Source organism: Oncorhynchus mykiss, chromosome 2 (genome assembly GCF_057628025.1).
Source record: "Oncorhynchus mykiss isolate SJ-2025 chromosome 2, ASM5762802v1, whole genome shotgun sequence".
Taxonomy (NCBI): Eukaryota; Metazoa; Chordata; class Actinopteri; order Salmoniformes; family Salmonidae; genus Oncorhynchus; species Oncorhynchus mykiss.
In genome coordinates, this window is record NC_143023.1 from 28,290,081 (window position 1) to 28,362,169 (window position 72,089).

At 42.7% G+C, this 72,089-nt stretch overlaps 2 protein-coding genes across 10 annotated transcripts in view; both read left to right on the forward strand.

Moving 5' to 3' along the window:
* The window catches only part of LOC110486049 (metalloreductase STEAP4), a 14,825-nt gene extending 1,901 nt beyond the window's left edge, over positions 1 to 12,924 (forward strand). For 3 of the 4 annotated variants that reach the window (XM_021557368.3, XM_090195577.1, XM_090195570.1), the window contains 6 exons: positions 6,233 to 6,511; positions 6,602 to 6,696; positions 6,801 to 6,911; positions 6,999 to 7,041; positions 7,974 to 8,138; positions 11,529 to 12,924. In XM_021557368.3, coding sequence (XP_021413043.3) covers positions 6,233 to 6,511; positions 6,602 to 6,696; positions 6,801 to 6,911; positions 6,999 to 7,041; positions 7,974 to 8,138; positions 11,529 to 11,792 — 957 coding nt within the window. In that variant the 3' untranslated portion in view covers positions 11,793 to 12,924. Of the gene's footprint in view, positions 1 to 6,232; positions 6,512 to 6,601; positions 6,697 to 6,777; positions 6,912 to 6,998; positions 7,042 to 7,973; positions 8,139 to 11,528 lie in introns of all 4 variants that reach the window. The other variant, XR_016485729.1, reaches the window with a different exon arrangement.
* A 2,663-nt stretch (positions 12,925 to 15,587) lies between these two features.
* Positions 15,588 to 42,709, forward strand: LOC100136336 (metalloreductase STEAP4). Of its 6 annotated transcripts, none has more exons than XM_021557405.3 (13): positions 15,588 to 15,748; positions 15,982 to 16,039; positions 16,315 to 18,095; positions 18,179 to 18,402; positions 18,574 to 18,681; positions 19,002 to 19,072; positions 19,215 to 19,302; positions 31,601 to 31,879; positions 31,964 to 32,058; positions 37,738 to 37,848; positions 38,014 to 38,056; positions 38,933 to 39,097; positions 42,047 to 42,709. In XM_021557405.3, the coding sequence occupies exons 4-13, from the start codon at positions 18,181 to 18,183 to the stop codon at positions 42,308 to 42,310; spliced, it is 1,446 nt and encodes a 481-aa protein (XP_021413080.1). In that variant the 5' UTR covers positions 15,588 to 15,748; positions 15,982 to 16,039; positions 16,315 to 18,095; positions 18,179 to 18,180; the 3' UTR covers positions 42,311 to 42,709. The 6 variants fall into 6 exon arrangements, with proteins under 6 accessions (XP_021413080.1, XP_090051685.1, XP_021413091.1 ...); XM_090195559.1 differs by having other exon boundaries at positions 16,315 to 18,058; positions 31,569 to 31,879; XM_021557416.3 differs by having other exon boundaries at positions 16,315 to 18,058.
* Positions 42,710 to 72,089: the final 29,380 nt, after the last annotated feature.

Sequence of the window (72,089 nt, forward strand, 5' to 3'; positions counted from 1 at the left end):
AGTTGGTCTATCCTTTGCTGCTATAACAGCCTCCACTCTTCTGGGAAGGCTTTCCACTAGATGCTGGAACATTGCTACTGGGACTTACTTTCACTCAGCCACAATAGCATTAGTGAGGTTGAGCACTGATGTTGGACGTTTAGGCCTGGCTTGCAGTTGGCATTCCAAATTATCCCAAAGGTGTTCCATGGGGTTGAGGTCAGGGCTCTGTGCAGGCCAGTCAAGTTCTTCCACACAGATCTTCGACAAACCATTTCTTTATGGACCTCGCTTTGTGCACAGGGGCATTGTCAAACAGCAAAGGGCCTTCCCCAAACTTTTGCCATAATGTTGGAAGCACAGAATCATCTAGAATGTCATTGTATGCTGAAAGCATTAGCCCGAACTATGAAAACATCTGCAGACCATTATTCCCCCTCTACCGAACTTGACTGAGGGACCTTACAGATAATTGTATGTGTGTGTTACAGAGATGAGGTAGTCATTCAAAAAACATGTTAAACATTATTATTGCACAGAGTGAGTTCATGCAACTTATTATGTGACTTGTTAAGCACATATTTACTCCTAAACTTGTTAAGGCTTGCCATAATTTATTGACTCAACACAATTTAGGTTTTCATTTTGTATACATTTTTTTAAATTTCTAAAAACATAATTCCACTTTGACAGTATGGGGTATTGTGTGTAGGCCAGTGACACATCATCTCAATGTAATCCATAACAAATGCAGGTTGTAACATAACAAAATGGGGAGAAAGTCAAGGGGTGGAGTACTTTTTGAAGGCACTGTACATTTTGACTCCTCTGTGCTAAATAAGAACATCTTCATTCTGGAGCTAGAAACCGGTATTGTGTATCCTCTGTAAAGAGAAGCTTGCACACACACACACACACACACACACCAGACCTGGGAATATTATTTTGTATTTTATTTGAAAATACCAGCTTTTCAAATTCTTTGGGTAGTTGAATATAGTTTTCAAAGGCAATACTTTTCTTTGATATTCAAATGCAGCTCTCAGAAAACCAAATAATATTTGAGTTATTTGAAAATAAAAAATATTTATTTGTTTTGCCGCCGAATATAAACCACAACAGTTAGTTGAATTGGTACAAATACCAACAGGTCAATATTTATTGGGACCCTTGAGCAAAAAAAATTGCAATAAAGACTGTTGAAAATAAATAATTCTGTCACACCCTGGTCAAAGTATTTTGTGTTTATCTTTATTTATTTGGTCAGGCCAGGGTGTGGCATGGGTTTTTGTATGTGGTGTGTATGTGTGGGGATTGTAGCTAGTGGGGTGTTCTAGCTAAGTCTATGGCTGTCTGAAGTGGTTCTCAATCAGAGGCAGGTGTTTATCGTTGTCTCTGATTGGGAACCATATTTAGGCAGCCATATTCTTTGAGTTTGTCGTGGGTGATTGTCCTTAGTGTCCTGATGTCATTGTTCTGTGTTAGGATACACAAGTATAGGCTGTTTCGGGTTTTGTTAAGTTTATTGTTTTGGTAGTGTTTGTGTTTAGTGTGTTAATTCATTAAACATGGATTGCAATAGACACGCCGCATTTTGGTCCGACTCTCCTTCTCATAAAGAAAACCGTTACAGAATCACCCAACACAAAGGGACCAAGCAGCGTGTCAACAGGCAAGAACAGCCCAAAGTGGAGTACAGTATGGACTATACTTCTTGGGAGGAGATAGACAGGTGGGCGGTCGACCCAGGGAGAGTGCCGGAGCCCGCCTGGGATTCGATGGAGCAGTGCGCGGAAGGATATAGGAGAATGGAGTTTGCGAAGCAAGCAAGGCGGCGCGGACGGAGGCCCCATAGTCAGCCCCAAAAATTTCTTGGGGGGGGGCTCAGGGAGAGTGTGGCAGAGTCAGGAGCCAGACCTGAGCCAACTCTCCCTGTTTATCGTGAGGAGCCAAGGAGGAGACCAGAGCCGGTGTTGGAGGTGAGCGAAACAGAGACTGTGAAGGAGTTAATGGGGAAATTGGAGGAGAGAGAAATGAGGGAGTTGCTGTGTTGGTGTTTTAAACATGGAATTCGCCCGACGGAGCGTGTCGGGGATTTGATGGCACCTGGGTCAGCGCTCCATACTCGTCCTGAGGTGCGTGTTAGTCGGCTGGTTAAGATGGTGCCAGTCTCACGTACCAGGCCTCCTGTGCACCTCCCTAGCCTTGCACGTCCTGTGCCAGCACCGCTCTCAAGATCTCCAGTACGCCTTCACGGTCTAACCCATCCTGTGCCACCTCCACACCCCAGCCCTCCGGTAGCAGCTCCCCGCACCAGGCTTCCTGTGCGTGTCCTCGGCCCAGTACCACCAGTGCCAGCACCACGCATCAGGCCTATAGTGCGCCTCGCCTGTCCAGCGCTGTCGGAGCCCTCCTCCTCTCCAGCGCTGTCGGAGTCTCCCGCCTGTTTAGCGCTGTTAGAGCCTTCCTTCTCTACAGCGCTGCCGGAGTCTCCCGCCTGTTCAGAGCTGCCAGTTAGCATAGAGCTGCCAGTTAGCATAGAGCTGCCAGTTAGCATAGAGCTGCCAGTTAGCATAGAGCTGCCAGTTAGCATAGAGCTGCCAGTTAGCATAGAGCTGCCAGTCTGCAAGGAGCTGCCAGTCTGCAAGGAGCTGCCAGTCTGCATAGAGCTGCCAGTCTGTAAGGAGCTGCCAGTCTGCAAGGAGCCGCCAGAGCTGCCTGTCTGCAGGATGCCGCCAAAGCTGCCTGTCTGCAGGATGCCGCCAAAGCTGCCAGTCTGCAAGGAGCCGCCAGAGCTGCCAGTCTGCAAGGAGCCGCCAGAGCTGCCAGTTAGCATGGAGCAGCCAGGGCCGCCAGTCAGCATGGAGCAGCCAGGGCCGCCAGTCAGCATGGAGCAGCCAGGGCCGCCAGTCAGCATGGAGCAGCCAGGGCCGCCAGTCAGCATGGAGCAGCCAGTCAGCATGGAGCAGCCAGTCAGCATGGAGCAGCCAGAGCTGCCAGTCAGCATGGAGCAGCCAGTCAGCATGGAGCAGCCAGAGCTGCCAGTCAGCATGGAGCAGCCAGTCAGCATGGAACAGCCAGAGCTGCCAGTCAGCATGGAGCAGCCAGTCAGCATGGAGCAGCCAGAGCTGCCAGTCATCATGGAGCAGCCAGTCAGCATGGAGCAGCCAGATCTGCCAGTCGACCAGACTCTTCCAGATCTGCCAGTCGACCAGACTCTTCCAGATCTGCCAGTCGACCAGACTCTTCCAGATCTGCCAGTCGACCAGACTCTTCCAGATCTGCCAGTCGACCAGACTCTTCCAGATCTGCCAGTCGACCAGACTCTTCCAGATCTGCCAGTCGACCAGACTCTTCCAGATCTGCCAGTCGACCAGACTCTTCCAGATCCGCCAGTCGACCAGACTCTTCCAGATCCGCCAGTCGACCAGACTCTTCCAGATCTGCCAGTCGACCAGACTCTTCCAGATCTGCCAGTCGACCAGACTCTTCCAGATCTGCCAGTCGACCAGACTCTTCCAGATCTGCCAGTCGACCAGACTCTTCCAGATCTGCCAGTCGACCAGACTCTTCCAGATCTGCCAGTCGACCAGACTCTTCCAGATCTGCCAGTCGACCAGACTCTTCCAGATCTGCCAGTCGACCAGACTCTTCAAGATCTGCCAGTCGGCCAGACTCTTCCAGATCTGCCAGTCAGCCAGGATCTGCCAGTCAGCCAGGATCTGCCGAAACCACCAGCCAGCCAGGTAGATTCATCAACCTGCCTGAGCTTCCTCTCACTCCTGAGCTTCCTCTCACTCCTGAGCTTCCCCTCAGTCCCGAGCTGCCTCAGTCCCGAGCTGCCCCTCAGTCCCGATCTGCTCCTCAGTCCAGTGGGGTTCTGGGTGAGGACTACTAGGCCATGGTCGGCGGCGAGGGTGGACTATCCAGGGACGCGAGGAGAAGGGACTAAGACATTGATTGAGTGGGGTCCACGTCCCGCACCGGAGCCGCCACCATGGACAGACGCCCACCCGGACCCTCCCTATTGTTTTGAGGTGCGTTCGGGAGTCCGCACCTTAGGGGGGGGGTTCTGTCACACCCTGGTCAAAGTATTTTGTGTTTATCTTTATTTATTTGGTCAGGCCAGGGTGTGGCATGGGTTTTTGTATGTGGTGTGTATGTGTGGGGATTGTAGCTAGTGGGGTGTTCTAGCTAAGTCTATGGCTGTCTGAAGTGGTTCTCAATCAGAGGCAGGTGTTTATCGTTGTCTCTGATTGGGAACCATATTTAGGCAGCCATATTCTTTGAGTTTGTCGTGGGTGATTGTCCTTAGTGTCCTGATGTCATTGTTCTGTGTTAGGATACACAAGTATAGGCTGTTTCGGGTTTTGTTAAGTTTATTGTTTTGGTAGTGTTTGTGTTTAGTGTGTTAATTCATTAAACATGGATTGCAATAGACACGCCGCATTTTGGTCCGACTCTCCTTCTCATAAAGAAAACCGTTACAAATTCAATTACTGAGCTATAGTCAATGCAAATTTCCTTGGGAAATTATATTATTTTATACTAATACAATTGCTCAGAGAAAGTAATAATAAAACAATTGTATTGGCACCGCTGTTTTTAATACTCTAGCACATTCCCCTTGTGAGGATAAAGACACTGAGCCTTTTTCTAATATGTTTAATGAGTTGGAGAACACATTCAGAGCAATTATTTTGGGCCAATTAACAATTTCTTTGTGGATTTTTATTAGTGTTTGGGGTCATTGTCTCGTTGGAAGATCCACTTGATGACATCCTGGCAGAGGCAACCAGGTATTTCACTAATGTAAGGGTTTTCGTCCTCCTTCTGACGAAGAGGAGTAGTATGAAGGATCGGAGGACCAATGCGCAGCGTGGAAAGTGTTCATAGTTTTTTAATGAATAACGAACACTGAACAAAACAATAAACGTGAAGTAATCAAAACCGAAACAGTCCCGTGTGGCACAAACACTAACACGGAAAAATAAACACCCACGAAACACAGATGGAAAAAGGCTACCTAAGTGTGATTCTCAATCAGAGACAACTAACGACACCTGCCTCTGATTGAGAACCATACTAGGCCGAACACAGAAACCAACATACAAAAACAAACAGACTGCCCACCCCAACTCACGCCCCCCCCCCCCCCCCCCAAAAGGTGCGGACTCAGGCCGCAAAACCTGAACCTATAGGGGAGGGTCTGGGTGGGCGTATGTCCGTGGTGGCGGCTCTGGCGCGGGACGTGGACCCCACTTCACCATAGTTTTTCTCTGCGTCTTTATCCGCCTCCGTGGCCTCTTAAAAACGGCGACCCTCGCCGCCGACCTCGGACTGGGGACCCAAGCCACGGGTCCCGAAGGGACGGGAGAATCTGGCAGCGCCGGACAGGCGGGAGAATCCGGCAGCGCCGGGCAGGCGGGAGAATTCCGGCAGCGCCGGGCAGGCGGGAGAATCCCGGCAGCGCCGGGCAGGCGGGAGAATCCCGGCAGCGCCGGGCAGGCGGGAGAATCCCGGCAGCGCCGGGCAGGCGGGAGAATCCCGGCAGCGCCGGCCAGGCGGGAGAATCCCGGCCAGGCGGGAGAATCCCGGCAGCGCCGGCCAGGCGGGAGAATCCCGGCAGCGCCGGCCAGGCGGGAGAATCCCGGCAGCGCCGGCCAGGCGGGAGCACCTGCAGGGAGGAGACAGAGACAGCCTGTTGCGTGGGGCTGCCACGGGGCCCACCAGGCTGGGGAGACCTACAGGAGGCTTGGTGCATGGAGGAGGCACCGGATGGACCGGGCTGGGGGGGAGCACTCCTCCAGGCTGGATGCCCCTTCTGTTTTTCAACACCAAATCCACAACTGTCATGCTCGGTCAAGGAGCTCTGTCATGTCATCTGACAAAAGCACCTGTCCCAATCCAAGTACCAATGCCGTTAAGCAAACTCCAGTCATTTGCATTTTTATATCATTTTAGAAAAAGACTCAGTGTTGTTATCCTCGCAAAGTGAGCTATTGAAAAGTATTGATAACAGGGGTGTCAATAATTTTGACCCATACATTTTTGAGATTTTTTTTATTACTTGTTAAACAAAATACATTTCTCTCAGGAATTGTATTAGTACAACATTTTATAATTTCCCCTTTTTTTTGGAGCATACAAAAGCTCAGTGTTTGAATGATTTATTTTGTACAGGCATTTTTGTTCATCTTTATCAAGGGTCAATGATTTCGGACCCCACTGTATGTGCATAAATATATGTCAGGTGTATATCTGCGGGGAAAGTGTGGAGGCCAAGCAGGCAGTGATAGCGGTAGCCACCAAGCTGGGTTTCAGTGCCCTGGACCAGGGATTTCTCTCAGTGGCCCGGGAGCTGGAGGACTTCCCCCTACAGCTGTTCCCCCAGTGGAGGCTCCCCCTGCGCATCTCCATTGGCCTCAGTGCTGCCTTCTTCTTCTACCTACTGATCAGATACGTCATCTATGCATACGTCACCCAGGGCGAAGACATCTCCTTCAGAATCATGGTCTCACTGGCCAACCAGGTACTGGCCCACAGGCCCTCTGAGTGTTTGTGTTCTGTTTGTTTCTATGTGTGTTACCAGCTGTTCAAGATGTGTGTGTGTTCTCTCCAGGTGTGTCCCATCGTGTCTCTGATCATGCTGTCTCTCTGTTACCTGCCTGGTGTCCTGGCTTCCTTCCTGCAGCTCTACAGAGGCACCAAGTACAGGTCAGACCTCTGTGTGTATGTGTGTGTTTGCATGCATGTATGTTCACACGAGGTTGCATATATATTTATGTTGATTATAAGTGTTTATGTATGTTTAACATCAGGCGCTTCCCTAATTGGCTGGATCGCTGGATGCTGTGCAGGAAACAACTGGGTCTACTGTCGTTGGGGTTCGCCTTTCTGCACGTGCTCTATACACTGATCATACCCATACGGTCAGTGGAGCAAACACTCTAATACACACACAGTGGCATGTATTGTCCTTTAGTTTTTAGTAAAGAAAGTATTGATTTTGTTCTCAGGTACTCTGTGATGTTCTGGGTCACTGAACACACTGTCTCTGTGGTAAGAACACCTACCTAGCTGTAACGCCTAATTAAACACTTTCAAAACAGTGAACATTGAATAGACAAAATGTACAGATGTAGGATCTTAATTTGACCACTCTGTTGTCGCTGAGAATTTTCATGCACCGCAGGATTTACATAAATAAATTCACACTAATACATGGTTACATTAAAGAGATTCTCCTGAACCTTTGTATACTTTTTAGCTAGTAGTCCTGAAAGTAGCACTCACGAGCCAAAAGTGGTCCCCAAAAACGTGTCACATTTGTGTAGATATGTGCACCACGTCATTGGTTTCTCTCTCTCTCTACTGTGGGCACTGAGCCGTTGGGCCCACCCTGCAACCTAGCTGTCACTCAAATGTGAGGGGCTGAAGCTCTTTGGCTAAAACTTGAATTGCTAAGGGACTGGCCCATATGGGGGAAATGTAGGGAAAATGGCGTTGTACAGCTTCAAGAAAACAGTCGCTTTCAAACTAAGTATTTTGTGGCTAATTGTGGTAAGAAAGTAACTTTGCTCATTGATTATGAATGTATGAACTACACATTGAGACATCCAGCCCAAAGCAGGAGGTTTCAAAAACACCTAAGTTCCAGAGCATGTCTTAACAGTGTTGCACTTTTCAGGTAGCCTAATTTTGGCCAGCTAATAGCCTAGCCGCCAATCAAGTAACATTACATTGGCGGAAAAGTGTAAATGGACAAAACATTAAAATCCTGTATAGCTGCAGGATTATTTTGCTGTGACACAATACTGGTCATATTAAGATCATACATCTGTACATTGAACACACACCTACAGTATATAGCAGGATTCAGGCACTGGTTTTGATTATACTGGATTTACGCCTCTCCCTTGCTCTCATGCTTCCTCTTTCTCACATTCTTTCTCTTCTCTCTCTTGCTCTCTCTCTCGGTCTCTCTCCCCCAGATCAGAGAGAACAGGACCACAATGTTTGATACTACAACAGCTTGGCATGACGACTCTTACTTGTCCCTGGGAATTCTGGGATTTGGCCTGTACGTCCTATTGGGAATCACATCTCTTCCCTCCGTCATTAACGCTCTCAGCTGGAGGGAGTTCAGCTTCGTACAGGTGAGATCACCAGGACCGGTCACACTGAATGTTTAGGCCAGACACACTTGCGAGGCACTCATTTTCTGCCCATTTTTACTAGCGGTGGAGTTATCGATACAGTTAAATATCGCAATATTATTTTGGACTATAGTATATTGATACTTTGACTCCAAGTATTGATTTGTAACCACCCCCTCCCCTTTTCTTGTTGCTAGGTAGCGTTAGCTAGCGCTAGTCGGCTGTACCGCTAGTATTTGTAATCCTATAGATTGTTCTCATCTTCTTTTGAAATAGTGAGACAATGTTTTCAGCCCTTTTATTTCCATGACTGCTAAAAAAACGTTATTTCATGATCCCTCTTGTCTCTCTGCAGCAGACATATAGTGAACAATATGACAACATCAAATCGCAATAAAATCGATGTATCGAATCATAATATACATAGAATCGTGAGAATGGCAATACCTATTGTATCGCACCTAAGTATCGTGATAATATCGTATCGTGAGGTCCCTGGCAATTTAATTAGTAATTAGTACACTAATCTCCTTCGGTGTTTCCCCTATTGACGTATTCATGCGGGGTGCAGAGCCAACATCCAGGTCAGAATGCAATAGAACTCCAGGAAAGTAATCTGATTTTCAGCAGACAAGCCAGAGGTTATGTGCTGGGGATAATAAGGAGAAACTCCGGATCATTCTCTAATTCATTAATTCCCCTCAAATTGGTGCAGGGATTTAAATGTTAAGTTATGCATCAGATATAATTTCGGAGGAATATATTAGAACAGGCCAGGAGAACTCACCTAGAGATGTATGTGCAGGGGCATCATCTGCCCCCAAAATTTGAGGGGGCACAAATTACAGTGTCTGAGGATGGCTTGGTGATGGTCCGGACTGGGGGTCTGAAGTTGGAGAATTTTTCAAACATCTGAAACAGATGTTTCCTGTAATCTGGAACCATAAACATTATACTTAATTATATGTAAAACATATCTGAGCATACCTCTTGAGCTGTCTGACTGGTGAGTCTTTTTGTTAAGAAACAAAATGTTTCTCTGCATCTCTGCTCAAATCCGGGTGAAACCTTGCCAGCAGGTGTGCCACCTAAGATAGTTACACAAGCTAGCTACACTAACTTGATTGATAGCCTGATAACTGATAACCAATAACTTATTGGTGGCTATAAATGAGGTTGTGAGATTGGGAACCTAAAATTGCTAGGAGGCTAGTAGTATTACAGAGAACCTATATTATAAAAAATGTTTAAACCGGACAAATCTGTGGTGCGCATATTGGCCCGACGCCTCTGTCTGTGTGTATGTGTGTGTCTGTTAAGGTAGGCCAGAGGTCTGCAGAGGTGTGGACTCGAGTCACATGACTTGGACTCGAGTCAGACTCGAGTCACAAATATGATGACCTGCAACTCGACTTTGACTTTAACACCAATGACTCGTCACTTAACTTGGACGAGCCTTTTGACTCGCCCTGACTTGATACCCTCCCCAAGCCCAAATATTAAAAATGATGCTATTAAAAAAAAGTGTGCAGTGCATCAACTCTTCACTTAACAGATTAAAGTTTGTATCGGACAGCAGCCAATCAAATTGTGCCAGTTGATAAAAAGTTGCGCGTGGCAGTGCAGAGGAATGTTGGCGGGTGAATTCAGATGGAGCCCTTGGAAAGATGATACCCCAAATTATTATTTTTTGGATATAAAGACTTCGCTGTATCAACAAAAAACAGATTGCAACTTGCAAAACATGCGGAGGCGCAACAACTTTGTTCAACATTTGAAGTTGCACAAAGAACAGTAAGTCGTGGCTAATATATCCGACAGCTATATAATTTATATTTATTTATATTATATATAAAACCATTGACATACGTTAGCCTACTGTAACCACACACAGAGAGGGTGTGTGTGTGTGTGTGTATGTTGTGTGTTGTGTGTGGTAAGGTTGGGCCCCATAGTGATCCTCGATAGTCAATCGCAATGTGGGGGGGGACTTTCTAATGGCAACCCATGTATTTCCATGGAAAGTAATAAATATATATATTTTTAAAAGCATTCATGATTTGCGTAATGTAATATACTAACTATTACTCTTGTTAAAAATATGAAATGGTATTACATTTGGTGAAGAGCACATTATGACTTGTTTAGGACTCGAAACTCAAAGTTTAGGACTTGAGCCTTGTCGGTCTTGACTTGGGACTTGACTTGGGACTTGAGTGCTAAGACTTGAGACTTACTTGTGACTTGTTAAACAATGACTTGGTCCCACCTCTGGAGGTCGGTCTCTGTGAAGGTCAGTTCCATATTTGATCATAGTTAAATTATACAACGATTGCCCCTTCGCTAAGCCACGTCCCCTTCATTACTTAGCAAACTTGGGCAGCAATCTTCCAGGAAGTCCAACTCCCTGTTCATACCACCATTGGAGAAAACCACTTAGGATGATCTTAAATTGTGTTTTAAAGTAACTGTCCAGTGAAAATCTCACTTTTAAAAGTTTATGTTCTGTTAACTCTTAACTAGATAAGGTTGTTGACTCATCCTATACCAGTATTTGTGGCCAAAGCATAAATTGGAGAAAAAACACTATCCAACGGAGCACTGCGATTGGTTGCCTAATATTCTGGGGTGAAGCTTAGCTAAGGGTCAATTAAGGGAGATTTATCTGGCCAGCCTGTTTCCGAGGTTTCTCCAGGCTTCTCCTTGCACAGCTCCAATACCCAGAGTGTTATTAGCCCTATCTGGGATAAACGTGTGCATGTCCAATAGGCTATGCTAAAGCTAAACTATATATTTAAGATAATTGTCAAAAGTGTGTGAGTTTGGGTGTGCTTGTGCGTGTGTCAGGGCCATGCACAGACCTTTGGATGGGACGTGCTCAATGTGAAAAAAGCCCCCCATAGAAAAGCATGGAGTAGACCTTTTATTTTATGCAAATCCCACTAACGCCACTGTAAGCAAGCTTATAGCCTACTGCTTAGAGAGAGGGCAATGAGGGGTGGGCTATCAGCTGATCATAGTGAATGTAGAAGGAGCTAGTTAGCTAGCTAGTTAGATTGTTTCAACAGAATAACTAGCTAACTAGACTTTACCTGTGATTGGAGTATGTTCTGCTGCTAACATCAGCCTCAGGCCTACTGGGGGCAGAATGGTAGGGAGGGGACATTTTCCAAAATAAAAAAAGCAGAAATTAGCTAGTTTGATGGGCAATTAATTTAAATAGCAACAGAGAAAATATACATATGCTTTCCTAAATAGACATTTGCTTTCCTATTTTCTCATAGGAAAGCAAAAAGGCAGGTGCTCAAACTTCCTTAGACCTCTATCTGTGCACGTATCTGGCGCGTGTGTGTGGTTCATGTGTTTATGTGTTCTTTTCTCCCCCACCAGTCCAAGCTGGGTCACCTGACTCTGCTGTTGTGTACGGCGCACACCTACCTGTACGGCTGGAACAGATTCCTGAGTTCCTCCACCTACAAGTGGTACACCCCACCGGGCTACATGCTGTGTCTGGTGCTTCCCTCTGTGGTGCTGCTACTCAAGCTGCTGCTCATAACCCCCTGTGTGGACCGAACCATCACCCGCATACGACAGGGCTGGGAGAGGGGGGCAGATCAGAGGAACCCTAAAGACAGCCAACCACTGATACCTTAGAGGACACACACACACAAAATAACACCCTCAGTGTGATGACAGCTTTGTCTTTGAGGCATGAACTCTTGTTTCTTTGCTATTGTACCCTCAGAGGTTGGCTACCATTCAATCATCGTTTGCCATGTTTCTGGGATCAAAAACCAACAATAACATTTAATTGATATGCAGTCATATTTCTTTTTGTATGACACTGTAAACATTGTTGCATTTAATGCATATATTTTCAACCGTATGTTAACCAGACATGAGTTTTCTCTCTTAAGTAAAGAGAATGGTGAAAGCTCTTTCTCTCTTATATCCTCTCTCTTACTGTACATCCTCTCTCTTCTTTGACTGACTGTACAGTTATCCCCGGATGAAACACAGGTTTCAGAGACATATAAATGTTTTTAAATGTATATTTTGTGTCTGTCTCATACATCTCCAGGGGCAGGTCAGACACATAAAAACACATCTATCAGTGTGATCCTCTCTGGGGCAGAGTGTTATTATTTCCTCCAGAAAACAGACTCTCTGAAACCCAGCAACAGGCTTCCCTTTCATCACTAGATAGACAGAGTGGCCCACAGTGTCTTCTGTTATGGGGAGCACTTCCATTTGTTCTGGATATAGCTGGTTGTTTGTGTAGATGCCAAATACCTAAATACATAGATTAACTTTTAGGTGCACGCAGAAAGACATATTCCCAGAAACAGCTTGTACCAACATTAAAAATACAGGAACAATGTGGAAACAATGTTGATTCAACCAGTGTCTGACAAGTGGGATCTTTTGTAATAATTATTTTTATTTCATCAATAAAATAAATGGGTATATATTTTCCTTCACTCACTTACTTCATAAAATACTACACAAACAAAACATTGTATGAAATTCCATTAGCCTGTGTGCCTTCCTGGAAGAACAGTTTGAGGCAAAAGTGACACCATGACTGGTGACTGTCTTCTTTCCTGTAGTTTTTGCCAGTGTAATTTCACCAAATCAACATTGGATCATTCAGAGATCCTCACTGAACTTCTGGAGAGAGTTTGCAGCACTGAAAGTAAAGGGGTTGAATAATTTTGCACGCCCAATTTCAGTTTTTGATTTGTTAAAAAAGTTTGAAATATCCAATAAATGTCGTTCCACTTCATGATTGTGTCCCACTTGTTGTTGATTCTTCACAAAAAAATACAGTTTTATATCTTTATGTTTGAAGCCTGAAATGTGGCAAAAGGTCGCAAAGTTCAAGGGGGCCGAATACTTTCGCAAGGCACTGCATATTCAAGTTCTAGTTGTTTATTATGCTGATGTTTCCTCTTGTGTGACTGAGTCAATATTTCTATGAGTAAGGAAACTGGTGAATAATAATACCTGTTTAGGTCAATAATGCCTGTCGTGTTTGCATAATAAACCTGTTTCCTTTTTGTGTCATACAGTGGCTTGCGAAAGTATTCACCCCCTAGTTTTCCTATTTTGTTGCCTCACAACCTGAAAATAAAATATTTTTTTGGGGGGTGTAACATTTTATTTACACAACATGCCTACCACTTTGAAGATGCAAAATATGTTTTATTGTGAAACAAACAAGAAATAAGACAAACTGAAAACTTGAGTGTGCATAACTATTCACCCCCCCAATGTCAATACTTTGTAGCCACCTTTTGCAGCAATTACAGCTGCAAGTCTCTTGGGGTATGTCTCCGTAAGCTTGACACATCTAGCCACTGGGATTGTGTCCCATTCTTCAAGACAAAACTGCTCCAGCTCCTTCAAGTTGGATGGATTCCGCTGGTGTACCGCAATCTTTAAGTCATACCACAGATTCTCAATTGGATTGAGGTCTGGGTGTTGGCCTTTCCAAGACATTTAAATGTTTCCCATTAAACCACTCAAGTGTTGCTTTAGCAGTATGCTTAGGGTCATTGGAAGGTGAACCTCCGTTCCAGTCTCAAATCTCTGGAAGACTGAAACAGGTTTCCCTCAAGAATTTCCCTGTATTTAGCGCCATCCATCATTCCTTCAATTCTGACCAGTTTCCCAGTCCCTGCCGATGGAAAAACATCCCTACAGCATGATGCTGCCACCACCATGCTTCACTGTGGGGTGATGTGGTGTTCTCGGGGTGATGTGAGATGTTGGGTTTGTGCCAGACATAGTATTTTCCTTGATGGCCAAAAAGCTACATTTTAGTCTCATCTGACCAGAGTACCTTCTTCCAATTGTTTGGGGAGTCTCCCACATGCCTTTTGGTGAACACCAAACCTGTTTGCTTATTTATTTTTTTTCTTCTACGACTAGGGGGCGATATTTACATTTTTGGATGAAAAACGTTCCCGTTTTAAACAAGATATTTTGTCATGAAAAGATGCTCGACTATGCATATAATTGACAGCTTTGGATAGAAAACACTCTGACGTTTCCAAAACTGCAAAGCTATTGTCTGTGAGTGCATCAGAACTGATGTTACAGGCGAAACCCAGATAAAAATCCAATCAGGAAGTGCCACATTTTTTTAAACCGCCTCATGCCAATGACTCCTTATATGGCTGTGAATGAGCTACGAACGAGCTTACGTTTTCTATGTATTCCCCAAGGTGTCTACAGCATTGTGACGTCTTTTTACGCATTTCTGTTGAAGAATAGCCGTAAGGGACCACATTTAGCAAGTGGTCACCTGATGTCTCCCGTTCGGCGTTGTAGTGATAGCATTTCCGGTCGATTTCTCAGCCAAGCATGATGAACAAACGGGAGCTATTTCGCCTACAAAAATAATATTTTTGGAAAAAAGGAACATTTGCTATCTAACTGGGAGTCTCCTGAGTGAAAACATCCGAAGTTCTTCAAAGGTAAATTATTTACTTTGATTGCTTTTCTTATTTTCGTGAAAATGTTGCCTGCTGCCAGCAGAGCCTAGCATAGCATTATGCCATGATAAACTTACACAAATGCTTGTCTAGCGTTGGCTGTAACGCATATTTTGAAAATCTGAGATGACAGTGTGATTAACAAAAGGCTAAGCTGTGTCTCAATATATTTCATTTGTGATTTTCATGAATAGGAACATTTTCTAGGGGTATTTATGTCCGCTGCGTTATGCTAATTCGTTTGAGGCTATGATTACGCTCCCGGATCCGGGATTGCTAGTCACAAGAAACAATGACTTTTTTCCTGGCCACTCTTCCATAAAGCCCAGCTCTGTGGAGTGTACGGCTTAAAGTGGTCTCATGGACAGATAGTCCAATCTCCACTGTGGAGCTTTGCAGCTCCTTTAGGGTTATCTTTGGTCTCTTTGTTGCCTCTCTGATTAATGCCCTCCTTGCCTGGTCTGTGAGTTTTGGTGGACGGCCCTCTCTTGGCAGGTTTGCTCTGTGGGATGTTCAAAGTTTCGGATATTTTTTTTAATAACCCAACCCTGATCTGTACTTCTCCACAACTTTGTCCCTGGCCTGTTTGGAGAGCTCATTGGTCTTCATGGTGCTGCTTGCTTGGTGGTGCCCCTTGCTTAGTGATGTTGCAGACTCTGGGGCTTTTCAGAACAGGTGTATATATACTCAGATCATGTGACACTTAGATTGCACACAGGTGGACTTTATTTAACTAATTATGTGACTTCTGAAGGTAATTGGTTGCACCAGATCTTATTTAGGTGCTTCATAGCAAAGGGGATGAATACATATGCACAAACCACTTTTCTGTTTTTTATTTTTTTATAATTTATTGAAACAAGTTATTTTTTTAATTTCACTTCACCAATTTGGACTATTTTGTGTATGTCTATTACATGAAATCCAAATTAAAATCCATTTAAATTACAGGTTGTAATGCAACAAAATAGGAAAAACATCAAGGGGGATGAATACTTTTGCAAGGCGCTGTAACCGCTGATGATATAAATGAATGAGGAAACTAGTAGAAGATACGTATTCAGCTCTCTCCCTCACACACACCAACAAGGCACTCTGACAACCCACGAGGTAAGATCATGTGTTTTCACAAATTTATTTGAAACCTGTTGCAATGCTAATAACAGCACCTTGAATCTAACTAAAATGGTCTGCTTTTTAGCATACACGGCAAACGTTTTTCATCACAGCTATGATAAATTGTATACTACCGTTCTGCTCAGTAGCATAAAGGGCAGATGTTTTTCATATGCATTAAAAAAGTTCATTAATTAAGACAAAATACGTTTTTTAATTCTTTCCAGATGGAGAAATTCCTACTAGTACTTGAAGTGATTACAACATGCTGTGCTGTAACTCAAAGTAAGATAGTCACTGTGATAACTGCAATGAAATATGACAGTAAATAGTAGAGAGTAAAACTTATTCTGTTTTGACATGTTTAGCGGCTTTGGTTTTGCTCACTACTATTTAAACTTTTGCTACAGTGCACAATTAGCACCTGTTTATTTTCCGAATGAAATGTAAGCTGAAAAATGCACATAGTCTTTTCTGCTTGTATATAAAGCGTCCAACATTGAAAAGAACAAGAAAGCATTCCATTACAGAACACAACATGTTGTTGTTTCCTGTTTCAGGATCAGGATTCGTTCAGCGGGCGTTCCAACCAGCATTAGTCATGTGTTGGTCTGCTGACAAATGTCCACATTTGGGACTACGTGTTGTCTCCCTGTGAGATCCAGAGGTGCATCAACCAGATGAACTTGACCACCGGCGACATGCTCAACTGGAAGGCCTTGGACAACCATTATCACTCAAACAAATAATAATCAAGTGTCTATTATGCTATCTGGTAACTTTCCATAATTGTGTAAATTGAAAAGGCCATATCACGATAGTATACCATAAGAAACTGACAATGTAACTAAACGGTGTCGGTTGCGTGAATTAGCTGTCAGTGGTTCTATCATGCTAGGATAAATATAACCTTGCTACGGATGTAAGAGCTGCTCTAAGGCGTGAAATTAAACATTAGTGCAAAGGCAAGATGTAAGCCAGTGTGTTTCACAATGTTACTGATGTTGTTACAACTTAATACCGTCCTGAAGATATGCACTGATATCTAATTTTGTAGATCAGGATTCATTCATGCACTATACACACACACACACACACACACACACACACACACACACACACACACACACAAATCAGAACCATTGACAGCCACATCATATTTAGCTTACATTGATTGTACTAAATTGTTTTTGGTATCTTTTAGTTGTCACTGTATTAGACTAAGCATAGGTGATTAGATGATGTTGAAGTTGAAATGGTGCTGGAATAGTGGAGGCAGCTCCTGTTTTCTTTGCGTTAACTCTGTGGTTCTAAATCCATGATTGTTTAATCGTCTGAAAATGTCAGAAACATTAACTTGCTTGACCATACTCTAGGTCACGTAACTGTTGTTACATGCAATATGCTTTGTGGACTTCACCGAACAGAGCTCGCTCTCCGGCTTTGTGATGAAAAAAATGTGTGGTTGAATTTATTCTGCCACTGTGTCTTCATATTGTCTCAGACTTAGGCCTATATATCAAGGTCCCAAGGCATATGAACTAACAGGTTATAGAGAAAACAACGGTTGTAATATGGCCATTTTTTACTGGCTTGGCTTCCCCAGTGATTTTACCGCTACTGGTTTACTGTAAACTAAGCCCAGTCTAAAGCTTGGGTTCACTAATTATTCTGTGCTCTGATCCACCTCAAGCATTTAGATTGCTCTTGCTGTGATGAAACCAGTGTTTAAAGAAACATTTGAGCTCAAGGTCACCAACTGCTGTATTTGGGAAACACTGTTCATGGTGATGTAACACAGTTCTTCTGGTATTTCACATTCTGTGATTTTTGGAGTTACAAGCTTATTGTTGCACACAATGGAATGTTGTCACATCTTTGAACAAAAGCCATCTGGGGTAAGGTAGTATTACAACAAACCAAAGTGCATCAGCTGTTGTGTTATTGTCATGAACTGTGGACCTGTGCTTGTGTGAACCCAGAACGACCACAGTGATCTGGCATCTTTCCAGGTCTGGAATTCCACTATTATGTAACATCCCTGCTTCCCAGAAACCACTGGCCTGTCCTCAGAGACAACACAGAGTTAGTGCCATGGGCTTTCCTGCCCACACACACACACACACACAAACAAGCAAAACCCCTCCAACGGAATTTCCACCTTGGCAGAGAGACTACTCCCTTTCCTCCTCCCTCCAGGAGCACGCCCAGACACAAATAGAGACTCAGTCAGTCGTGTCTAGAGGTGTCTGCTGAAGAACTTAGCGAAGTGAAAGGGACGTTCATCCTGCGAGCTCCATTTATGTGAATATACTTTTTCTGTGATTGAAACTTCAGGAAGGTATTTTAAACTCTTTGGTCTTTTTGACCCTTTCTGTTGATTCTATCTACGACTCAAGGAGGTCTTTGCCTGTCTCTGTTCAGGCATGACGGGTCAGGAGAGGAGTGAGGAGAAGAGTGAGTGTGTGTCCCTGTCTCCGATGATGGAGGCTGTCCCTGCCCCACCTGAGAGTGAGAGGGTGTGTGTGTTTGGGACGGGGGACCTGGGGCGCTCTCTGGGCCTGCGTCTGCTGCAGGCGGGGTACGGTGTGGTGTTCGGCAGCCGACGCCCCCACAGCCGCAGCAGCCTCCTACCCCACGGAGCACAGGTACAAAATAAAGTAGATCTGGATTTATGTGGTGATATGTTAAATGTGGATATGGGTTTTTACTTTGTTGAAAATGTATTTCAATATATTTCTTTATGTTTGAGGGAGTATATGTCAATATACTGTATTTGTGTTTAAGTGTGTATCAATATGTTGATGATGTATATGCAGGTCCTGGGTCATGCTGCAGCTGCTCAGTCAGCCCATCTGATCTTCATCGCTGTCCAGAGAGAACACTACGACTTCCTGGTACCACTGGCCAATCAGCTGAAGGGAAAGGTAGCATATATGTTTTATTACTTCTGCTATATGTATGAATATCTGTTTTGTCAGCATGCAACTGTAAAGTTGCCGAATATAATGTATGTCCCAGTGTATTTAGCCAATATATTCTATGTTCCAGTGTATTTCAAATCAAATTTTAATGGTCACATACACATGGTTAGCAGATGTTATTGCGAGTGTAGCGAAATGCTTGTGTATTTAGCAAAAATATTGTACGTACCATTGCATTCAGCCAATAGTATGTATATATATTCCAGTGATTTTGGCAAATATAAAGTATGAACCAGTGTATATGATGCCATGTTGGATTGCAGGTGTTGGTGGACCTCAGTAACAACCTGAGGAAGAATCAGTACCCAGAGGCCAACGCAGAGTACCTGCAAAGGTGAGAGCTATACAGTATAGGTTGTTATTATGTGTATGTTTTTTTGTTAATGAGGAATGTTTTTGTGTATGTTGTGTATAATGTGTATGTATATAATGTGTATGTTGATATAATGTAAATGTGGTTATATGTACCTGAACAGTCTGGTTCCTGGAGCTGAGGTGGTTAAAGGCTTCAACACCTTGTCTGCCTGGAGTCTGCAGAATGGACCTTCAGATGCCAACAGACAGGTACACACCGAGGTTTAAACCATGCCCATGAAACCAATTGGCTACTAGATTCAACTCTATATACACTACATGACCAAAAGTATGTGGTAGTATGTTGTCATGTCTCTGACTCTGATTAAATTATATGACATGCTATTTTATTACATTGATTACCTAATGTTTAATTGATTACGTGATTGAATTAAACCATGCAACAATTAAACCATTAATATCCTGGGGTACAACAGAAGCATTCATTATATAGAGCAGTTATCTCCCGAATCCACTCTCTTAAAAATCTGAAGATCTTTTATATCAATAGCAGTCAATTATTCATCATCACCTCGATCCGTCTCCTTCTGATTGTCGTAAGTACTTGGTTATCTGCACAAACCCTAGCTAATAAGTTCAGCAATACACAAATTGGCTTATTTTTTATTATTATTTATTTACTAATGTCGTGTCTTTACTATCACTAACTGAAGACTGATAGTTTTTATCAAAGATTCTCTGCAATTAGTTACTACACGATCAACTGCTTAATCACGTAACTAATTAACTAGGAAGTCGGGGCACCAAGGAAAAATATTCAGATTAAAAAGTTATCATTTCCTAAAATAACTTTTCAGATATTTTATCTGATCAATTAGTCTTTGAATTAATTAATGATTTACTTTACCTCACGTTAGTCTCATTCCAAACATCGTAAATTGTTGGTTATCTGCACGAACCCAGTCTTCACTATGAGTCATCCATACATCAATTGTCTTAAATCATTTATTTATTACTAACTAAGTAATTCACAGAAATGCATAAACAAACAAACAAGGTAAATGTAATGATTGGAGAATGTGCTATAGTGGGCTAAACCGGCATGGCGGCTTGTTAGACAAAAGGGGAAGTGGGGGTTGACTAAGAAGTCACTACAGAGTGATAATTACAACAATTGAAATGCTAATCCTTTACACATGAACGCTCACTCATTCGGGAACAATTGCAATCAATATATATATTTACGCTCAGTGTGTCATCTTGATCGCTGGTGAAAAGTTTGTCTTTTGTAGAATTGTCCGTCTCTCTCCCTCTCTCTCTGTCTTGGTTAGAGGGGATAGTTCAAAGTGACATTAGTTATAGAATGGATGTTTCGGCGGTTGTCGTTCTTCGCGTTCAATGATACCGAATTCCTAGCTGCAGACTAATAATTAGCATCAAAGACTTGTTCTTATTCTGTTGGTATCGATGGTCTAAGAGTTTAACCACGTGGTATGGTTAAAAGATTCAGCTATGGTCTACAACCTTTGTCCTCCTAATGGAGAAAAACATGGTCTCTCGTAATTGAGGTAAGCTTGGTCTGCTGATCGAAAACCCGAGTGGGTTTTTTATTGGGAATGGCAGAAAAGGCTGTCCCAGGATGTCCGACCCTAACTGGTTTTAACTGGTTTTAACTCCTCTGATTTAGTTCAAATCAAAAGGGAATTGTATTTTTCTTCATTAAACAGTCCAAAATCATGACACAATTATACAAACAGTATCATACTCACTCATTCATCTTATACAACACTTAGATGTAAACCTCATATGAGGCTATTATATAAACAGCGTTATGGTAATGTGGCCACACCGTCTCCCATGAGCTTTCCCAAGTTGTGACAAACAGACCAGTTCGTAGCTGGATTCTTCACCGATCTTTTATACATTCTCCGGAACATGAAATTGGTTCGTAACTCAAGTTCTGTGAGGTGGAAGGATTTCCTTTATCCTTCTGTGAAAGTTTACTCTCTCTCTACTATGTGGCCATGTGGCAGGGTCTTCTCAGGAATTTACGACCTCTGACCACAGCAGCCTAGTTGAAGGAGGCAGGGAGAGGGGGATGCTATACCCAAAGATGCCAACGTCATGACACTAAATACCAAAATAATCACACAGAATTACACATTTATGTGTATATATATATATACACTAAATACCAAAATAATCACACAGAATTACACATTTATGTGTATATATATATATATATATATATATATACACATACTCAGGATAGATCATACATCGATTACAAATCAAGTCATGAAAGCCCCTAGTGGGCTGACTCAATATGACGGCTGGTTACACAAAGGAAGGGGGTTGGGTTTGAATGAAAGAGCGGAAAGACTAAGGGACAAAGGGATTGGGTCTCTTTCAAACCTTGAGAAGCTATGCTACCGAAATACAGAATCTAATAAAAATGCAAGATATGTATTTAGTCCGAGCTGCGCTTCGATAGATGGGTCGAAGACAGAAGACTGGTTTAGCCAGCAGAGATCGTCATTGTCCTTTTGAAGAATCTTTCTGGTCGTAGTGTTGTAGAGCGGAATACGTTAAAGTACCCTGTCATTCTTTGGAGATTCTTGAGAGTCTTTCCTTTCCTAGGCCACGTACGTTTACAGCTGCAGCTGATAAACCGACGTCTAAGATGTATCACTTCTTTAGTTAATAATCGTTCAAAGTTCACACCAAGTTGCCATAATCAGCTTGTGCTGTATTCTGGCTGGTCTAGTCGAAATTCACCATTCCAGTGTGGTGATTGTCACCTCCGCATTGAAATGCACCCTTTTAAACAATAGGACAGTAGTCCTAACATTTATGGAACTAAATGTTAATTTCGTTAGGTTGTAGTTGAAATTAGCCAGTTTTAAACATACGGACAACAGTCCTCACGTCATCGGGAACGGAGGTTGACTTCCGTCAACGGGCTTTTATACTGGGGGAGAGAAGGGCATGTTTCATAGTTCTCAACCAACGTCTGTTCACTTGGGCGTGGCCACTGTGTGAGCATAAATTTACTTATGAAAACAATTCTCTCATTTAGAAGCTAAAATCCCATGTTCTCACCAATGGTTTCATATTTAAACATTAAAATTGCACAACAATTCCATCTGAATCTGATAGCTAGAATGTGTAGACTTTCCAAGATACAATTTATGTCATCCTATCATCAGACAACAACTGATCTGACATCATATTCTTTAAGTACCAAAGGACACTTTCAACTGGTTGAGAAAGGGAAATATTGTTTCATTCCCCAACCTTTTGATGGTACCATACTTTCTCTGTGGTAACACAGGGCTTGCCAAGAGTCCATTGTGTAGAGTGGAGAGAAAAGGGGGGGAAAGGTATTTATGAGGGGTCATAAACCTCACCAACAGGGCAACGTCATGACAATGTGGACACCTGCTAGTCGAACATCTCATTCAAAATGATGTAGGCATGGAGTTGGTCACCAATTTTCTGCTATGACAGCCTCCACTCTTCTGGGAAGGCTTTCTACTATGATGGAACATTGTTGCGGGGACTTCCATTTAGCCACAAGCATTAGTGAGGTCAGGCACTGATGTTGGCCGATTAGGCCTGGCTCGCTGTCAGTGTTTCAATTCACCCTAAAGGTGTTCAATGGGGTTGAGGTCAGAGCTCTGTGCAGGCCAGTCAATGTCTTCCACATCAATATAGACAAAACGTTTCTGTATGGAGCTCGCTTTGTGCACAGGGGCATTGTCATGTTGAAATAGGAAAGGGCCACAAAGTTGGAAGAACAAAATCATCTAGAATGTCATTGTATGCAAGAGCATTAAGAGTTCCCTTCACTAGAACTAAGGGGCCTACCCCGAAAAACAGCCCCAGACCATTATTCCTCCTCCACCAAACTTTGCAGTTGGCACTATGCATTGGGGCAGGTAGCGTTCTCCTGGCATCCGCGAAACCCAGATTCATCAGTTGGACTGCCAGATGGTGAAGTGGGATTCATCACTCCAGAGAACGTGTTTCCACTGCTCCAGAGTCCAATGGTGGAAAGCATTACACCACTCCAGCCGATAGTTGGCATTGAGCATGGTGATCTTAGGTTTGTGTGCGGCTGCTCTGCCATGGAAGCCCATTTCATAAAGCTTCCGACGAAAAGTTATTGTGCTGATGTTGCTTCAATAAGCAGTGTGGTGCCTCCAGAGGCAGTTTGGAACTCCGTTGTGAGTGTTGCAACTGAGGATAGATACATTTTTTTACACGCTACGCACTTCAGCACTCAGCCGTCCCGTTCTGTGAGCTTGTGTGGCCTACCACGTCGCGGCTGAGTTGTTGTAACTCCTAGACATTTCCACTTCACAATAACAGCACTTACTGTTGACCGGGGCAGCTCTAGCTGGGCAGAAATTTGATGAACTGACTTGTTGGAAAGATGGCGTCCTATGACAGTCCCACTTTGAAAGTCACTGAGCTCTTCAGTAAGACCATTCTACTGTCAATGATTGTCTATGGCGAATGCATGGCTGTGTGCTGATTTTATACGCCTGTCAGCAATGGGTGTGGCTGAATTAGCCGAATTCACTAATTTGAATGGGTGTCCACATGCTTTTGTATAAATAGTTTATATACAGCGCCTTCAGAAAGTATTCATACCCCTTTACTTTTTCCACATTTTGTTGAGTCACAGACTGAATTTAAAATGGATTACATTTAGTCTAACTGGCCTACACACAATACCCCATAATGTCAAAGTTCTACACTGTATCGGCAGGATAGAACAGCAGCCTCTGGTACGACAAGGGGTGGCGGCCTATGTATATTTGTAAACAGCTGATGCACGATATCTAAGGAAGTCTTGAGGTTTTGCTTACCTGAGGTAGAGCAGGTAGTGGTTAGAGCATTGGACTAGTAACTTAAAGGTTGCAATATCAAATCCCTGAGCTGACAAGGTAAAAATGTGTCGTTCTGCCCCTGAACAAGGCAGTTAACCCACTGTTCCTAAGCCGTCATTGAAAATAAGAATTTGCTCTTAACTGACTTGCCTAGTAAAATAAAAATCTCATGATAAGCTGTAGACCACACTATCTACCTAAAGAGTTTATCTGTATTTTTTGTAGCTGTCTATTTACCACCACAGACTGATGCTGACACTAAGACCGCACTCAATGAGCTTTAAACCGCCATAAGCAAACTTGAAAAAGCTCATCCAGAGGCAGCACTCCTAGTGGCTGGGGACTTTAATGCAGGGAAACAAATCAGTTTTACCTCATTTCTATCAGCATGTTAAATGTGCAACCAGAGGGGAAAAAACTGTACACCACCTTTACTCCACACACAGGGGCACGTACAAAGCTCTCCCTCACCCTCCATTTGGCAAATCTGACCTCAATTATATCCTACTGATTCCTGCTTACAATCAAATATTAAAGCAGGGAGCACTAGTTGACTCGATCAATAAAAAAGTAGTCAGATGAAGCAGATGCTAAGCTAAAGGACTGTTTTGCTAGCACAGACTGGAATATGTTCTGGGATTCTTCCAATGACATTGAGGAGTACACCACATCAGTCACTGGTGCAGTGATGACATCATCTCAGAGTGACTGTACGTACATATCCCAACCAGAAGCCATGGATTACAGGCAACATCCGCACTGAGCTAACAGGTAGAGCTTACGCTTTCAAGGAGCGGAATATAAGAAATTATAAGAAATTCTGCTATGCTCTCTGACAAACCATTAAACAGGCAAAGTGCCAATACAGGACTAAGATTGAATTGTACTACACCGGCTCTGACAATCGTCGGACATGGCAGGGCTTGCAAACTATCACAGACTACAAAGGGAATCACAGCCGAGAGCTGCCCAGTGACACAAGCCTACCAAACGAGCTAAATTACTTCTACACTCGCTTCGAGGCAAGTAACATTGAAATATGCACGAGGGCATCAGCTGTTCCAGACGACTGGGACCACGATGTGAGTAAGACCTTTAAACACATCAACATTCACAAGGTCGCAGGGCCTGACGGAATACCAGGATGTATACTCCGAGCATGCGCTGACCAACTGGCAAGTGTCTTCACTGACATTTTCAACCTCTCCCTGTCTGAGTCTGTAATACCAACATGTTTCAAGCAGACCACCATAGTCCCATAGGTATGTACGGCAGGACCAAATCAGAGAGATAGGTAGGACCAAGCCCATGTAATGCTTTGTAGGTTAGCAGTAAAACCTTGAAATCAGCCCTTGCCTTGACAGGAAGCCAGTGTAGAGAGGCTAGCACTGGATTAAAATGATAAAAAAAATGTGGTTCTAGTCAGGATTCTAGCAGCGTATTTAGTGCTCACTGAAGGTTATTTAGTGCTTTATCCGGGAAGCCGGAAAGTAGAGAATTGCAGTAGTCTAACCTAGAAGTAACAAAAGCATGGATTAATTTTTCTGCATCATTGTTGGACAGAAAGTTTCTGATTTCTGCAATGTTCCTATGAGGGAGTCTAAAACCAGACTGAAGCATTTCTTATACATTGTTTGTCTTCAGGAAGGCAGTGAGTTGTAGCGCAACAGCCTTTTCTAAAATGTTTGAGAGGAATGGAAGATTTGATATAGGCCGATAGTTTTTTATATTTTCTCGGTCAAGGTTTGGCTTTTTCAAGAGAGGCTTTATTACTGTCACTTTTAGTGAGTTTGGTACACATCTGGTGGATAGAGAGTAGTTTTATTATGTTCAACATAGGAGGGCCAAGCACAGGAAGCAGTTCTTTCAGTAGTTTAGTTGGAATAGGGTCCAGTATGCAGCTTGACGGTTTAGAGACCATGATTATTTTCATCATTGTGTCAAGAGAAATAATACTAAAACACTTGAGTGTCTCCCTTGATCTAGGTCCTGGCAGAGTTGTGCAGACTCGGGACAACTGATATTTGAAGGAATACGCAGATTTAAAGAGGAGTCTGTAATTTGCTTTCTAATAATCATGATATTTTCCTCAAAGAAGTTAATGAATTTATTACTGCTGAAGTGAAAGCCATCCTCACTTGGGGAATGCTGCTTTTTAGTTAGCTTTGCGACAGTATCAAAAATAAATTTCGGATTGTTCTTATTTTCTCAATTACGTTGGAAAAATAGGATGATTTGTTGTCTGTGAATTTATAGCACAACTTTTGATGCTCCTTGGTTGGGGTCTGAGCAGATTATTTGTTGCAATTGCAAATGTAATAAAATGGTGGTCCGATAGTCCAGGATTATGAGGAAAAACATTAAGATCCACAACATTTATTCCATGGGACAAAACTCCGAAAGCCTTTTGGAGTGGGTCTGTGGACTTTTCCATGTGAATATTAAAGTCAACAAAAATGTGAATATTATCTGCTATGACTACAAGGTCCGATAGGAATTCAGGGAACTCAATGAGGAACGCTGTATACGGCACAGGAGGCTGTAAACAGTAGCTATAAAAAGTGATTGAGTAGGCTGCATAGATTTCATGACTAGAAGCTCAAGATGAAAACGTTTTTTTTTTTTGTAAATTGAAATTTGCTATCGTAAATGTTAGCAACACCTCCGCCTTTGCGGGATGCACGGGGATATGTTACTAGTGTAACCAGGAGGTGAGGCCTCATTTAACACAGTAAATTCATCATGTTTCAGTCAGACCAATCACATCAAGATTATGATCAGTGATTAGTTCATTGACTATAATTGCCTTTGAAGTAAGGGATCTAACATTAAGTAGCCCTATTTTGAGATGTGAGGTATCACAATCTCTTTCAATAATGACAGGAATGGAGGAGGTCTTTATCCTAGTAAGATTGCTAAGGCAAACACCGCCATGTTTAGTTGTGCCCAACCCAGGTCGAGGCACAGACACGGTCTCAATGGGGATAGCTGAGCTGACTACACTGACTGTGCTAGTGGCAGACTCCACTAAGCTGGCAGGCTAGGCTGGCTAACAGCCTGCTGCCTGGCCTGCACCCTATTTCATTGTGGCGCTAGAGGAGTTAGAGCCCTGTCTATGTTGGTAGATAAGATGAGAGCGCCCCTCCAGCTAGGATGGAGTCTGTCACTCCTCAGCAGGCCAGGCTTGGTCCTGTTTGTGGGTGAGTCCCAGAAAGAGGGTCAATTATCTACAAATTCTATCTTTTGGGAGGGGCAGAAAACAGTTTTCAACCAGCGATTGAGTTGTGAGACTGCTGTAGAGCTCATCACTCCCCCTAACTGGGAGGGGGCCAGAAACAATTACTCGATGCCGACACATCTTTCTAGCTGATTTACACGCTGAAGCTATGTTGCGCTTGGTGACCTCTGACTGTTTCATCCTAACATCGTTAGTGCCGATGTAGATAACAATATCTCTATACTCTCTACACTCGCCAGTTTTAGCTTTAGCCAGCACCATCTTCAGATTAGCCTTAACGTCGGTAGCCCTGCCCCCTGGTAAACCGTGTATGATCGCTGGATAATTTGTTTTAAGTCTAATACTGCAGGTAATGGAGTCGCCAATGACTAGGGTTTTCAATTTGTCAGAGCTAATGGTGGGAAGCTTCGGCATCTCAGACCCTGTAATGGGAGGAGTAGAGACAAGAGAAGGCTCAGACTCCGACTCGCTGCTTAAAACCTGTTATGGCTGCAATCCCGATACCGGGATCGATATGACAACTACCAGTGAAAATAGAGGGCGCAAAAATTCAAACCACAGAAATATCATAATTACAATTCCTAAAACATACATGTGTTTTATATAATTTTAAATCTATTTTCATTGTTAATCCCACCAAAGTGTCCGATTTCAAATAGGCTTTTCAGCTAAAGCACTACAAACGATTATGTTGGTCTCCACCAAACCACAATAAGCACAGCCATTTTCCAGCAAAATATAGCCTTCACAAAAACCAGAAATAAAGATAAAATGAATCACTAACCTTGAATTATCTTCATCAGATGACACTCATAGGACTTCATGTTACACAATGCATGCATGTTTTGTCTGATAAAGTTCATATTTGTATTTTAAAAAATCGCAGTTTACATTGGCGCGTTAGATTCACTAGTTCCAAAAACATCAAGTGATTTTGCATAGCCACATCATTCAACAGAAATACTCATCATAAATGTAGATGATAATATACACATGGAATTATAGATATACCTCTCCTTAATGCAACCGCTGTGTCAGATTTTTTTTAAACTTTACGGAAAAAGAAATGCATGCAATAATCTGAGACGACGCTCAATTTAAAAACACCACAGCCGCAAAGATGGCGTCAACATAAACAAGAAATTACATGATAAATATTCCCTTACTTTTGATGATCTACATCAGAAAGCACTCCAGGAATCCCAGGTCCACAATTAATGTTTGTTTTGTTCGAAAATGTCCGCTATTTATGTCCAAATACCTTCTTTTGTTAGAGCGTAATATCGGACAAAAACTTCAAAAAGTGATATTACCGGTTGAAGAAACATTTCAAACTAAGTACAGAATCAATCATTAGGATGTTTTTAACATATAGCTTCAATAAAGATCCAACCGGAGTATTATTTCTTGTCTTCGTGAGCAATGGAACGCAAGTGACTACCATGAGGAAAAAGTGGGATCACAAAATGGCTGGGAAAACCGAAAGTTTCTGTCGGCTGAATGAGCGACACCGGCTGAGCATTCCTACAGCATTCCCCTCCAGAAACCATGAGAAAGTTGTCTGGCTGCTAGGGACCGTGCGAGGGGATTTATACTAACGTTACCATCTGTACTTACTGGTGGCAAAGACGCTGTTTCATCCTTTCCTACACTGAAATTACCCTTGCCTAACGATTGCGTCTGAAGCTGGGCTTGCAGCACAGCTATCATCGCTGTAAGGCGATCGTTCTCCTGTATATTATGAGTACAGCGACTGCAATTAGAAGGCATCATGTTAATGTTACTACTTAGCGTCGGCTGTTGGAGGTCCTGACGAACCACGTCCAGATAAATCGTACGGAGTGAAAAAGGGGAAAAAACAAAAATATAAACGGTAATTAAAGAGTAAAAACCGTAAAGTTGTCAGGTAGCAAAGTAAGGTTGGCAACAAAAAGCACAGCAACGTGTAAACAAGTCTGCAAGTTGACTCTGTACCGGTACCCCATGTGTACCGGCACCCCCTGCCTCGCTATTGTTATTTTACTGCTGCTCTTTCATTATTTGTTACTTTTATTTCGTACTTTTTTTGTTGTATTTTTCTTAAAGCTGCATTGGTGGTTAAGGTCTTGTAAGTAAGTATTTCACTGTAAGGCCTACACCTGTTGCATTCGGCGCATGTGACAAATAAAATGTCATTTGATTTCCAATATCTCGTAAAGAAGGGCACCTATTGGTTAGACGGGTAAAAAAAAGCCAACATTGAATATCCCTTTGATCATGGTTAAGTTATTCATTACACTTTTATGGTGTGTCAATACACACAGTCAATACAAAGATACAGGCGTCTGTACAGCTTTTAATGGCTATGATATGAGAAAATTGAGGATAGATGAACAACATTGTAGTTGAGTGAAAAGAAGGAAGCCTGTACAGAATAAAACATGTTCAAAAACGTGCATCCTGTTTGTATCAAGACACTAAAGTAATTATGCAAAAATGTGGCAAGCAATTAACTTTTTATCCTGAATAGAAAGTGTTATATTTTGGGGGCAAATCCAATGCAACACATTGCTGAGTACCACTCTTCCTATTTTTCAAGCATAGTGGTGGCTTCATCATGTTATGAGTATGCTTGTAATCGTTAAGGACTGGGATGTTTTTCAGGATAAATAATTCATGGAATAGAGCTAAGCATAAGAAAAATCCTACAGGAAAACCTGGTTCAGTCTGCTTTCCACCAGCCACTGGTGGTTTAATTCACCTTTTCAGCAGAACAATAACCTAAAACATAAGACCTAATCTACACTGGTGCTTTTCACCATGAAGACAGTGAATGTTCCTGAGTGGCTGAGTTATAGTTTTGACTTAAATCTGCTTGAAAATGTATGGCAAGACCTGAAAATGGTTGTCTAGCAATGATCAACAACCAATTTCACAGAGCATAATGTTCAAATGTTGCACTATGCAGGTGTGGAAAGCTCTTAGAGACTTACCAAGAAAGTTTTGAAAGTACTTACTCAAGGGCGTGAATATATATGTAAATTAGATATTTAGATATGCCATGGTTGCCCTTAGTTTTAAGATGTAATCCAGAGACAGGTGTCTTATACAACAGCCTTCTGCGTGTTCTCTTTTCGACTCCCTCAGCATATTTGCAATCAAACGGCAGAATTTTCTCCATCTCCTTAACTATCATAATCTAATTCCACCGGGCATTCCACTGATTTCAAAACTTGGTCCTCCAGAAAGTGGTGAACAACACTTTTGCAGTTTTACATGTACTACGTGATATCTTTTTTTTTTAACGCTTTAGAAAGGATTACCTACACAAACCGACCAGCTCATGTTATAGACAGTGCTACATGGCAACCAATCCGAATATTATATGGGCATGTCTAGCCCATCCATTATCTCAGCCAATCATGGCGAGCGGGAAGGTTCCCATCTTTTTTCCGTAGATAAATCAACTTGGCAATTCTATTCATATTTACAGATGGCATACAAGTTTGTTATTAAGGCACATGAAAGTTGTGCCTTAGAACAGTAGGGAGGTAAGGAAATAAACAGGCCATAGAGGTGAAATAATTATAAATTAGCATTAACACTGGAGTGATAGATGTGCCGATGCTGTGCAAGCAGAGATACTGGGGTGCAAAAGAGCAAGAAGATGAAAAACAATATGGGGATGAGGTAGTTGGGTGTGCTATTTACAGATTGGCTGTGTACAGGTACAGTGATTGCCTGCTCTGACAGCTGATGATTAAAGTTAGAGAGGAACTTGAGCAGTTCTACTGAGCAATATATTTTTTTTAAAAGATGGGATTACCTACACATACTAACCAGCTCAAATAGACAGAAGCGTGCAATATGGCAGTCCAATCCGAATTCATCTCTCGACAAGTCCATCCCAATCATTATCACAGCCAATCATGGCTAGCGGGAAGGTTGCTGACTTTTTCAGTGGCTAAAACAACTAGACTGGTCATTTTAAAAATGTATTAGTATTTACAGATGGCATACATGTTTGTTATTAAGGCACATGAAAGGTAACATGTTCCAGAAGGCATTTCTGCCAAAAAACGCATTTTGCTAAAAAAAAAATTGAAATGGTTCTCGTGTGAAGTAGTGACCCACGACATACAACTAGTTTCCTGAAACGGGTATATTTCAGAAAAAGGCTCAGTGTCGTTATCCTCACAAAGTGGGGTATTGAAAACAGTGGTGTCAATACCTTTCTAAGATTTTTTTATTACTTGTTAAACATATCTTTCACTGAGCATTTATTAGTATAAAATAATGTAATTTTCCACATTTGTGGAGCACACAATGTAGCTGAGTATTTGAATGATTTATTTTATGCAGGCATTTTTGCTCATATTTATCAATGGTGTCAATTTCAGGACCCCACTGTATGTGTATAAATATATGTCAGGTGTATATCTGCGGGGAAAGTGTGGAGGCCAAGCAGGCGGTGATAGCGGTAGCCATCAAGCTGGGTTTCAGTGCCCTGGACCGGGGATTTCTCTCAGTGGCCCGGGAGCTGGAGGACTTCCCCCTACAGCTGTTCCCCCAGTGGAGGCTCCCCCTGCGCATCGCCATTGGCCTCAGTGCTGCCTTCTTCTTCTACCTGCTGATCAGAGACATCATCTATGCATACGTCACCCAGAGCAAAGACATCTCCTTCAGAATCATGGTCTCACTGGCCAACAAGGTACTGGCCACAGGCCCTCTGAGTGGTTGTGTTTGTGTTTCTCTGTGTGTTACCAGCTGTTCAAGGTGTGTGCGTTCTCCCCAGGTGTGTCCTATCGTGTCTCTGATCATGCTGTCTCTCTGTTACCTGCCTGGTGTCCTGGCTTCCTTCCTGCAGCTCTACAGAGGCACCAAGTACAGGTCAGACCTTTGTGTGTATGTGAGTGTGGTTGCATACATGTATGTTTAATCAATGTTGTGTACGTACAGTTGAAGTCAGAAGTTTACATGCACTTAGGTTGGAGTCATTAAAACTCGTTTTTCAACCACTCCACAAATTTCTTGTAAACAATCTATAGTTTTGGCAAGTCGGTTAGGACACCTACTTTGTGTATGACAAGTAATTTTTCCAACAATTGTTTACAGACAGATTATTTCACTGTATCACAATTCCAGTGAGTCAGAAGTTTACATATACTTGATTGTGCAATGATTGTGCCTTTAAAACTTCTTGTGACTAGCAATCCCGGATCCGGGAGCGCAATCATAGCCTCAAACGAATTAGCATAACGCACCGGACATAAATACGCCTAGAAATCTTTTCTATTAATGAAAATCACAAATGAAATATATTGAGACACAAGCATTTGTGTAAGTTTATCATGGCATAATGCTATGCTAGGCTCTGCTGGCAGCAGGCAACATTTTCACAAAAATAAGAAAAGCAATCAAATTAAATAATTTACCTTTGAAGAACTTCGGATGTTTTCACTCAGGAGACTCCCAGTTAGATAGCAAATGTTCCTTTTTTCCAAAAATATTATTTTTGTAGGCGAAATAGCTCCCGTTTGTTCATCATGCTTGGCTGAGAAATCAACCCGAAAATGCTACCACTACAACGCCAAACTTTTTTCAAAATTAGACAGAAACATGGCAAACGCTGTTTAGAATCAATCCTCAAGGTGTTTTTAACATATATATTCGATAATATATCCGTCGAGGCAATTAGTTTCTCATTAGAAGCGTTTGGAAAAATGGCTACCTCAGTATTTTACGCAAGATTTTCTGCGCGAGACATCAGGTGACCACTTGCTAAATGTGGTCCCTTACGGCTATTCTTCAACAGAAATGTGTAAAAAGACGTCACAATGCTGTAGACACCTTGGGGAAGACGTAGAAAACGTAAGCTCATTCGTAGCTCATTCACAGCCATATATGGAGTCATTGGCAAGAGGCGGTTTCAAAAAATGCGGCACTTCCTGATTGGATTTTTATCTGGGATTCGTCTGTAGCATCAGTTCTGTTGCACTCACAGACAATATCTTTGCAGTTTTGGAAACGTCAGTGTTTTCTATCCAAAGCTGTCAATTATATGCATAGCCGAGCATCTTTTCGTGACAAAATATCTTGTTTAAAACGGGAACATTTTTCATCCAAAAATTAAAATATCGCCCCCCAGTTGTAAAAAAATGATGACAGAAAATGATGTCATGGCTTTAGAAGCTTCTGATAGGCTAACTGAAAACATTTGAGTCAATTGGAGGTGTACCTGTGGATGTATTTCAAGGCCTACCTTCAAACTCAGTGCCTCTTTTCTTGACATCATGGGAAAAATCAAAAGAAATCAGCCAAGACCTCAGAAAAAAATGGTAGACCTCCACAAGTCTGGTTCACCCTTGGGAGCAATTTCCAAATGCCTGAAGGTACCACATTCATCTGTACAAACAATAGTACCCAAGTATAAACACCATGGGACCAGGCAGCTGTCATACCGATCAAGACGCGTTCTGTCTCCTAGAGATGAGCGTACTTTGGTGTGAAAAGTGCAAATCAATCCCAGAACAACAGCAAATTACCTTGTGAAGATGCTGGAGGAAACAGGTACAAAAGTATCTATATCCACAGTAAAACGAGTCCTATATCAATATAGCCTGAAAGGCCACTCAGCAAGGAAGAAGCCACTGCTCCAAATCCGCCATAAAAAAAGCCAGACTATGGTTTGCAACTGCACAAGGGGACAAAGATTGTACTTTTTGGAGAAATGTCCTCTGGTCTGATGAAACAAAAATAGAACTGTTTGGCCGTAATGACCATCGTTATGTTTGGAGGAAAAAGGGAGACGCTTGCAAACCGAAGAACACCACCCCAACCGTGAAGCACGGGGGTGGCAGCATCATATTGTGGGGGGGTTTTGCTGCAAGAGAAACTGGTGCACTTCACAAAATAGCTGGCATCATGAAGAAGGAAAATGATGTGGATATAGTGAAGCAACATCTCAAGACATCAGTCAGGAAGTTAAAGCTTGGTCGCAAATGGGTCTTCCAAATGGACAATGACCCCAAGCATACTTCCAAAGTTGTGGCAAAATGGCTTAAGGACAACAACGTCAAGGTATTGGAGTGGCCATCACAAAGCCCTGACCTCAATCCTATAGAAAATTTGTGGGCAGAACTGAAAAAACATGTGCGAATAAGGAGGCCTTACAAACCTGACTCAGTTACACCAGCTCTGTCAGGAGGAGTGGGCCAAAATTCACCCAACTTATTGTGGGAAGCTTGTGGAAGGCTACCTGAAACATTTGACCCAAGTTAAACAATTTAAAGGCAATGCTACCAAATACTAATTGAGCATATGTAAACTGACGCATTGGGAATGTGATGAAATAAAATAAAGTGTAAATAAATCCTTCTCTCTACTGTTATTCTGACATTCTTAAAATAAAGTGGTGATCTTAACTGACCTAAAACAGGGAATGTTTACTAGGATTAAATGTCAGGAATTGTGAAAAACTGAATTTAAAAGTATTTGGCTAAGGTGTATGTAAACTTCCGACTTCAACTGTATGTACACTACATGACCAAAAGTATGTGGAAACCAGCTTGACGAACATCTCATTCCAAAATCATGGGCATTAATATGGACTTGGTCCCCCTTATGCTATTTTAACAGCCTCCAATCTTCTGGGAAGAATTTCCATTAGATGTTGGAACATTGCTGCAGGGGCTTGCTTCCATTCAGCCACAAGAGCATTAGTGAGGTTGGGCACTGATGTTGGGCGATTAGGTCTGGCTAGCAGTCGGAGTTCCCATTTATCCCAAAGGTGTTCCATGGGGTTAAGACCAGGGCCCTTTGCAGGCCAGTCAAGAACTTCCACACCAATCTTGACAAACCATTTTTGAATGGACCTCGCTTTGTGCACTGGGGCATTGTCATGCTGAAACAGCAAAGGGCCTTCCTCAAACTGTTGCCACAACATTGGAAGCACAGAATCATCTAGAATGTAATTGTATGCTGTAGAGTTAAGATTTCCCTTCGCTGGAACTAAGCCTTGACTGAACCATGAAAAACAGCCCCAAACCATTATTCCTCCTCCATCAAACTTTGCAGTTGGCACTATGCAGTCAGGCAGGTAGCATTCTCCTGGCATCCGCCAAACCCAGATTTGTCCGTTGGACTTCCAGAGAATGCGTTTCCACTGCTCCAGAGTCCAATGTTGGCGAGCTTTACACCACTCCAGCCAACGCTTGGATTTGCACATGGTGATCTTAGGCTTGTGTGCGGCTGCTCGCCATTGAAACCAATTTCATGAAGCTCCAAACGAACACTTATTTTGCTGATGTTGTTTCCAGAGGCAGTTTGGAACTCTGTAGTGAGTGTTGCAACCGAGGACAGACGGGCTTTACGCACGATGCGTTTCAGCACTCGGCAGTCCCGATCTGTGAGCTTGTGTGGTCTACCACATCGCGGCGAAGCCATTGTTGTTCCTAGACATTTCCACTTCACAATAACAGCACTTAAAGTTGAGCAGGGTAGCTCTAGCAAGGCAGACATTTTATGAACTGACTTGTTGGAAATGTTGCATCCTATGATGTGCCACATTGAAGGTCACTGAGATCTTCAGTAAGACCATTCTACTGTCAATGTTTGTCTACATAGATTGCATAGCTGTGTGCTCGATTTTATACACCTGTTAGCAAAGGGTGTGTCTGAAATAGCCGAATCCACTAATTTGAAGTGGTGTCCACATACACTGCCTGCCAAATGTTTTAAAACACCTACTCATTGAAGGGTTTTTCTTTATTTTTGCTATTTTCTACATTGTAGAATAACAGTGAAGACATCAAAACTATGAAATAACACATATGGAATAATGTAGTAACCAAAAAACTGTTAAACAAATCAAAATGTATTTTATATTTGAGATTTTTCAAAAAGCCACCCTTTGCCTTGTTGACAGCTTTGCACACTCTTGGAATTCTCTCTTAGAATGCTTTTCCAACAGTCTTGAAGGAGTTCCCACAAAGCCTGAGCACTTGTTGGCTCCTTTTCCTTCACACTGCGGTCCAACTCAGACCAAACTATCTCAATTTGGTTGTGGTCGAGGGATTGTGGAGGCCAGGTCATCTGAGACAGGACTCCATCACTCTCATTCTTGGTAAAATAGCCCTTACACAGCCTGGAGGTGTGTTGGGTCATTGTCCTGCTCCTTTTCACCCCAGTATCTCTACTTGCACATTCATCTTCTGCACATCCATCACTCCAGTGTTTAATTGCTAAATTGTAATTACTTCATTATGGCCTATTTATTGCCTTACCTCCCTAATCTTACCTCATTTGTACACACTGTATATAGATTTTTTTTCTTCTCTATTGTGTTCTTCTCTATCTGTACATTTGTTTATTCAATGTGTAACTCTGTGTTGTTGTTTGTGTCGCACTGCTTTGTGTTATCTTGGCCAGGTCGCAGTTGTAAATGAGAATTTGTCCTCAACTGGCCTACCTGGTTAAATAAAGGTGAAAATTTAAATTTAAAAAATGATAGTCCCACTAAACCCAAACCAGATGGGATGGTGTATCGCTGCAGAATGCTGTGGTAGCCGTGTTTGTTAAGTGTGCCATGAATTCTAAATAATTCGCAGACAGTGTCACCAGCAAAACACCCCCACACTATATCACCTCCTCCTCTATGCTTTACGGTGAGAAACACACATGCAGAGATCATCCGTTCAACCACACTGCGTCTCACAAAAACACAGCGGTTAGAAACAAAAATCTCTAATTTGGACTCAAGACCAAACAACAAAGTTCCACTGGTCTATTGTCCATTGCTCGTGTTTCTTGGCCCAATCAAGTCTCTTCTTATTAGTGTCCTTTAGCAGTCGTTTCTTTGCAGCAATTCAACCATGAAGGCCTGATTCATACAGTCTCCTCTGAACAGTTGGTTTAGATGTGTCTGTTATTTGAACTCTGAAGCATTTATTTGGGCTGCAATTATGAGGCTGGTAACTCTAATGAATTTATCCTCTGCAGCAGAGGTAACTCTGGGTCTTCCATTCCTGTGGTGGTCCTCATGAGAGCCAGTTTCATCATAGCGCTTGATGGTTTTTACGACTGCACTTGAAGAAACTTTCAAAGTTCTTGACATTTTCTGGATTAACTGACCGTCATGTCTTAAAGTAATGCTGGACTGTTGTTTGTCTTTGCTTATTTGAGCTGTTCTTTCCATAATATGGACTTGGTCTTTTACCAAAAACTGGTTGGCTCAAATGCATTAAGAAGGAAAGAAATTCCACAAATTAACTTTGAATAAGGCACAACTGTTAATTGAAATGCATTCCAGGTGACTACCTCATGAAGCTGGTTGAGAAATGCCAAGTGTGCAAAGCTGTCATCAAGGCAAAGGGTGGTTATTTGAAAATGTATTGAACACTTTTTTGGTTATGACATGAATCCATATGTGTTATTTCATAGTTTTGATGTCTTCACTATATTCTACAATGTAGAAAATAGTAATAATGAAAAACCCTTGAATGAGTGTACTTTTGTATATATGTACTGTATTTATGTTGATTATTAGTGTTTATGTATGTTTAACATCAGGCGCTTCCCTGATTGGCTGGACCGCTGGATGCTGTGCAGGAAACAACTGGGTCTTCTGGCACTGGGGTTCGCCTTTCTGCACGTGCTCTATACACTGATCATACCCATACGGTCAGTTGAACACACACACACACACACACACGCGCACACACACACACACACACACACACACACACACACACACACACACACACACACACACACACACACACACACACACAGTGAACTGTGTCTTCCGTTGGATTTTAGTAAAGAAAGTATTGATTTTCTTCCCAGGTACTATGTGAGGTTCAAGGCCACTGAACGCACTGTCTCTGTGGTAAGAACACCTACCTAGCTTTAAGGCCAAATTAAACACTTTCAAAACAGTGAACATTGGATAGACAAAATTGTGTCCAGATTTAAGACCTTAATTTGAACACTCTGTTGACGCTGAGAATTTTCCTGTGCTGCAGCATTTTTATAACCATGTATTAGTGTGAATTTATTTTAAAGAGATTCTCTGGAACTTTTGTATACCTTTTGGCCAGTAGTTCTGAAAGCAGCACTCACGAGCCAAAAGTGGTGAAAACGAGTGCTACGTGATACCAAGTCCTTGCTTTCTCTGTATCTGCTGTGGCCACTGAGCTGTTGGGCAATCCCTGCAACCTCATTGGTTAATGCTGGGCGGGCCTCTTGCTAGCTGTCACTCAAATGTGAGGGGCTGAAGCTCTTTTGCTCAAACTCAAATTGCTAAGTGGCTAGCCCATATGGGGGAAATGTAGGGAAAATGGCGATGCACAGCTTCAAGAAAACGGTCACTTTTCAAGTATTTCATTAATAATTGAGGTACGAAAGTAATTCTGCTCATAGAATATGAATGTATGAACTACATATTGAGACATCTAGCCTAAAGCAGGAGGTTTATAAAATATTTTCTTAGTCGCCATGAAACTGGAGCATGTCTTAACAGTGTTGCATTTTTCAGGTAGACTAATTTTGGCCAGCTAATAGCCTAACCACCAATCAAGTAACATTACATTGGCAGAAAAGTGGGAACGGAGTAAATGTTTGAATGCTGTCGCTGCAGGATTATTTTTCTGGGACAATACTGGTCATATTAAGATCCTACATCTGTACATTGGACACACGCCTACAGTATATAGCAATATTCAGGCACTGGTTTTGATTATAAACACGCCTCTCTCTCTCTCAGATCAGAGAGAACAGGACCACTGAGTTTGACACGACGACGGCCTGGCGTGGTGACTCCTACTTATCCCTGGGGATTCTGGGATTTGGCCTGTACGTTCTGTTAGGAATCACATCTCTTCCCTCCGTCAGTAACGCTCTCAGCTGGAGGGAGTTCAGCTTCATACAGGTGGGATCACCAGGACTGGTCACACTGAATGTTTAGGCCAGACACACTTGTGAGGCACTCATTTTCTGCCCATTTTTACTAGCAGTGGGGGAATAAAATCGGTAGTCATACAGTGGGGGAAAAAAGTATTTAGTCAGCCACCAATTGTGCAAGTTCTCCCACTTAAAACGATGAGAGAGGCCTGTAATTTTCATCACAGGTACACTTCAACCATGACAGACAAAATGAGAAAAAAAATCCAGAAAATCACATTGTAGGATATTTAATTAATTTATTTGCAAATTATGTTAGAAAATAAGTATTTGGTCAACAACAAAAGTTTATCTCAATACTTTGTTATATACCCTTCGTTGGCAGTGACAGAGGTCAAACGATTTCTGTAAGTCTTCACAAGGTTTTCACACACTGTTGCTGGTATTTTGGCCGATTCCTCCATGCAGATCTCCTCTAGAGCAGTGATGTTTTGGGGCTGTTGCTGGGCAACACGGACTTTCAACTCCCTCCAAAGATTTTCTATTGGGTTGAGGTCTGGAGACTGGCTAGGCCACTCCAGGACCTTGAAATGCTTCTTACGAAGCCACTCCTTCGTTGCCCGGGCGGTGTGTTTAGGATCATTGTCATGTTGAAAGACCCAGCCACGTTTCATCTTCAATGCCCTTGCTGATGAAAGGAGTATTTCACTCAAAATCTCACGATACATGGCCCCATTCATTCTTTCCTTTACACGGATCAGTCGTCCTGGTCCCTTTGCAGAAAAACAGCCCCAAAGCATGATGTTTCCACCCCCATGCTTCACAGTACGTATGGTGTTCTTTGGATGCAACTCAGCATTCTTTGTCCTCCAAACACGACGAGTTGAGTTTTTACAAAAAGTTATATTTTGGTTTCATCTGACCATATGACATTATCCCAATCTTCTTCTGGATCATCCAAATGCTCTCTAGCAAACTTCAGACGGGCCTGGACATGTACTGGCTTAAGCAGGGGGACACGTCTGGCACTGCAGGATTTGAGTCCCTGGCGGCGTAGTGTGTTACTGATGGTAGGCTTTGTTACTTTGGTCTCAGCTCTCTGCTGGTCATTCACTAGATCCCCCCGTGTGGTTCTGGGATTTTTGCTCACCGTTCTTGTGATCATTTTGACCCCACGGGGTGAGATCTTGCGTGGAGCCCCAGATCGAGGGAGATTATCAATGGTCTTGTATGTCTTCCATTTCCTAATAATTGCTCCCACAGTTGATTTCTTCAAACCAAGCTGCTTACCTATTGCAGATACAGTTTTCCCAGCCTGGTGCAGGTCTACAATTTTGTTTCTGGTGTCCTTTGACAGCTCTTTGGTCTTGGCCATAGTGGAGTTTGGAGTGTGACTGTTTGAGGTTGTGGACAGGTGTCTTTTATACTGATAAGTTCAAACAGGTGCCATTAATACAGGTAAAGAGTGGAGGACAGAGGAGCCTCTTAAAGAAGAAGTTACAGGTCTGTGAGAGCCAGAAATCTTGCTTGTTTGTAAATCCTACGATGTAATTTTCTGGATTTTTTTTTCTCATTTTGTCTGTCATAGTTGAAGTGTACCTATGAAGAAAATTACAGGCCTCTCATCTTTTTAAGTGGGAGAACTTGCACAATTGGTGGCTGACTAAATACTTTTTTGCCCCACTGTATATCACAATATTTTGGACAATATTATGTTGATACCTTGACTCCAAGTATCGATTTGCCTAGGTAGCGTTAGCTAGCGCTAGTCGGCTGTACCTCTGGTATTTTTCATCCTATAGTTTGTTCTCCATCTTCTTTTGAAATAGTGAGACAATGTTTTATTATTTCCATGACTGATAAAAAACAATTTTTCTCATGCTCGCTCTTGTCTTTCTGCAGCAGACATATAATGAACAATATGTTTGGAACATCAAATCGCAATAAAATCTAAGTATCGAATCACAATAGTTATAACATTGTGAAAATTGTAATACATACCGTATCGCACCTAAGTATTGTGATAATGTTGTATCATGAGGTCCCTGGCAATTCCCAGCCCTAATTTGTACACTTACCCCCTTCAGTATTTCCCCTATTAGCGTATTCATGCGGGGTGCAGAGCCAACATCCAGGCCAGAATGCAATAAAACTCCAGGAAAGTAATCTAATTTTCAGCAGACAAGCCAGAGGTTATGTGCTGGGGATATGAAGCTGTATTCCCATCACTACAGGGAACACACACACTCATTCATAATGTAACTGGGTCACGAGAAACTCCGGCTCATTCTCTAATTCATTAATTTCCCTCAAATTGAAGCAGTGATTTAAATGTTAAGTTATTCATCAAATGTAATTTAGGAAGAATATATTAGAACAGGCCAGGAGAATTCACGTGTGTGTGCGCTCGCAGGGGCGGCATGCACCCCAAAACATTTGAAAGGGCAGAAGATGCGTGAGGATAGCTGGGTGACGGCTAGGCCCCGCATCCGGACGTTGGAGCATTTTGTGTTTGTCAAACACCTGAAGCAGCTTTTTCCTGTAATCTAGAGCCATAATCATCATGCTTAATTCCAGGGGTGGTGGTTCTTTTTTTAAATAAACAAAATATTATTCTCTGCATCTATGCTAAAATTTGGGTAAAAGCTTGAAAGGAATGTGAGTCTTATTCAGTACATTTAGTAATGCTTGCTTTTTTCAAGTCTACCAACCTTGCCAGCAGGCATGCCAGCTAAGATAGCTAGCCACTTTAACTTGATTGATAGCCGGAAATGGCTAGGGAGGGGAAACTTTCCAAAATGAAAACAATTAGAAATTAGCTAGTTTGATTGGCAATAGACTAAAATGTAAACAAAGTGTAATTCATAATGGGAGGTCAAAAGTGCAGGTGCTCAAGCTCCCTTAGACCTCTATCTGTGCACGTACCTGGCACGTGTGTGTGTGTGTGTGGTTCATGTGTTCTTTTCTCCCCCACCAGTCCAAGCTGGGTCACCTGACTCTGCTGTTTTGTACGGCGCACACCTACCTGTACGGCTGGAACAGATTCCTGAGTTCCTCCACCTACAAGTGGTACACCCCACCGGGCTACATGCTGTGTCTGGTGCTTCCCTCTGTGGTGCTGCTACTCAAGCTGCTGCTCATAACCCCCTGTGTGGACCGAACCATCACCCGCATACGACAGGGCTGGGAGAGGGGGGCAGATCAGAGGAACCCTAAAGACAGCCAACCACTGATACCTTAGAGGACACACACACACACACACACACACACAATAACACCCTCAGTGTGATGACAGCTTTGTCTTTGAGGCATGAACTCTTGTTTCTTTGCTATTGTACCCTCAGAGGTTGGCTACCATTCAATCATCGTTTGCCATGTTTCTGGGATCAAAACCCAACAATAACATTTAATTGATATGCAGTCGTATTTATTTTTATATTACACTGTAAACATTGTAGCATTTTAATACATATATTTTCAACAGTACACAAACCAGACAGTAGTTTTCACTGGTGAAAGCTCTCTCTATCACTCTCTCATATTCTCTCTTACTGTACATCCTCTCTCTTCTTTGACTGACTGTACAGTTATCCCCGGATGAAACACAGGTTTCAGAGACATATAAACGTTTTTAAATGTATATTTTGTGTCTCTTTCATACATCTCCAGGGGGGTTTACATTGGTTTACATTGGCGCATTATGTTCAGTAGTTCCAAAAACATCCAGTGATTTTGCATAGCCACATCAATTTACAGAAATACTCATAAACATTGATAAGAGTTATAAGTGTTATGTGTGGAATTATAGATCCACTTCTCCTTAATGCAACCGCTGTGTCAGATTACAAAAAAGCTTTACGGAAAAAGCACACCATGCAATAATCTGAGAATGGCGCTCAGAAAACATTTACATATATCCACCATGTTGGAGTCAACAGAAGTTAGAAATAACACATAAATATTCACTTACCTTTGATGATCTTCATCAGAATGCACTCCCAGGAATCCTAGTTACACAATAAATGTTTGATTTGTTCAACAATGTCCGTCATTTATGTCCAAATAGCTACTTTTGTTAACGTGTTTGGTAAACAAATCAAAACTCACGAAGCACGTTCACTAGTTGCAGAGGAAATGTCAAAAAGTTCTGTTACAGTCCTTTAGAAACAGGTCAAACGATGTGTGGAATCAATCTTTAGGATCAATCTTTAGGAACATAAATCATCAATAAGGTTCCAACCGGAGAATTCCTTTGTCTTCAGAAATGCAAAGAAACGCAGCTACTTCTCATGTGAAATGCACGTGACCAGCCTGTGGCACACTGCCAGAGACCTGACTCATTCAGCTCTCATTCGGCCCCACTTCACAGTAGAAGCATCAAACAAGTTTCTAAAGACGGTTGACATCTAGTGGAAGCCTTAGGAAGTGAAACTTGACCAATATCCCACTGGGTATTCAATAGGGGCTGAGTTGAAAATCGACCAACCTCAGATTTCCCACTTCCTGTTTTTTCTCAGGTTTTTGCCTGCCATATGAGTTATGTTATACTCACAGACATCATTCAAACAGTTTGAGAAATGTCAGAGTGTTTTCTATCCAAATGTACTAATAATATGCATATATTAGCTACTGGGACTGAGTTTACTCTGGGCACCTCTGGGCACCTTAATCATCCAAGCTACTCAATACTGCCCCCGGCCATTAGAAGTTTTTAAAAAATGCAAAAAAAAAAAAATGGAAAGGTTGAGTTTGAGTTTGAGTTTATTTTTTATTTTTACAGGGACAGTGCACATTAATCAACGTTTCAGTAAAAGTGCCGGTTTTAGCCAGCCGGCTAATTTTCAACCGCAGTCCCTGGGCAGGTTATTAAAAACAATTACAATATAGACAATAGCAGCATAGAACAAGCAAGACATAGCAACATAGGACAAGCAAGACATAGCAACATAGGACAAGCAAGACATAGCATACAGACAGAGCAACATAGGACAAGCAAGACGCAGCATACAGACAGAGCAACATAGGACAAGCAAGACATAGCATACAGACAGAGCAACATAGGACAAGCAAGACGTAGCATACAGACAGAGCAACATAAAATAAAAAGCAGCAAGACAAAATTCATAAAAGCAACAAAGTGTTTCCACACCTCACAAGCTACAGACAACAGACAACATGGAAAGCGGCAACACACAGCTAGGGACCATGTTCACAAATCTGATTGACCTTTAGCCATGTCTTCAAGCATTTTGTGAAAGTGTGATATGTGGTGCAGTTATGTGGCAGTGTATTCCAGACATGGGAAGCTCTCACAGAGAATGCAGATTTACTAAAGGTGCTTTTCCTTAGGGGAACTATACAGTCACCTCTCATGGCAGACCTTGTGGATCTGCTGCCATATGTCTGGGTTTTCTGTTTAACAAAAATATTGAGTGGAGGGGGAGCCAGGCCATTAAGGATCTTGAATACAAGACATGCGTCGGTGTATTGCACAAGATTTTCCCAACTCAAGAGCTCATGCTTTCTAAGGATGTGACAATGATGATGGCTATTGGGCTTCCTATCAAGCACTTTGAGAGCCTGTTTGTAGACAGACTGAATAGGTTTTAATGTTGTACAGCAAGCTTGGGCCCAACTAGTCAAGCAGTATGTTAAGTGGGGGAGTATCATAGATTTGAAGTACAATTTTGCTACCTCTGTAGTCAAACAATTTCGTATAAATCGGAAATTAGCTAGGTTGAATTTGGTTATTTGAATGACCTTTTTCACATGCTTTTTGAAAGAGAGGTTGGAATCAAGTATGATGCCAGGGTACTTAAAATCGGATACCACCTGGAGCTTCTCCCCTGACACATAGACATCTGGCTCAGTAGCATCTGTTGCCCTCTTTGTGAAGAACATGCAAACAGTTTTTTTCACATTGAGATCACTGAGCCACTTTGTAACCTGGACCATTACAGTAGTGAGTTCTTGTGCAGCTTGTTGTTTGCTCTTTGCATGCACATATATCACTGTATCATCTGCATACATTTGAACTTCAGACCCAGTACAGACAGAAGGCAGATCATTAATGTACAGGCTGAACAGGAGGGGCCCCAGTATTGACCCTTGGGGCACGCCCACATCATAGCTACGAGTGGGCGACAGCTCATTGCTCACTCTGACACACTGAGTTCTGCCTTCAAGGTATGATTTCATCCATCTCAAGGTATCAGGGGAAAAGTTGAACTTGGACAATTTTGTGATGAGAATCTCATGGTTAACAGTATCAAAAGCCTTCCTTAGGTCCAGAAACACAGCCCCAACAGCACCCCCTTTGTCCATCTTGGACTTCACATTTTCCAGAAGAAAGCAGTTGGCCGTTTCTGTGGAGTGTTTCGCTCTGAAGCCAAACTGCATGGAGTGTAATGTGAAGGGGCTGTTGTTGAGGTGGGCAATCAGTTGTTCTGCTACACACTTTTCAACAACCTTTTACACCACAGGTAGTATACTAATGGGCCTGTAGTTACTCACGTCAGCAGGGTCGCCTGATTTAAAGATGGCCGTTATTATGGCCGACTTCCATACCCTTGGAAACACACCGAGACCAATAGATGTGTTGGTGACCTTAGTAATGGGGCCAATGAGTGACTCTTTGTAGTTTTTAAGAAAGGTAGAGTCCATCCCAAACACATCTTTGGCTTTAGAGTTCTTTAGTGAGCTAATCACCTTGTTCACCTTTGACTCAGAAACCTCCCTTATGATGAAGACAGGTTGAGTGTCATTCACTAGCACTGAGCCCAAGAAACAAGTGGAGGGGTTCTGTGTCAGTACCCTGACAGAGTCAATAAAGTAGGAATTGAAGGCTATTGCTATTTCAACTGCATCCTGTGTTAGATTGTTATTCACCATGATTTCTAGTCTTTTTGCAGTGTTACTATGGTCTTTCCCTGTTAACTTTTTTTTTTATTTATTTTTTTTAGATTCTCCCATATCAATTTAGAATTTCCCTTTGCTTCACCAATTATGTTAATAAAAAAGTTTGCCTTGGCCTGTCTGATTTCTTTCATCACCTTATTTCTCAACATGGTAAACCTACGTCTGTCATGCTCTAATTAAGATTTTAGGGCTATTTTTAGAGCATAATCTCGTTCTTTCATCAATTTCCAGATTTCTCCATTTAGCCAAGGAAGAGTGCTCTTTTGGCCAGGTTTGGATTTGATTTTCTTTAGGAAGCCATTTATTGTAGTCTGGATTGTGGATAGAAAAACCTGACTATCAGCTTCCACGTCTGTATAGGACAAGAGATCATTCCAGTTTATTCCCTTAATTGCTTTTTCAAAATAGTTTAATTCACTCTTAGGTATTCTGAGTTGATCCGGCTTTCTAACAGTAGAGAGGTGCATATGTATTCACCCCCTTTGCTATGAAGTCTCTAAATAGGATGTGGTGCAACCAATCACCTTTAAGAAGTCACATAATTAATTAAATAAAGTCCACCTGTGTGCAATCTAAGTGTCACGTGATCTCAGTATATAGACACCTGTTCTGAAAAGCCCCAGAGTCTGCAATACCACTAAGCAAGGGGCACCACCAAGAAAGCAGCACCATGAAGACCAAGGAGCTCTCCAAACAGGTCAGGGACAAAGCTGTGGAGAAGTACAGATCAGGGTTGGGTTATAAAAAAATATCTGAATCTTTGAACATCCCACGGAGCACCATTTAAATCCATTATTTAAAAAATGTAAAGAATATCGCGCCACAACAAACCTGCCAAGAGAGGGCCGCCCACCAAACTCACAGACCAGGCAAGGAGGGCATTAATCAGAGAGGCAACAAAGAGACCAAAGATAACCCTAAAGGAGCTGCAAAGCTCCACAGCGGAGATTGGAGTATCTGTCCATAGGACCACTTTAAGCCGTACACTCCACAGAGCTGGCCTTTATGGAAGAGTGGCCAGAAAAAATGCTGTTCCTTAATAACCTTTTTGGGATAGGGGGCAGCATTTTCACTTTTGGATGAATAGCGTGCCCAGAGTGAACTGCCTCCTACTCTGTTCCAGATGCTAATATATGCATATTATTATTATAATTGGATAGAAAACACTCTGAAGTTTCCAAAACTGTTTGAATGATGTCTGTGAGTATAACAGAACTCATATGGCAGGCAAAAACCTGAGAAAAATCCAACCAGGAAGTGGGAAATCTGAGGTTTGTAGTTTTTCAACTCATTGCCATTCCAATATACAGTGCCTGTGGGGTCATTTTCCTAAGGCTTCCACTAGATGTCAACAGTCTTTAGAACCTTGTTTCACGCTTCTACTGTGAAGGGGGGCTGAATGAGAGGGGATTGAGCCAGCTGTCTGGAAGAGTGCCATGGCCTCGTGACACGCGTTCATGTGAGAGTTACCTGCTGACTAAAACTACACAAAACCATCAGATAATAATTGTATGATTCTAATCAATTTCATACAGTTATAAGGTTTCAGAGTGGAATTATTTCATCATTATCTTTCAACATTTAACAACACTGTCATCTCAGAATTTAAAAATATGCGTTACAGCCAACGCTAGACAAGCATTTGTGTAAGTTTATCATGGCATAATGCTATGCTAGGCTCTTCTGGCAGCAGGCAACATGTTCACCAAAATAAGAAAAGCAACCAAATTAAATCATTTACCTTTGAAGAACTTCGGATGCTTTCACTCAGGAGACTCCCAGTTAGATCGCAAATGTTCCTTTTTTCCAAAAATATTATTTTTGTAGGCGAAATAGCTCCCGTTTGTTCATCATGCTTGGCTGGGAAATCGACCGGAAAATGCTACCACTACAACGCCAAACTTTTTTCAAAATTAGCTACATACTATCGACAGAAACACGGCAAACGTTGTTTAGGATCCATCCTCAAGGTGTTTTTAACATATATATTCGATAATATATCCGTTGAGGCAATTGGTTTCTCATAAGAAGCGATTGGAAAAATGGCTAACTCAGTATTTTACGCAAGATTTTCTGCGGGAGACACCATGTGACCACTTGCTAAATATGCTCCCTTACGGCTATTCTTCAATGGAAATGCGTAAAAAGACGTCACAATGCTGTAGACACCTTGGGGAATACGTGGAACACGTAAGCTCATTCGTAGCTCATTCACAGCCATATAAGGAGTCATTGGCATGATGCGGTTTCAAAAAATGCGACACTTCCTGGTTGGATTTTTATCTGGGTTTCGCCTGTAACATCAGTTCTGTGTTACTCACAGACAATATCTTTGCAGTTTTGGAAACGTCAGAGTGTTTTCTTTCCAAAGCTGTCAATTATATGCATAGTCAAGCATCTTTTTGTGACAAAATATCTTGTTTAAAACGGGAACGTTTTTCATCCCAAATTTTTATAGCGCCCCCTAATGCTTAACTTTAACAATCAACCCTTAAAACCTCTTGAAGCTAGGGGGCACTATTTTTATTTTTGGAAAAATAACGTTCCCAAAGTAAACTGCCTATTTCTCAGGACCAGGTGCTAGAATATGCATATAATAATGCAGATTAGGATAGAAAACACTCTAAAGTTTCCAAAACTGTAAAAATATTGTCTGTGAGTATAACAGAACTGATATTGCAGGCGAAATCCTGAGAAAAATCCAATCAGGAAGTGACTATTATTTTGAAACCCCGGTCTTTCTATGCATCCCTATTGCCCATTGAAAGGGATATCAACCAGATTGCTTTTTATGTGGCTTCCCTAAGGTGTCTACAGCCTTTAGACGTAGTTTCAGGTCTTTATTTTGAAGAATGAGCGTAAACGTCCACATTGCGTAAGTGGTCAGTTGTTGGCTCTCAGTGTGACTTTTGTGCAAAACAGAGAGGTAGCCATTTTTTCTTCCCGGTCCGAGTGAAAAGCCACCTGTCTCGGTTGATATATTATCGAATAGATATTTGAAAAACACCTTGAGAATTGATTATAAAAAACGTCTGACATGTTTCTGTTGATATTATGGATATAATTTGGAATTTTTGTCTGCGTTGTCGTGACCGCTATTTCCAGTGGATTCCTAGGCATAACGCATCAAACTAACGGAGGTATTTGGATATAAAAAATATATTTTTGGAACAAAAGGAACATTTGCTGTCTAACTGGGAGTCTCGTGAGTGAAAACATCCGAAGCTCATCAAAGGTAAACGATTAATTTGATTGCTTTTCTGATTTTCGTGACCAAGTTACCTGCCGCTAGGTGTACATAATGTTTTGTTGATATATCGATAAACTTACACAAACGCTTGTATTGTTTTCGCTGTAAAGCATAATTTCAAAATCTGAGACGACAGGGTGATTAACAAAAGGCTAAGCTGTGTTTCACTATATTTCACTTGTGATTTCATGAATATGAATATTTTCTAGTAAGATTATTTGACCGTTGCACTATGCTATTTAGCATAGTTGATGACAATTATCCCGGATCTGGGATGGGTGGTTCCAAGAGGTTGACTAAATAATACACACTAATACACAAGAATATGTCTTGGTTTCAAGAATATTTCAAACCAATACATGTATGTATATTCGATATTCATCAATGATTGTTATAGGCCTATATTCAATTACAACGTTTCCTGTTTGTAATAAAAATCCCATCTTCATAAAAAAACAGTCTAAACATAAGAAATTGTCTCATCCAACATTGGCTCCTCGTAGTTAAAAGAAACAGAGCCATCTCCTAGGCCTGGAGGCCTGTATTCGTCATCCCACTGACCAGTGCTCGGAATCGGTCCGTACCCCACCATCTGTTGCGTCATTGACCTCTCCAGAGTCCTGGTGATCAAACCTCTCATACATGGAATCAAACAACATCCACAAAGAACCAAAACACTCATACAGGTGAAAGTTGCCCACAACACAGTGATTATGAAATGTTTCCATTTCCATAGTACACTGTCAAACCACTTTGTTAGAGCGTTATCCACCCCAGAGTTCTCTGCTAATTCGTGAGCTAATGTGGTTAAACCAGCCAGGGCCTTGGTCACTGATCCATCTGGAGCTGTGTTATCATAAAATAAACGTACAGCAATGAACCCCAATCATTCTACCTACCCCGCCCTTTTCTGCCAATTAACATATCGAGAGTCAGTCTATTTTACCAGGTCATGAGGGAGGTGGCGGATAATTGGTCAGAGAACCCCTTTCCTGCATCCCCAGTATCATTCACGAATCTCTGTTGATTATAATATAGATGTCATTAATCCAATCCACATTTTTATATATTGTCAACCACCAAAATAATGTAGTGGTAAAGTCTTCACCTATTTAATTCATAGCTTTGTATTAATCTGTAACTTCCCTGAGGATGCCAATAGCATCCATCTAGACAAAGCTACTCCCATCCTGGTCAAAACTCCTCCTGTGCCTACTTTAGCCTCCTATAACTGGCCTCTGATGACTAACTCGAACTGATTGGACCAATAACACCGGGGCGCAAGTTCCTAACCACCCTTTTTGGTAGTTTCTGTCATATGCATCCTTTTCTGGTTCGAGCCCACCCTAAATCAGATATGAGGTTAACCTCTCTAGGGTATGTGGGACGCTAGCGTCCCATCTGGCCAACATCCAGTGAGGTTGCAGAGTGCCAAATTCAATTACAGAAATGCTGATTATGAAAATTCTGAAAACAAAACATATTTTACATAGGTTTAAAGATTAACTTCTTGTTAAACCAACCACAGTGTCGTATTTATAAAAATGCTTTTCGGCGAAAGCATATCTAGCCCGGAACATACCTAGCCCAAAACATAGCCCAGTTGACAAATTATTACAAACAGTAACCAGCCAAGCAGAAGCGTTACAAAACTCAGAAGTAGAGATCAAATTAATCCCTTACCTTTGATGATCTTCATATGGTGACAATCAGAAGACATTCATTTACTCAATAAATGTTCCTTTTGTTCGATGAAGTCTCTTTATATCCTAAAACCTCTGTTTTGTTAACGCGTTTTCTTCAGAAATCCACAGGCTCAAACTCAGTCAAAACAATCAGACAAAAAAATCCAAATTGCATCCGTAAATTTCATAGAAACATGTCAAACGATGTTTATAATCAATCCTCAGGTTGTTTTTTTTTAGCCTAAATGATCTATAATATTTCAATCGGACAATAAAGTCGTCAATATAAAAGGTAAACAAGAAATGCACATGCGCCTGAAAAAACTTTGTGTCACGTTAGGGTCCACTCGTTCAGATTGGTCTTACTCCCTCATTTCTAAGAATATAAGCCATTAAAATCATCTAAGTTCTCGGTGCCATTCTTGTATCTATAACACTGATGCTCCTCAGGAGTTAAAGGGAACAGAGGTGGGTTGGCCGAGTACTTCAATCTGGCCCACCCAATCCCTGTAAAGGTATTTTCTTTCCTAGGGAATTGTTTAATGTTTACCTTAAATCCTACATCTTGATCTTCTTCGACTCCTTATTCTGTAAGTCACTCATCAGTGTATTATATAGTTTATGGATTGAGTGAATCACCTTCTCCTGTAATTCACCTGTTGGACACAAAATCTTGGACGTACGGGTTTGGTTAACAAACAGTCTTCTCATGTGTTCTGCTAGTATATCTTCAACTTCTATGTCTATTTGTTCTGGTCCCTAACTCTGGCCTGCTATTTGTTCAACCTGATTAGCTAAAATGTCATCCATTATTTAAAGACATAGATCCTAGTAAACCAACTCTAGGGCTAATATCTTGACCTAATATTTTAGTTACCAAATCGTGTCCGCCAAGTAAGTTGGGAACGCTTCTACCCATTTGCTATATTTATCAATTATAAAAAATAAAATACAATTAGTAGTTCATTATCACATAGGCCACAACTTCTTTCCTAACCTGCAGTGTTTCCTAACCTGCTCTACCATCCTTCCTCTAACCTGCTTTCTGTCTACCCTGGTGCTTATTCTGTGCACAAATATTTCCGTATGCTCCAAAGTGTTGTCTAATTAACTGTACCCTCCATCCGGTTGATACCTGGCTCTGCCCATGTATCAATATGCTGCATATCTAAACAATGACAGGTAAGATTAGTAAATTATCCTTATGTCTGACATTATCTAGTAGGATCGCCCCTTTCATTTTCCACATGTCCAATTCTCCCTGGGGCGTTCATTCATGGCTATCCTGTAACAATTCTCTGTCAAGTGTCTTATCTTCTTTAAGATTTATCTGTGCTGCTTTTTATGGTTTTAAATGCCTATGTGCTTGCCTGTGTAAATAGTAACCTTTCTCTTCTTTCTTATTTCGCAGGCACTAGTCAATGCTACAATTTCGGTCTGTTGTGCCGAATAATTTCTAGGCAATGGTTCAGTGTCTAACACCTTATTTCCTGAAACCAACTAAGCTTTCATTCCCCTTTTGTCTCCAGTCAGTAACTGTTATCTACCCATTCTGTGTCACTTCTATCTTCTCTCCTCAGGCTACTCCCCAACCATCAAGGTCTCAGCAGTGCAGGGAGAGCTTCTCTGTCTGCCCTTTCTTCTATCTGTCTGTCGTTCTTTCTAATAACAGTCAGTATCAAATATGGGTTGTTTCCAAATATTAACTAAATGTCTCACTGTCACCCTGTCTGAACTCATGGATTTTTAGAAAAATCACCTGTCTATGGTGGCAATCTCTAATGTTATTACATAGTTTGATTAAGGTTATCTCGATGCTCTCAATGATCCTGAATCACCACAGATGTCATATATCCCTGTCCTGTTGGCTTGGATTAGGTTATAAATACTTAACACAAGTCTACCATTAATCTAAGGCTATGCCATTTCTTTCTTCTCATCGGGCCAAATTAGAAATATGTCAAAGAACTATAAACTCATTCATTCATTATCAATTACACAAATGACCTTAAAATCAGTATCACAAATTACCTTAAATTCATTATCCAAATGGCCCTCCCATGAGGCTGATCAGACCACAAAGGAAAGCCACGATAGAGGTCAAAAGTCATACCACCCTTTCACAGTAGTGTTTCTTACTATATAATACAAATTAAAGAAAAACCATCAAACATTTTCTACATGTTGTATCCTAGATTCCCAGAACATTCCCTTTATCAAAATAATTCACGTGTTTAATTAAAACTCAGAAAATAAAACTTCTAATATTCCATATGTGTGTGTACCCCTTTAAGATATCGTGTCTCTAGGAAAAAATGGAAATCTCCTCAAACCAAAAGGCTAAAAACAAACAAAACATTTCCAGGCCTTTTCAATTTGGTAGAAACATGCCTCTATCTAAACTCGCTCCCTTCAAGATTACAGCCCCAGAAAACATTTCCGAAGAGAGACAATGAAGCACTCCTTCTCCCAGAAAAAAACACTTGTTCAGCCTTTATTATACTACCCCGATTCAGAAACCCAAACGTTGACTACAAATAAAACATAATAATAATGATAATTCCATTGTACTCCCTCCAATCATTAGTTTTAAATTTCATCAATGGTTATGTGTACTTAATTGAACCCTTGGTTACAATACTGTACTTTAAATCTATGAAATTCCCCTACTATAAAATCAAATCAAATCAAATTGTATTTGTCACATACACATGGTTAGCAGATGTTAATGCGAGTGTAGCGAAATGCTTGAGCTTCTAGTTCCGACAATGCAGTAATAACAAGTAATCTAACTAACAATTCCAAAACTACTGTTTTGTACACAGTGTAAGGGGATAAATAATATGTACATAAGGATATATGAATGAGTGATGGTACAGAGCAGCATAGGCAAGATACAGTAGATGGTATCGAGTACAGTATATACATATGAGATGAGTATGTAAACAAAGTGGCATAGTTAAAGTGGCTAGTGATACATGTATTACATAAGGATACAGTCGATGATATAGAGTACAGTATATACGTATGCATATGAGATGAATATTGTAGGGTAAGTAACATTATATAAGGTAGCATTGTTTAAAGTGGCTAGTGATATATTTACATAATTTCCCATCAATTCCCATTATTAAAGTGGCTGGAGTTGAGTCAGTGTCAGTGTGTTGGCAGCAGCCACGCAATGTTAGTGGTGGCTGTTTAACAGTCTGATGGCCTTGAGATAGAAGCTGTTTTTCAGTCTCTCGGTCCCAGCTTTGATGCACCTGTACTGACCTCGCCTTCTGGATGATAGCGGGGTGAACAGGCAGTGGCTCGGGTGGTTGATGTCCTTGATGATCTTTATGGCCTTCCTGTGACATCGGGTGGTGTAGGTGTCCTGGAGGGCAGGTAGTTTGCCCCCGGTGATGCGTTGTGCAGACCTCACTACCCTCTGGAGAGCCTTACGGTTGAGGGCAGAGCAGTTGCCGTACCAGGCGGTGATACAGCCCGCCAGGATGCTCTCGATTGTGCATCTGTAGAAGTTTGTGAGTGCTTTTGGTGACAAGCCGAATTTCTTCAGCCTCCTGAGGTTGAAGAGGCGCTGCTGCGCCTTCTTCACAATGCTGTCTGTGTGAGTGGACCAATTCAGTTTGTCTGTGATGTGTATGCCGAGGAACTTAAAACTTGCTACCCTCTCCACTACTGTTCCATCGATGTGGATAGGGGGGTGTTCCCTCTGCTGTTTCCTGAAGTCCACAATCATCTCCTTAGTTTTGTTGACGTTGAGTGTGAGGTTATTTTCCTGACACCACACTCCGAGGGCCCTCACCTCCTCCCTGTAGGCCGTCTCGTCGTTGTTGGTAATCAAGCCTACCACTCTCGTGTCGTCCGCAAACTTGATGATTGAGTTGGAGGCGTGCGTGGCCACGCAGTCATGGGTGAACAGGGAGTACAGGAGAGGGCTCAGAACGCACCCTTGTGGGGCCCCAGTGTTGAGGATCAGCGGGGAGGAGATGTTGTTGCCTACCCTCACCACCTGGGGGCGGCCCGTCAGGAAGTCCAGTACCCAGTTGCACAGGGCGGGGTCGAGACCCAGGGTCTCGAGCTTGATGACGAGCTTGGAGGGTACTATGGTGTTGAATGCCGAGCTGTAGTCAATGAACAGCATTCTCACATAGGTATTCCTCTTGTCCAGATGGGTTAGGGCAGTGTGGTTGAGATTGCATCGTCTGTAGACCTATCTGGGCGTTAAGCAAATTGGAGTGGGTCTAGGGTGTCAGGTAGGGTGGAGGTGATATGGTCCTTGACTAGTCTCTCAAAGCACTTCATGATGACGGAAGTGGCGGGCGGTAGTCGATTAACTCAGTTACCTTAGCTTTCTTGGGAACAGGAACAATGGTGGCCCTCTTGAAGCATGTGGGAACAGCAGACTGGTATAGGGATTGATTGAATATGTCCGTAAACACACCGGCCAGCTGGTCTGCGCATGCTCTGAGGGCGCGGCTGGGGATGCCGTCTGGGCCTGCAGCCTTGCGAGGGTTAACACGTTTAAATGTCTTACTCACCTCGGCTGCAGTGAAGGAGAGACCGCATGTTTTCGTTGCAGGCCGTGTCAGTGGCACTGTATTGTCCTCAAAGCGGGCAAAAAAGTTATTTAGTCTGCCTGGGAGCAGGACATCCTGGTCCGTGACTGGGCTGGATTTCTTCCTGTAGTCCGTGATTGACTGTAGACCCTGCCACATGCCTCTTGTGTCTGAGCCGTTGAATTGAGATTCTACTTTGTCTCTGTACTGACGCTTAGCTTGTTTGATAGCCTTGCGGAGGGAATAGCTGCACTGTTTGTATTCGGTCATGTTACCAGACACCTTGCCCTGATTAAAAGCAGTGGTTCGCGCTTTCAGTTTCACGCGAATGCTGCCATCAATCCACGGTTTCTGGTTAGGGAATGTTTTAATCGTTGCTATGGGAACGACATCTTCAACGCACGTTCTAATGAACTTGCACACCGAATCAGCGTATTCGTCAATGTTGTTGTCTGACGCAATACGAAACATGTCTCAGTCCACGTGATGGAAGCAGTCTTGGAGTGTGGAGTCAGCTTGGTCGAACCAGCGTTGGACAGATCTCAGCGTGGGAGCCTCTTGTTTTAGTTTCTGTCTGTAGGCAGGGATCAACAAAATGGAGTCATGGTCAGCTTTTCCGAAAGGGGGGCGGGGCAGGGCCTTATATGCGTCGCGGAAGTTAGAGTAACAATGATCCAAGGTCTTTCCACCCCTGGTTGCGCAATCGATATGCTGATAAAATTTAGGGAGTCTTGTTTTCAGATTAGCCTTGTTAAAATCCCCAGCTACAATGAATGCAGCCTCCGGATAAATGGTTTCCAGTTTGCAAAGAGTCAAATAAAGTTAATTCAGAGCCATCGATGTGTCTGCCTGGGGGGGGATATATACGGCTGTGATTATAATCGAAGAGAATTCTCTTGGTAGATAATGCGGTCTACATTTGATTGTGAGGAATTCTAAATCAGGTGACCAGAGGGATGAGTTCCTGTATGTTTCTTTCATCACACCATGTCACGTTAGCCATAAGGCATACGCCCCTGCCCCTCTTCTTACCAGAAAGATGTTTGTTTCTGTCTGCGCGATGCGTGGAGAAACCCGTTGGCTGCACCGCCTCGGATAGCGTCTCTCCAGTAAGCCACGTTTCCGTGAAGCAAAGAAGGTTACAGTCTCTGATGTCCCTCTGGAATGCTACCTTTGCTCGGATTTCATCAACCTTGTTGTCAAGAGACTGGACATTGGCAAGAAGAATGCTAGGGAATGGTGCACGGTGTGCCCGTCTCCGGAGTCTGACCAGAAGACCGCCTCGTTTCCCTCTTTTTCGGAGTCGTTTTTTTGGGTCGCTGCATGGGATCCGCTCCGTTGTCCTGTTTGTAAGGCAGAACACAGGATCCGCGTCGCGAAAAACATATTCTTGGTCGTACTGATGGTGAGTTGACGCTGATCTTATATTCAGTAGTTCTTCTCGACTGTATGTAATGAAACCTAAGATGACCTGGGGTACTAATGTAAGAAATAACACGTAAAAAAACAAAAAACTGCATAGTTTCCTAGGAACGCGAAGCGAGGCGGCCATCTCTGTCGGCCCAAGCTTGCTTTGCAACATTAAAACCCATTCAGTCTGTCTGCAAACAGTTTCTCAAAATGCTTGATAGGAATAACTTGCCATTAGACCCACACAACTGTGATTAATGTGCACTGTAAAATAAAATTAACTCAACCTGCAATCCCCTTTACTGACCTGACATTGTTCCACGTAATGGAAACAGATTATAATGTTAGAATACCTTAACTTCCTGTTCCAATTCACTGGTGTTACCTAAACAATCAAACCAAAAAAACAATAACCAGAAACTATCACAAAACTTTTATCCGACATCAGTGTCACGTCCTGACCTTAGTTCCTATTTAATGTCTCTATTTTTGGTTTGGTCAGGGCGTGAGTTGGGGTGGGCATTCTATGTTTTTGTTCTATGTTTTGTATTTCTGTGTTTGGCCTGGTATGGTTCCCAATCAGAGGCAGCTGTCGATCGTTGTCTCTGATTGAGAACCATACTTCGGTAGCCTGTTCCCACCTGTGTTTGTGGGTAGTGGTTTTCTGTTTTGTGTGTCTTCACCTTACAGAACTGTTTTGTTTTGTTCACTCTCTCTTCGTTGTTTTTTGGTTATTGCAGTGTTCAGTTTATTTATTAAAATTAACATGGACACTTACCACGCTGGTTTTGGTCTGATCCTTCCTATTCCTCATCCGAGAAGGACGACAATCGTGACAATTGGTCAATCCATAAGAATAAAAAACACATTTCGGCACAACTCTATCGCAATTATCTCTCTGCTATTATTTAGAATTCATTAGATTTAGGTAACTGTCTCTTCTATGATTCAGTAATTTAAATATGACTCCATTCTCAATAGGTTATTCCAGCAGACCATTTAGGCAAGACACCGTCTTGCATCGAAATTAGCTTCGCTATTATTTTGAATGAATTAGTCTCTCAATTTAACATTAACAAGCTATTAAAACCTTCAGTTTATATCTTAAACAAACACTAAATGTAACCTTCCAGGCAAAACATATCAATAGTTGTATTACAATCAGAATGAATTTTAGTTTATTGGTGCATAGGCTGGGATTCGAACCCGATTCTCCCACGTTGTAGGCAAGAATTCAACCGCTGGACCACCAACACTACTGAAATGATGGAGACGCAGATGACCCTATTATTATAATTGTCTGTAGTCGTTAACTCCGGCACGTACTACCGAGACAAATAACCCTAATTTAAAGGTCCAAGCGTTTCCCCAGCGAGCATTCACATTAATCTCGCTCTCGTGTCTCTGCCTCTCTCTTTCTCCCCCGATTGCCGCGCCTGTCCTTCCCCTTATGTTTGCAATTTTGGTGGTTGTGTCCTATTCGGTCACAATGTTTACAGGGAGCCTTACACTCCCGGGCGAAATGTCCTGTCTCATCGCAATTGAAAAATGTTCTATCGTCTGATCCTGTCCATTTTTCCCTTCTCTCTTAGGTCCCTTCCCCTTAAGGCCTCCTTTATGTTTGTCTTCAATTACCCCGATAGTTACTGTCAGATGCTCTGACTCAACCTGTTTACAATCTGTTTACAATCTCGGTGATTATGGCCTACTTTATTGCAGTGTTTGAGCGGTGCCTCACAATCTCTAGCAAAATGACCCGGTTTGTGACAGTTAATGTATCATATATTGTGTGTGGCAGGCTTACAATGATGGCAAAAAAACAACATTTGAGAGTGCTAGAGGAGGTACGCAGCTGGAGGTTGAATGTTTGAAGGGGGTACGAGACTATAAAAAGTTTGGGATCCACTGTTCTACTGTATCAAAAGATTTGGCCAAGTCAATAAAAATAGGAGCACAACATTGCTTAGATTCAAGGGCAATGGTGACATCATTTAGGACATTTAAGGTTGCAGGGACACATCCATAAACTGAGCGGAAACCAGATTGCATACCAGAGAGAATACTATAGACATCAAGAAAGCCAGTCAGTTGATTATTGACAAGTTTTTCCAACACTTTTGATTAACAGGGCAAAATAGAAATTGCCGTATAACATTTAGGATCAGCTTGATCTCCCCCTTTTAATAAAGGACGCACAGTGGCTGCCTTCCAAGCAATGGGGACCTCCCCAGAGAGGAGAGACAGGTTAAAAAGGTCAGAGATAGGCTTGGTGATGATAGGGGCCACAACCCTAAATAAGAAAGGATCTAAACCATCTGACCCAGATGTTTTTGGGGGGTCAAGTTTAAGGAGCTCCTTTAGCTCCTCAGTGACTGCCTGCAGGGAGAAACTTTGTAGCAGGGCAGGGGAAAAGAGGGAGGAGCATCGGGACTGGTCGCATTAGAAGGCGTAGGAGATGAGGAAATGTTGGACAGGAAAGGAGACATGGCTGAGTAAAATAGGCATCCTGACTTAATGAAGTGGTGATTTAAAGAGCTCAGCCATGTGCTCCTTGTCAGTAACAACCACATCATCAACATTAAGGGACATGGGCAGCTGTGAGGAGGAGGGTTTATTATCCAGGTCTTAACCATTTGCTTGGGTTAGACCCACAGAAAGAGAACTGTTCCTTTTAAATTAAAGTAGCTAACTTTGGCCTTCTGTATAGCCTGAGTGCACTTATTTCTCATTTGCCTGAACAAAAACCAGTCAGCCTGAGTATGCTTGTGCCAAGCCTTTCGCCAAATGTAATTCTTGAGGTGGAGTAACTTTGCCAGATCACTGTCGAACCAGGGTCTGAACCTCCTTTTAATTCTCATTTTCTTTATGGGGGCGTGTTCGACAGAGGGGATCAAGCTGATTCTATACCAATTTACAGAGGCCAGGTCATGAAGGAAGGCTTGCTCATGAAAGTTTTTTAGCAAGGGTCTATGACAAATCAGGACAGGTCGTTTCACTGAGCACCTGTTACAAACACAGGATGTAAAACAGTGATCGCTAAGGTCATTACAGAATACACCAGACTTATACCTATCAGGATTATTTGTGAGGATAACATCAAGGAGAGTAGCCTTTTCTGGGTGTTTGGAGTCATACCTTGTGGGATTGGTAATAATCTGAGAAAGATCTAGGTAGTCCCATTGCTTTAGGACTTGGTCAGGTGGTTTAAGCATGTCCCAGTTTAGGTCACCTAGCAGGACAAATTCAGACTTAGTGTAAGGGGCCAGGAGAGAACTTAGGGCATTTAGGGTACAGGCCGGTGCTGATGGTGGACGATAACACCCAGCAACAGTAAAATAAAATAGCTATTTGAACATTTTATGCTTAAAACCAGCAAATTAAATTGTTTGGGGACAGACATGGTGGAGACAAACAAGCACTGAAGGTGTTCCTTGGTTAAGATTGCCACTCCACCAGCTTTGGAAGATCTGTCTAGCCGAAAATTATTTTAACCAGAAAGGTTAACATCAGTGTTCAAAACACTCTTTCTTGACCACGTCTCAGTAAAGACCAACACATCTGGATTGGAGCTGTGAACCCACACTTTCAATTGATCAATTTTAGGTAATAAGCTTCTAGTGTTAACATGCTGAAAACCCAGGCTTTTACGAAAGCAAAAATCACCAAAGCAGATATCAGAGCACAAGTCAGGATTGTGGGTCAGAATTGGGTTAGCAACAATAGATGGGCCAGGGTGTACATGCACATTTCCAGATGTCATCAGCAGTAATACAATCAGGGTACGACAGAGGACAGGGAGAGATCTGCAGTGTTGATTTATGACATCTGAATGTGCATCAGATGGCAACAAGATCATATTTTACAACAATTTCAACAGGTAACATGAATACAGAACTGGCGAGAGGTGGTTAGAATAGGATGGGAGGCCAAGAGTCTGTGTTACCAATAGAGAGTCAGAGTCCCGAGTGTGGGAACAAACTTATTCTGTCCCACGGTTGGGTAAACAAGCAAGTTCATAGTCAACAAAGCACACAGGAGCCATAAGGCAAATAGCATAAAGCACAAAAAATATATATGTAACGTCTTGGGGCTAACAGTGCGTTTGTGCTGGAGGTGAGAGAAAACTCGGGGGAGAGAGTGTGGCGGGGGTAGTGTGGCGGGGGAACGTCAAACGGGTGTCCTGACTCTCTGTGGTCACTAAAGATCCCATGGCACTTATCGTAAAAGTAAGGGTGTTAACCCTGGTGTCCTGGCTAAATACCCAATCTGGCCCTCATACCATCATAGCCACCTAATCATCCCCAGCTTCCAATTGACTCATTCATCCCCTCTCTTCCCCCATGTAACTATTCCCCAGGTCAGTGCTGTACATGAGAATGTGTTCTCAGTCAACTTCAAAAAGCTTATTTTTAGTTGTGCTGACAGTATACCATAAGAAACGGGCAATGTAAATAAACAGTGAGCATACAGTACGTACTGTTTCGGTTGCATGATTTAGCTGTCAGTGGTTCTATCATGCTAGGATAAATATAACCTTGCTACGGATGCCAGGGCTGCTCTTCTGCGTGAAATTAAACATTAGTGCAAAGGCAGGATGTAAGCCAGTGTGTTTCACAATGTTACTGATGTTGTTACAACTTAATACCGTCCTGAAGATATGCACTGTGATATCTAATTTTGTAGATCAGCGTTCACTCATGCCCTACACACACACACACAACCTGCTGCACCCTGCAGCAAAAAATAACAATCTAAAATTAACACCAGCAATCTGATAATATGAGAATAACACACACACATGCGCGCGCGATATGGTAATATGAGAGTGAAAACTGTTGCCCAAAGCAGAACGTTTCACAGGAGGCATCCCATTATCCAGCATCTAACAGCATTATTTACACACTATCTGCAATCTCAGATAACGTGTGTGTGTGTGTATGTGTGCGTGTGTGTGGATAGGATTGATCTTCAACATCTGAGACCATACTAAGATAATTTTCGTTGCCAAACATTCTTGTCTGAGAAGAAGCCATGTAAAACCATAGCTAGAACCATAGCTATAACTGATCCTATGTAGACCTCTGGAAGGTTTAACAGTAGAAAAACAACAACCACAGGTCATATATCCCAATACTCACATTTTATTCCCAGGTGTTGATACAGAAACACCACTGAGGATTCTAATACTACACACGAAGTTTAGAGAACATTCATCCCTCGTAACTTTCTTATTAAATCCTAAACTGTGTTTTCTGCCTATTAAATTGCAGTTATTCTTGTTCTGTGGCAGTATTTGGCTTGATGTGAATTCATTCCACAGTCATTTTGTGTTTAAAAAAAATTCTACATCAGCAGTGGGATGCTGTAATAAGCAGACAGTAGTCTGTCTGGCTGGAGTGAAGATGGTGGGTGTAGGGACTGCGCACTCATACCCTCACCTTAATCCACTCCCTGCGCAGGCTTTTTGCTCCACCTCATCCCCCATCTGCAAAGAAGGCCAGCCCTCATGGCCCATGAACGATCTCACAGCCTGGCACGGCAACTCCATCGCCGCGGACCGCAAGGCTCTTCAGTGGGTGAAACGTGCAGCCGAACGCACCACTGGGTGCACACTGCCTGCCCCACAGGACAACTACAACAGCAGGTGTCGCAGGAATGCCAAGATGATCATCAGGGACCCCAGCCACCCAAGCCATGCCATGTTCTCCCTACTTCAAACACTCAGACGTGGGCAGTACAGGAGCATCATGGCAAAAACTGAAAGACTGGCCAATAGTTTCTACCCTCAGACCATCAGGCTGCTGAATAGCCACCACTAGTCAGCTATCTGCTCCCCCTCTCCCATGCTACTCCTCTTATGGACTCCCCCCACACCCTCAAAAACTATCTTACCTTACCTGCTGCTTCTGTCACACCCTGATCAGTTTCACCTGTCCTTGTGATGCACGTCTTCCGGTTCCATGGACTCCCGGTGGATTTGGTTTCCGACCGGAGTCCTCAATTCTCATCTCAGTTTTGGAAGGCTTTCTGCACCATTATTGGGGCGTCGGCCAGCCTATCCTCCGGATTCCATACCCAATCGAACTAACAGTCGGAGAAAGCTAACCAGGACCTGGAGATCACCCTAAGATGCCTCATCTCTGGTACAAGGCTATCCTTGATGGTCATCAGAAGATGGGGCAGGGGAGAAGGAAGTGGGAGTTCTACTCCATCATGAAGGAGGTCCTCTCTGGTGATCCCCGCAGTCATTATATCATCTTTTCCCACACACAACACTCACACTGTTACCCACAACACTCACATCCCACAGCAACCCCAACATCACTACACACACAACATACAGCACACAATACTAATTACACTGTCACTCAACACAGCACCTCTGCAAACACCCCACACACAGCACACTACAGTAACACTTGATGCACTCTCACCCTCTCCCTCTGCTACAGTACCTTATAACTCTCATGCCAACACCACTCCCCACTCTCAACCCAAAAAGGAGACCAAAGGTGATGCTTGAGGCAAAACTGGACAAAATCATCACACTTCAGAAACAGACAGTTCAAGCACAGAGTGAGAGGAACAATATTCTTGTCACGTTCTGACCTTAGTTATTTTGTTATGTCTTTGTTTTAGTATGATCAGGGCGTGAGTTGGGTGGGTTGTCTATGTTCCTTTTTCTATGTTTTTGGATTTCTGTGTTTGGCCTGGTATGGTTCTCAATCAGAGGCAGCTGTCATCGTTGTCCCTGATTGAGAACCATACTTAGGTAGCCTGGTTATTTTCCGTGTCAGTGTTTTGTTCCACACGGAACTGTTTGGGTTTTGTTTTTTCACGTTGTCGTTTATTGTTTTGTTCAGTGTTCATTATTCTTATTAAAAACCAAGATGAACAATTACCACGCTGCGCTTTGGTCCGATCCTTGCTACTCCTCCTCAGAAGAGGAAGAGGAAAGCCGTTACAATTCTTTAACAGTTTACCGCTGCACTCCAGAATTTCAAATAATAGTAGCCTGAATCTATTTATTTATTTATTGTTTAATTGTACCCTAATAATGAATTATCTTGAGATTTGTATGTTTAACTGAAATCGTTAATAACAAATTCTTTTGGAACATGTTTTATTCATTGGAAACTTAAATAACACAAATAACACAAACACATAAATACACGTGTGGTTGGGTATTTGTGTGTGTGTGATTGTAGAACAGCTGCCCATTGGGGGTCTGGGGCAGGGGCAAGGTCAATGGGGGTCTCCACTGGTATTTCCTCTTTTATCCCTTCATGGATCAGGACCATGTTGTGGAGAACACATGCACTGGTATTTCCTCTTTTATCCCTTCATGGATCAGGACCATGTTGTGGAGAACACATGCACTGGTATTTCCTCCGTTATCCCTTCATGGATCAGGACCATGTTGTGGAGAACACGTGCACTGGTATTTCCTCTTTTATCCCTTCATGGATCAGGACCATGTTGTGGAGAACACATGCACTGGTATTTCCTCCGTTATCCCTTCATGGATCAGGACCATGTTGTGGAGAACACGTGCACTGGTATTTCCTCCTTTATCCCTTCATGGATCAGGACCATGTTGTGGAGAACACATGCACTGGTATTTCCTATTTTATCCCTTCATGGATCAGGACCATGTTGTGGAGAACACATGCACTGGTATTTCCTCCGTTATCCCTTCATGGATCAGGACCATGTTGTGGAGAACACGTGCACTGGTATTTCCTCCTTTATCCCTTCATGGATCAGGACCATGTTGTGGAGAACACGTGCACTGGTATTTCCTCCGTTATCCCTTCATGGATCAGGACCATGTTGTGGAGAACACATGCACTGGTATTTCCTCCGTTATCCCTTCATGGATCAGGACCATATTGTGGAGAACACGTGCACTGGTATTTCCTCCGTTACCCCTTCATGGATCAGGACCATGTTGTGGAAAATACGTGCACTGGTATTTCCTCCGTTATCCCTTCATGGATCAGGACCATGTTGTGGAGAACACATGCACTGGTATTTCCTCTTTTATCCCTTCATGGATCAGGACCATGTTGTGGAGAACACATGCACTGGCAATCCCATGGTACTTTGTTTAGAAGGCGCATGTCCAAATGTAGGAGTCTCCTCCACTTGAGTATCCCAAACACCCTCTCAATGTGTCCACGTGTTGAACTGTGGACCTGGTTGAAATGCTTTTGTTCGTCTTCAAGGTGGCCGTTGTTTCTGAATGGGACAATTAAGTCCACGCTCAGGGAGTATGCAGAATCCCAGAGCAGATGGACTTGGGTTGGTCTCCAGTTGGGACTTGAGGTCGCTGGTCCTGTACACTCTGGCATCGTGCACAGAACCAGCATTCCCTGTGTAGATGTTTGTAAAAATGAGCTGGCTGTCGCACACTGCCTGGAGTTGGAAGCTGGCATGGCTCTTTCTGCTTATGTAGGCATCCCTGTTGTTGGAGGGTCCCCTGATGGCACCCACATTGCCATCTACACACCCAATCACCCTAGGGAATCCCGTCTTTCTCTCAAATGCAGCCACTGGCAGCTGCTCTACAGAAGGCCACTTTACTTCACAGAAGGCTACTTCACTTCACACTTCCACTTCACTTCACTCTACAGGCCTGTTACCACTTGAAGGAAGTGGTGATGCAATGTTCCTTTACTGAGGTTGAACTGGTCCACCACGCCCCTGAAAGTTTCCTGGTTGGCCATCATCCACAGAGAGGCCAACACCCTATTTTCAATGGGTCCACCTCTATGAGACATTAGAGGAGCCAGGTCCTCACACAGTATCTGGAACAAAGAAAAATAAGAATCTGTTAGCTCTGTCTTTCAGCTGAGAACACTAACCAATCTTGAGTAATCTGTTATTCACTGGGGTTGATGATTTACTGCACAATTGCAATGCAACATTTGCCAGTAGATGGCATCAGTAGCCTATTGACAGGCAGCTTACCAAGGTTTACAGTGCAGAGGATCTTTAACTTCTTGACGCTACCCATCCCGTTAGCGGGATCATTTTCGTCAGCAACAGCTGAATAGCATAGCGCCACAGTCAAATAATATTACAAAAAAATATTCAGATTCATGAAATCACAAGTGCAATATTGCAAAATGTGGTTAGCCTTTTGTTAATACACCTGTCGTCTCAGATTTAGAAATTATGCTTTACAGCGAAAGCAATCCAAGCGTTTGTGTAAGTTTATCGATAGCATAACAAAACATTATGTACACTAAGCATTAAGTAGCTAGGTCACAAAAATCAGAAAAGCAATCAAATCAATTAATGGAGTTGATGACCTTCGGATGTTTTCACTCACGAGACTCCCCGTTACACAACAAATGTTCCTTTTGTTCCATAAAGATAATTTTTATACCAAAATACCTCCGTTTGTTTGCCTTCCAGAACTGAGACGAGAACTGAGGATCTCGGTCAGAGACCATGTCCACGGATCTGGAATACGTGCTGAACCATAAGCTGGGCCGTCTCTTTGGCAGAGGAAAGTTTGGGGAGAGGGCTGAAATGGGCAGTCTTGGAGAACCGGTCCACTACCACCAGAATGACTGTGTTGCCATCAGACGGAGGGAGCCCAGTGACAAAGTCCAGAGAGCTATGGGACAGGTTGTGGCTGAAGGAGGCCAGAAGGAGTTCACCATGGAGTCTTGTTCTGAGCACACACTGTGCACTTGGTGACGAAGGCAGAGACGTCAGGAAACATTGTGGGCTACCAAAAACGTTGTCGGAGGAAGGCTAGGGTATGGCGGGAACCTGGATGATATGTCAGGAGGAATTGAGGAATGAGGCCATTTCAGGACCTGGGACCGGACTGAGTTAGGGACAAACAACCGGTTAGCCGGGGCCCCTTCAGGTTCAGGCTGGGAACGTTGTGCCTTGCGGACCAAGGTTTCGATAGCCTAATCCACTGAAGCCGCAAGGCATGAGGTAGGGAGAATCGTTTCGGAGACTGAGGGTGTGGCAGAGGAACTGTATAGGTGGGAGAGGGCGTCAGGCTTCACATTTTTGGACCCTGGGTGGTGAAGTTGAATCCTGTAAACAATAAAGCCAACCGGCCCTGAAGTTAAGGCGCTGGGCTGTATGGAGATATTCCAAATTCTTATGGTGGGTCCAGACCAAGAATGGCTGTTTTGATCCTTCCAGCCAGTGCCCCCACTCTTCCAACGCCATCTTGACCGCCAGGAGTTCTCGGTTGCTTACGGCGTAGTTCCTCTCCGCAGGATTGAGAAGATGGGACAGAAAGGCACAGGGTTGGAGCTTCTGGTACTGGGCAGATCGATGGGACAGGGCCCCCACTCAAACATCAGAAGGCTCTGTCGACCGCTGGAGACCATGTGAATAGTACTTTGGGAGATGTGAGTGCCGAGAGGGGGACCGCCAGGGTGCCGTAGCCCCGAATGAAATGGCGGTAGAAGTTAGCGAACCCAGGAAACGTTGTAACTGCACCCTGGATGTAGATTCAGGCCACTACCACTGCTTTCACTTTTTCAGGATCCATTTGGACATTTCCATCAGCGATGACATATCCCAGAAAGGAGATTATAGAGCGGTGGAACTCACACTTCTCGGCTTTCACAAACAATTAGTTCTCCAGGAGGCGCTGAAGGACTTTTCTGACATGAAGAATGTGGTCTTGGGCAGACCTGGAAAAAAACAGGATGTCGTCAAGGTAGACAAACACGAAACAGTTTAGCATGTCCCGGAGCACATCATTTACCACAGCCTGGAAGACAGCGGGGGCGTTGGTGAGTCCAAACGGCATGACCTGATACTCATAATGTCCACTGGCTGTGTTAACCTCTTGAGTGTAGGGGGCAGTATTTTGATGTTTGGATGAAAAACATACCCAAATGAAACTGCATATTTCTCAGGCCCAGAATCTAGAATATGAATATAATTGTCAGATTAGGATAGAAAACACTCTAAAGTTTCCAAAACTGTCAAAATATTACAGGCGAATCCTGAGGAAAATCCAACCAGAGAGTTGTGTTTTTCCTGAAACTTCTCTGTTCCATTGCATGTCTTCCCTCCATTTAAAGGGATATCAACCAGATTCCTTTTCCTATGGCTTCCACGTGGTGTGAACAGTCTTTAGACATAGTTTCAGGCATTTATTCTGAAAAATGAGCGAGAAACATCACATCGCGTTATTGGATGGCTGGGTGCCAGCAGAGTTTTGCATACGTGAGCAGCTTGGAACAGACATTTTCTCTCTCACTCCTGTTCAAAAAGCTACGGTCCGGTTTAAATATTATCAATTATTTATTGTAAAAACAACCTGAGGATTGATTATAAAAAACGTTCGACATGTTTCTACGAACTTTACGGATACTTTTTGGAATTATCCTCTGCCCCGTCGTGACCGCTCGAGCCTGTGGATTTCTGAACATAACGCGCCAACCAAATGGAGGTTTTTGGATTTAAAAATCATCTTTATGGAACAAACGGAACATTTATTGTGTAACTGGGAGTCTCGTGAGTGCAAGCATCGGAAGATCATCAAAAGTAAGCGATTCATTTTATTGCTTTTCTGACTTTCGTGACCAGTCTACTTTGCTGCTAGCTGTTTGTAATGTTTTGTCTGCTGAGAGAGGTGTCCTAACATAAACGCTTGGATAGCTTTCGCCGAAAAGCTTTTTTGAAATCTGACACGCCAGGTGGATTAACCTGTTGCGACGACCAAACCCGGATCCGGGATTCTATTTATAGACCTAAGCTCATTACCATAACGCAACGTTAACTATTCATGAAAATCGCAAATGAAATGAAATAAATATGCTATCTCTCAAGCTTAGCCTTTTGTTAACAACACTGTCATCTCAGATTTTCAAAATATGCTTTTCAACCATAGGAAAACAATCATTTGTGTAACAGTAGCTAGCTAGCGTAGCATTTAGCGTTAGCATTAGCGTTAGCATTTAGCAGGCAACTATCACAAAAACAAGTAAAGCCTTCAAATAAAATAACTTACCTTTGAAGAACTTCTGATGTTTTCAATGAGGAGACTCTCAGTTAGATAGCAGATGCTCAGTTTTTCCAAAAAGATTATTTGTGTATTAGAAATAGCTCCGTTTTGTACATCACATTTGGCTACCAAAAAAAAAAAAAAAAAAAAAAAAAAAAAAAAAACGAAAATTCAGCCCTCAAAACACAAACTTTTTTCCAAATTAACTCCATAATATCGACTGAAACATGGCAAACGTGGTTTAGAATCAATCCTCAAGGTGTTTTTCCACATATCTCTTCAATGATATATCCTTCGTGGAAGCCTGGTTTCTCCTTGCTCTCAAATGGAAAAATAATTGCACCTGGCTTTACGCTCCAATTTCGACGCAGGGACACCAGGCGGACACTTGGAAAATGTAGACTCTTATGGTCAATCTTCCAATGATATGCCTACAAATACGTCACAATGCTGCTAACACATTGGGGGAACGACAGAAAGTGTAGGCTCATTCCTTGCGCAATCACAGCCATATAAGGAGACAATGGAAAACAGAGCTTCAGAAATTCTGCTCATTTCCTGGTTGACGCATCATCTTGGTTTCGCCTGTAGAATGAGTTCTGGGGCACTTACAGACAATATCTTTGCAGATTCTGAAACTTCAGAGTGTTTTCTTTCAAAAACTGTCAAGAATATGCATAGTCGAGCATCTTTTCGTGACAAAATATCGCGCTTAAAACGGGAACGTTTTTTATCCAAAAATGAAATAGCGCCCCTAGAGATCAAAGAGGTTAACAACAAGCTAAACTGTGATTTGCTATATTGCACTTGTGTTTTCATGAAAATTTAATATTTTTAGCAATTTAATTTGAATTTGGCGCTCTGCAATTCAGCGGATGTTGACGGAATTATCCCGCTAACGGGATGGGTGCGCCAAGAAGTTAAAGGCTGTCTTCCACTCATCTCCTTTGTGTATCCGTAAAAAAATATACATATACAAATAATAATAATAATGACAATAATAAAATAATATATTTTAAAAAAATCGTATTTTCTTTTTTTCCAATTACAAAAATTAAAAAAATTGATGAGGAGGAACACACAGGGTATAGTCTCACTGTGGTTTCCTGATACCCGTATATGGACGGGCACAGTGCTATAGGTGACTCTTCCAATAGAGCGGCCATCCAGTTGCCTTGCATCCATGGGGACAGAGAGAAGTTGATGGGAATACCTAATTCAGCCTACTTGAGCATTCTCCAACCGATAACCTAGCTCTTCCCAGTTGCATGGACTCAGGAGTATCCAACTCACCCCTCGGGTGTTTTTGGCTCTCCTCAAGAATACCAACTTTGGGGATTTCCAGATTCCTTCGGATGGGCGCCAGCATCAGCAGACGAACGAGTGTTCCGGAGACCCGACCTCATCTCACACCGCCGGTCTCGTAGGTGCCCATTAATCCTAAATTGCCAGGGCGATGAAGGAATCGAGGTCCCGTCGTATTTCCCAAGCTGCAAGCTCATCCTTTGTCCCCTCCGACAGTCTGTGGAGAAAGGTGTCAAACAGAGCCTCCGGATTCGAGGAATTCTCGGCGGCCAATGTGAGAAAATCTACTGCGTAATCTGCGACACATTACGGGAGTTCTGATGAACCTGCAGTAGTTTGAGCCGCCTCCCTCCCGGGAACCAGAGAATCGAAAACCTTCCTCACTTCTGCCATGAATTCTTCCAGGCTATGGCACACAGGGGATTGCTGCTCCCACACAGCCGTTGCCCAGAAGAGCGCCCTTCCGGACATTAGCATGATTAAATACGCCATCGTCGATTGGTCCGACAGGAACGAAGAGTGCTGGATTTCGAAAATGAGGGAGCACTGGGAAAGGAACACCCGGCAGATTCCAGGATCACCTGCATAATGGTCCGGAGGAGGTAAGCAGAGTTTTCAGGGAGCCGGGGTAGGTTGAACAAGTCCACTAGTAGTAGAATAGGTACTGGGTAGTTGGGAGGTCTCAGAGGTGGTGGGCTGCCTATGAGCTAACTCACTGATTTGCTCCATTATAGCCTTGAACCCTTGGCCGTGGCGTTCCATCAGGGAACGAAGCCCTTCCAAAATGTCCAGCAGTAGCTCCTCATGCCTCCCAATGGTGGCTCCCTGCAAGGAGACAGCGTGACATAACTGGTCCCAGTCTGCTGGGTCTGTCAGGGCCGGTTTGTACTATAAGGGCACAAGGCAAGACCCAAATGCAGACACAGGAGGCAGATGGTTGAGCTCCGATATTTATTATACCAAAAGGGGGTGGGCAAAAGGCAGATCGGGGACAGGCGAGAGTTCATAAACCAGGTCAGAGTCCAAACAGTACCAGGGGATTGGCAGGCTCGAGGTCAGAACAGGCAGAGTGGTCAGGCAGGTGGATTCGGCGTCAGGACAGGCAAGGGTCAAAACCAGAAGGGCTTGGGGAAAAACAGAAGCTAGGAGAAACGCTGGTTGACTTGGTAAAACAAGACAAATTGGCACAGAGAGACTGGAAACACAGGGAAAAATAAACCGGGGACTAATGGGGAAAACAGGAGACACCTGGAGGTGGGTGGAGAAAATCACAAAAACAGGTGAAACAGGTCAGGCCGTGACAGCTTCAATAGGATCGGGAACAAAATCTAAAAAAATCTTCCACAATTGCTCCAGCAAGCACAGCTGCTCCTCTTGCTACATCCACTTCAGTTTTGCCAACAGACACTAACAGAAATGTAACATTAAAAACGTTCAACAAACTCTGTTGATAACAAACATAGTTTGCAATGAACGTTCACAAACCAAATCCTTGTTGAACACACCTCTGCTCTCCTCCTTCTACCTCTCTGTCGGCCTCCAAGTCAATACCCAGAACAGAAAACAGAAATAATTGCTCAAGTCTCATCTACATCCCCCACTCAAAACGGTACCCCATTTCATCAACCTCGGTGGTGCCCTGTCCCCTAAATGCTCCCACACTATTTAGGTTAAATGACACCTTCACTGGCTCGGCCACGTGATGTGCATGCCTGGTCACTGCCTCCCCCGCTGAGTTCTCTAGCGCCAACTCGATGCAGCCAAATGCTCTTCTAGAGGTCAGAAAAAATACTTCAAACACCACAGCAAGGACCTGCTGAAGCGCTGTGACTTAAATCGCTCCAACCTGGAAACCCTAGCACTGGTCAGGTGCACCTGGCAGTATACCTGTG

What these genes read in the sequence shown, in the direction of transcription:
- LOC100136336 (XM_036944551.2), top strand. Translation starts at nt 18,181, where the DNA reads ATGACGGGTCAGGAGAGGAGTGAGGAGAAGAGTGAGTGTGTGTCCCTG. An exon ending in TGGTCTCACTGGCCAACAAG is followed by an intron (nt 31,880 to 31,963) that starts GTACTGGCCACA and finishes CGTTCTCCCCAG; the next exon opens with GTGTGTCCTATCGTGTCTCT. An exon ending in CTGAACGCACTGTCTCTGTG is followed by an intron (nt 38,057 to 38,932) that starts GTAAGAACACCT and finishes TCTCTCTCTCAG; the next exon opens with ATCAGAGAGAACAGGACCAC.